At 37.7% G+C, this 60948-nt stretch overlaps 1 protein-coding gene across 1 annotated transcript; it reads right to left on the minus strand.

Annotated features, from left to right (window-relative positions):
- Window positions 1-10714: 10714 nt before the first annotated feature.
- Window positions 10715-59139, minus strand: LOC126979338 (protein real-time). The gene is made up of 6 exons (XM_050828581.1): window positions 58814-59139; window positions 30071-30220; window positions 28126-28257; window positions 17981-18110; window positions 17325-17501; window positions 10715-11181 (listed from the first exon to the last, which is right to left on the minus strand). The coding sequence occupies exons 1-6, from the start codon at window positions 58874-58876 to the stop codon at window positions 10715-10717; spliced, it is 1119 nt and encodes a 372-aa protein (XP_050684538.1). The 5' UTR covers window positions 58877-59139.
- Between the last annotated feature and the right edge of the window lie 1809 nt (window positions 59140-60948).

Genomic DNA, 60948 nt, shown 5'->3' on the forward strand with positions numbered 1-60948 from the left:
ACGTACCTCCTTATAACTGTATCATGTGTGATGTAACTGGGCTGTTTTGAATGTACTAGTGATGAAATAACTAGGTATCTACTTAGTTACCTAACTACCTAAAACATAATCAACATGACGTGATGTGGTGTTTTCTGTGTATTATTGTGAAACTCAAGGAGTGTTAAAAAGCTGCGCAGCAAGATTGGTATGTACTGTTATTATCTACTACCCAATGTTTAAGTCCGTAGGTAGGTTAGGTTACCTAATTTTGTTTACAAACAACGGCTCCGCCCATATTAAACGGCGGTCTCTTTAAAAGTTAGGGTTGTCTGAGAAAAGAAATTGAAAAATAATATTTTTATTTTGTAGGGGCTTTTCTTATTTATTTTATTTATTGAAAATTTAAACATCGCAATAGTATTGCATCTGACTTATATAACTTAATATTGAAGGGATGTTATACCCTTTTTGATTCACGTTGTATAAAACATTTATTTTGAGTGGATCATTGACGAACACATATTGAGTGAATTGTTTTCGTGATATTTTAAGACTTCAGATTATTTACATATTGGAATTAGAGATGCCACGAATATTAAAGTTTTTTTTTTCTTTCGGTTTCATTTTTTCATTTTACGTATTCGGTGTTCGGCCGATTATAAAAAAGATGACATGGTAGGTTTCATTCTTTGGCGTTGCGTAAAGTTGAGGAATCTCTCTTCTTCTTCTTCTATCATCTACCACATATATCACGGGGAGTGGTCAAAGGACCTGTTCAGGTTAAATACACACAGCTGATCCTGACGTCTGACAGCTGAAATTGATCTGATTATCTGGCAGATATCCATAGCCGTGTCACTATAGAAATTTTGTCTGGCATACAGCAACTAACGGGTGTTTTCAATAAAGTATCTCTAGTTACGGATACATTGCTGTCACCGTTTAATGACAAGATCTTTTCTATTCATAGTTATGTCCAGTATAGTCATAGTCCAATGCTTTATGTCGATAGGTTATTGAAATGTAAGTAAGCGTAAAAGGATAGATTTGTCTTACCTCTCACTTAACTCAGGATATATATAGGTTATTGAAAACGACCGTTAGTGTAATTAGGACTTAAGACAAATCTAGAGAGTACTTCTATCGCAAGGGACGGCAACGCATGTCATGAACCACTTGCCAGTGTGCCCCCTGTAATAAAAAAAATACACGACTACCGGGCAATAATAGATATATTTTTGCAAATTTTGTCAGTTTTCAAGAATACTATTCTACGTTTGCTGACCTTTCCTTGTAAGGCTCTGCTGTAAGAAATCCAGCGTTTCGGCCGGATACTCGATTTTCAGTATAATCACAGTTCATGGCATCTCTACTTCAAATACAATACAAGACAGCACGTAGGACGACACTTTGAAGCGTTAATTGTTAAACTGAGTTACTTCTCGTACGCGTACATATTGGTAATACTTATGCGGTACAAACGACGCATCAATTATGTCCGACTGAAGGAAGAAACAAATATCATTAAAAATAAATGATTAATAAATAACAATTAAACAGTTTTATATTTTATAACAAAGTGCAGATTAGGTTACAGAAATTGTATAATAGGGGACCGAAAACTTTACCTTGCAGGGTCCACCTAGAAAATCTGGTATGAAGTCTTTAGGAATATAATCGAGCAGGCCGCCGGATTGCAGATAGTCTTTACCACCGTAGAACAAAAATTTACTTCGAGTATTTTCATCTAAAATAACAACAAACAAACATGTTACTTCAGAATAGTAAGCAATAACAATACAAAATATCATATTCAACATATTTTATTCACTGGTCCTCAACGGATCAAATTCTGTCTGTCATTATTTAAATTGGAAAACAGATGTTTATTGTTCCATTATAAAATAGTTTTAAAATGCATTATAATAATAATAGTCTTTTTGATTGTATCAATAAACTAAAATTTTATTTAGTTATTCAACCTATAAAACCGCTATCCTGACAGAGTAAGCTATTGCGATACAAGCTTGACTTAACATAAAATCTTAGAATTCCTATGAAGCCTATCTACTCTACTAATTGGTTTAAATTTCGCAATGCAACTCTAAAAACCTTGTCTCGCACAAAATTGGTTATCGCGGTATTACGAGCAGATGCTGTCGCCTTAGCCTTATAGCGCGTCCATGCGGTACCCACAGCTATATTTACAAAATTTTCCATAAATATGGTCCCTCCTAGTTTCCAGTTTTTTTATACCAACTATGCCAAGAACAAACAGAGTAGGGTAATAGAAGTGATAATAATACTTTGTAAAGTTTAAGAAATCTACTCGTAAATACATAAACCTAGCAAATTTATTTTAAATTCGTTCCAACAAGGGCATGTATTTGGCTTCACGTGGAGCCCATGTATAATAATAGCATTTTATTCCAAATGACTTCTTACGAAAGCCTCATTATAGAGCTCGTATAGCGTTGATATTTGTAATATTTCCCACTTGTCTCATGACAAATCCAATTTGTCTGTAAGATTTCTTACAAACATCAACAATGTGTTCACAGAAGTTACAAATCCGCATTCAAACGGACAGCAAGATCTTTGACCAATTTTAATGTAAAATATAATTTATTATCCCGATTCTTGTATTTATCTTGTATTTTAGGTATATGATCAAATTCTTCATTTATTTGTGTAATCCGGCATTTCACTTTTGCTATTTTCTGGAGGTCTGTTTCCCGTCGCCATAGGCCTCCTTCCATTCTTGTCTTTTATTAAGGCACTCTAATCCTTTCCTTTATATTATATCTATCCTTGTCCTTTATATTATATCCTTCAAATTATATCCTTTATAAGGCCTTTCTAATGTCATTGTCCCACCTTTTTTGTTCTCAGCTCTTTTCTTCTTACCTTGTATGATGGGATGCCATCGTGTTTCAATGTTACTAAATTGGTCTTGACCTCTTGATATGCCATTTGAGTTTTCTGGTGAGCGGTGCTCCTTACCACTTTTGTTGTTGATGTTTGCGTCTGATTACACTGTTTTTAAATGTGAAATTTTTCATATTCAGCATATTTTGTTGCATACTGGCAGATTACAAGTTTGCTTGTTATGTTCTGTGTTGAAGTTCAAGTTTTGCCATACATAAGAACAGATACTATACAAGGGCAAAATAGTTTAAAGGTAAGGTATAATTCGTGTAAATATCACATAGTTTTTAGATTATATATTACAAGAAATATCAAAAATATTTATTGCTTTGTGGTTTATCACGGGCGACTAACTGATGAACTAAGCCATTCATTTACACCGGTATCAATCCTTTTAAAAAGTTTAAGTAGTGTCTCGCAATAATCAACCATATGTGGAATAAATATTTCATGATCTAGCGGAAAAAATAAAGCATGTTAAAACATAAAATAAGAAGTGGTTTTATCTGTCAACACAATAGTATTTGTCATTTTTACATGCACATCTCTAATTGATATAAGTGTAAATCTGACCTATAAAAGTGCTGACGATAGTCCAGAGGATCGGGAACACCCTCGGTGCTCTCACTATGAGCACTCGGCCCATGGTCTCCGGGTAGTTGGCCTCCACGATCTGGATGATTCTCAGCAGCGCACGGACGCCCGGCCGCCACAGGTGCCGCATGTTGAGGCCGTCGAGGTCGACCAGCAGGCACCATGACTGCACGGCGTGCTCCGAGCTTCGGGTCGCTTCTTCGAGCAGCTTGAGGCCTTCTTCGCATACGTGGAGCGTCTGTTAATATTGCATCATGGGAAATATCAAATCAAATTTCCAACTTAGCCACTTTAGGCTTACCTAACCAAGTAACAATTAAATCTAACCGTCCGTATATACATACATATTAATACAGGTACAGTATTATTGAGGTGTATTAAATAGGTGACATGAGCAATAATTTACATATTGATACTTGAATTCCGGATAATTACCTAGGTAACACTGAAAATGTTTAGAAAATGAAAAACAGGTTAATGTAGAAAGTTGCCAATACCTTTATTGTTTTAAGAAGTAATCTCCGTTCCTCACTACACATTCTCACCTATTTTCGTACGCTATCACCGCATCTTCAAGGCTCGTAAAGCGAATACCTCGAATTTTATTTTTAGTTCTTGGGAATAAATAAAAATCGCAGGGCGCCAGGTCAGGTCTGTATGGCGGATGACTCATTATCTCGACACCTGCCATAGTCAAATAATCAAGAGTCCGTTTTGCGGAGTGCGCTGAGCATTGTCGTGGTGAAGGAGGATCATGCTTCGAAGGCGCTGCTGTCGAATTTTTCCCAAGACAACAGGCAAACAGCGATTGACATGCCAGTCGGCAGTAACTGTCCTTCCACCATCTAGCACAACTGTGGTGAAAGACCTTTCCGACCAAAGAATGAGGCAATCATCTTTTTTCCTTGACTTCTACCTTTCTTTACCTTAGTTGGCCGATCCTCGCAGAATGCTAATTGCAGCCTATCCTAGCTTTGTTGTTGAGTAAGCCCACAACGAAAGTCATTATAAATCATTGACCGAAAATTTTCTCGCGTTAGGTTCATTTTCACGTGTAACAAGAGTTTTACATTTGCCGCCAATTTATAAAAACAAATGACAAATGAATGCAATATACTACATTCGGTTACCAAAGAGTTCTAAAATTGAAATTCAAAAAAAGTGTTTCTAACTGGGCAGTTCTAAAAATTTTCAGTGTTACCCACGTATAGTTTCTGTTGAAATTAGACCGAGTGACCGTACGCTAAAAAAATTAAAGTGTATTTGACATAAAACTACATGAACAATTTGCCAATGACCGTTCCTATGTAGACACTTAAAACTCTTTGCAGTTACGCATTTGACATGTGACAGAGTTTGTCAGTTCAACCCGGAAATTCTAGCTTAGTAGGCAGGATCACTAAGCACTGAGCTATATGGGTCGTCTTACATATTTCTTATGAAACAAATGCAAAAATAATGTTTGCCAGCTTGTAAAGAAGTTTTCACTTCTAAATTGAGTGCTTCTGACTACGGCAAGTAGTTTTTCATTTGCCGTAGTCAGAAGCGATCGTTTGTAATCATTTCGAGTTATATGATTTCGAGTTATATGATCCGGTGCTGAGTCTTGCTTAGGTTAGGTTAGGATTACCCACGTTGAGAGTGAGAGTACTGCGGAATCGATTCTAAGCAGAAATTTTGTTGTTGTGGAAAAATAATAATTTTAAAACCATTTTTAAATTATCGGTTAAATAATGACCAGATGAATTTGTATTCGGATACTATTTTTTCGAATATTTTCCGTCAAACTTTGATCGCCTTTTCAGTACGAATACTCCGTAGACGGCCTTATCTTTTTCTGTCATAAACAGAAAAGGTTTCATACCGATTAATCAATCGATTTCACACAAACATTTGGCTTATATCAAAAACGTAATATTATGGTTCTCATAATTAACTTACTATTCAACAAAAAATGTATAGGCAGTAGTAGTAATCGACTTATAAAAAGCCTTCTACACAGTAATTCCTGTTGTTTTGAATATAATAGAACAGCTAAGAGTAGACGTTTACAAAATAAATAAAATTAATTTTATAATTATTAAATTATAACTTTTTAACTAAACTACCTCGGGCATGTATAATAGGAAACCATAAAAATAAAGAAGCCCTTATTACCCACGGATTCTCCCAAGGAATCATCTTTGGGCCCACTCTGATTTTAATATAAAATTGTATTAATTTTTTTTTAACTACACATAAAAAGTAGTAACCGGGACACAAAAATTGTAATTCTAGCTTGACACTAAGTCTATGAATATTAAATTTACAGTACAGTCTACTCTGAGTTACATGTTACAAATTACTATTGCTTGAACTACGGTTGACTTCACTCTATTTACATAACTCACCAACTTTAGAAGTCCATCTTCACCAATGGATTTAAGTAAACCTTTAACGTCCATCTGGCCAAGTCTGAGAACGTAAAGCGGCCGTCCGTCTGTAACGTTCCATTCATGACATTAACTTGAGTAAAGTTGCCATTAATTTATAACATATTTAAAAGCTATGGAAATGTTCTATATTTCTAATCGCATTCTGTTGATTATAAATTAAAATGAGGTCACTCAAATAAGACTGAGTTCTCCATAAAGTGGAATAAAAAATAAACTGAACAGGCTGAGATAATGTAGTTACTTTTCACAGTATAATGTGCTATAGTGTAATGCAGGCGACAATAATACGATTTTTGTGCTACAGAAATGGGTTAATTGGACTATTTATAATTACGGTTCTAGAGAAGTATTAAAGAAGTTAATATAACCTTGATTATATAACGAGCGCTTTTACCATCTGAGCCAACCGTTTCTATGAAAAGATTTGATAAAAAACGTTTGTATGGAAAAGAGAATAAGTTACTTCAATGATACTACACCTTGGGAATGTAGCGATCGCCACCAGGCTATTTAATCAAATAGATTTCTTTGCACTATTATTTAAATATTAAAAAAAGGCTTGTTTTAGTCTCTTATGCCCATTTTTCTCAGGCTTGAGGCGTTTCTCTACTGAGTTTCAAATCCAATTTTGAATGAATATATTTGAATCCATTCTTGATTTTAAGACATGGACGAACACCATACTACTTACTCAACTGTAGAAATCATATAAAGTTTAAACGGTGAATGGGCCATTATAATCGGATTTGCAATAACGTATTATGTACTACATATACATATAATATATAAATATTTAAAATAAGTTCAAAACAATACTGGGAGAATTTCTTGCATCATTTCTTATCTCGAGTGTCATTTGTTTCGATTCCATATATACTGATTTAATTAGGATCCAAAAGAATTCTACACGAATTTATTTAAAAAGATAAATGATTGTTATGATTTCATAACAATCAACCGATGTAATTACACAGATTGCCATGTGCTCACTTAAAAATTTACACATGCTGCGATCCTAGTCAATTCATTCACTTCTTCTACATGATGGTCCATATTCATAAATATATTTGCAGAATAATTAATAATTTTGGATAAGCGATATAAGCTGGATACCTTTGTCATTTTTATGCCAACCCCCGGGGAAGTATTGTTTGACAACATCTGGTGACTCGTACTCTGAGAGGATCTTGTCCACCTGATGCTTCTTGCGCCAAAGCAGCGCCTGCGACAGCATTTCTCTTGCTTTCTCCACGTTGAAGTCTCGCGCGCGGAGAAAACGGAGCAATGTTGTGTCGCTGGGTACCTTTAAGATAGGAAAAACATTTAGTTTAGGTCTCTAGTAATGTAGAAAATTAAAAGTATGTTGAATACCTCTTTGTGACTCTGAATCGATAACACTATTTCTACTTTATAGTATCTGCAACAATTCTAGTTTTTTTTTCAATTAATTTTCAACATAAAATAAGCTCCAAGTCGCTTAGTAGTATAATTTTTTAAACTAATATGAAAACTGTTAGCAAAACTGATGGGGTATGTATCACAACTACGGAATTGTTACGTCGACATAAGCATCGTAACAATCAACCAATTTTGTAAACGTTTATGCCACTCAAAGTGACTTCGACAGCCTGTATTGGTCATAAAAACCGATGACTTGATCTTAATTTTGGAAAACAAAAAAATTACAAGATGTCGATCAGGGCTGTAGAAGGTTTATTTATTTTATGAAAACCAACACTTACAATTACATGAATAGTTATTACATATATAAAACACTTATACCTAAACAGTCTCCGATAAATAAAATTAATACTTATTACAAAATTATATTTACAACTAAATAATTCGGCACACGCATGAAAACAAGAATGATGGGTAGGTAACAACTTATTTAACAAAAAACTAACCAAAACCGACTAGACTAACTAGGCAGTTTTTGACATGATATTCATAATTGCTAATTTATATTTATGGAGAGAGAGATGAAAAATGTTTTGTTCCGAAAATAACTGATTAATTTGGTTGCAATTTCTACTTCAAACTGTGTTAGGAGCATCTTATCTCTTCCTATGTGCAATAAAGAACAGTTTACGATGCCTAGAGTGAATCCGTGGGCACCTTTAAGATATTTTAGAAAATATGGAGAGTAATCGCCGTTGTTCAGAAGCTTAAATAAAAGGATTTCATCCAAGGATTTGATCCCTTGAACACTTGTAAGCAGCTGAAAGTGACATATGGGGATTGTTATTACTATTGGTACTAACTAGTGTTTGATATATGTTATGATAGTTGTTTTATGAACCGATTGTGGACTCTTTCAATTTTATTTATATGTAAGGTAGTTTAAACTTTTTGGAAATCCTTAACACGAATCCCAACATCCTATAAGCCTTACTAGTTATGTGGTTGATGTGTTCATCGAAAATCAGCTTTTTAGGTCTTATTATACCAAAATCCTTTACTTTTAGTGTATAATCATAGTTTATAGGCTTGCTTTTTCTTGTGTATATAATAAGATTGCATTTTTTTTGTTCAAGAGTGAATTTTGGGAGCAATACTGACAAATGTCAATCCAATCATTTACTTTTCTTATAATTGTATAAATCTTAATGTCATCAGCATACAGTAAGAAGTTTGAGTGTTTGAAAACGGATAAAATATCATTTATGTAAATTATATTAAAAAATAATGGACCAAGACGGGAGCCCTGAAGCACACCCGAGGGGACAGGGATGAACGATGAACAGTATCTTTTGACTGTAACAGCTGGACTACGATTAAATAAGCATGATTCAATGCATCGAAGCAGGTTCCCATGTACACCGATAAGTTTAAGTTGAGAAATAATGATATTAATGGAAATTTTGTCGAAGGCTTATTATTCTAAGAATAATCGGTGTAAACGACGTCGAGCTGAAGTATCGAAATCAATGAACTCACATAAATTTGTTTCTGTTAATAAATCCGTGTCTGATTTATGATCAAGAGAACGTGGAATTGGGAATATTATATCATAAAATATAATGTTCTCAAATAATTTAGGAATACAACTTATTTTAGAAATAGGATCCATTCTTCAAAAAATTATTTGACCGTCTAGCCGTGTGACAACCGGCTTTGTGCCAGTCCCTGAATGTGCATATGGCGTTTACTATTATTTTTAAGGATTTTGTTAATAACTTTGGATCAATAAATAGTCCAATAACTACTTATGGTACTACGACACTCAAAAGCAATAATAGCAACGTTTTTCAATAGTTATAATACGTATCAAACGAAGCACATTTGTAATCGCACCTTTCCCTTCTGTAGATCCGCTATCCACTTGCGGAGCTGTAGCAGACGCGACTCCTGCATCGGAGTCAGCTCGCCCAGGTACCGCTGGATGTACTCGCTGTCCAGGGTGTACTGATCTGAAAACAGAACATCAGTTAATACAATAATATTTTTATTTATGGGCTAAAAGACAGGTAAGGAAATAATCTATACTGAACTAAAGTACTTAAATGTGATGAATTTTTGTTAGCTAATCCAGCAATAACAAACAATTAATATATGTACACTAATGGATATTACTTAGTATGTAGATTGTTACTTTCAGATACTTTCGTAAACTACGAAACAATACTCAAAGGATCTGCGCAATAATTATATACGATACCCAATACATTTATTTTTGTACCACAAATCATGGGTGCACTAATGTTCTCGTCTACTACATGATAAATACTGAACAATTAAAGTGCGCGGCTTACGAATACTTTTTATGGACAATCGTATCTTCAAATTTTAGCATCAGTTTCACCCAAATTAATACTGAAACGAAATCGTACAGCAACTGTAACTCTTAAACTAACTGGTAATAATATTTTTTAAAGCATAGGCATTCCATTCGTGTAATAATATCGACTCGAATGGCAAATGGATAAATAAGTATGGACGCCGTGCTGTCTCAAAGTCAACGTCCATATTTAAAGAGGGCGCACCATCAACACACGCAAACAATCGAAACGACCAAGAATTGTAATGCAAATCACCTTAGTCTTAAATATTTCCGGGAAACGAATACGCATCGCTGTTTACATGACTTGATCCAAGATCTTAAACATTAAAATCTTTCATAAAAGGCTTTCAACTACGACTTTTGCAAAAAGTATCTTTGGAAAAAGTGTAAGTAATTGTTGAGAAACGTGCTGGAATAAATTTTATTGATGAGGCTATTGGACGCTTAAACTGGTGAATAAAGTATCAAATAACGTTTCAAATACATAATATTTAATTGAAAGCCGCTAAAAAATAAATCGCGTAGTGTTCATATTATATTCTATATCGCTCTAGAGAATAGTAAGTGTTAGAAGGGATATTTTGACGGAACAGCCAATAGTTCAGTTATCTACTTAAAAAAATATCTTCCGCACTCAAAATTTAAATCCGTCACGTAGCTAGTTTAGTTCGGATTTCATTTACATAAATACATAATCCTTCATAAACACAAAGTTTGACATTAACCTATCCATGTTATATATTTACTCGAATGCATTATTTGTCATAATTCGAAATTAGTATTTATTAACTGGATACGTATTTGCCAGGTTCACTCGATATGGACTTATTTCAGTAGTAATCAACTAGTTACTGTAACAAAAAACCTAATATATGAGTTTAAAGCTCGGAATACGACACAAAATCCAAAAAAAATAACGATAAAAACTAGAGATTAACATAAATAAAAAAAAAACACAAAAAATAAATAAGCAATAGGTATATTATTATTCTTAATTCCTATCTCTACGCGTACCGAACAGCAGGGAAAGAGGAGTCGACAATAGATAAATTAAAATCACGGCACATGTCAATACTACAACCAAATTGTCGTATCTTGTGACTATATAAGGCACATTGGCGTCAGTATTTGGCATCAATGAACAAGGACAAGCCTTACTACTTAATTCCGACACAGTTTCATCTACTTTCGGCTTTTCCAAATAATCCTTCAAAGAGTCTTCATCGACAAAAGATGACGAATCCTTCATGTGCTCGATTTCCTTTGCTCTCACATGAGTGTCATCAAGCTTCGTTTTGCTTCTGTGAATGCGGAGGATTTTGCTGGGTTTCTTATCGGCTAGGTGTAAGCATGAGTGTCGGGATGGGTTAATGTCTCTGCCTAGTGTAGATTTGCTTTGGGTTCTGGATAATCTACTGGACGTTATAGTGCTAAGGGCACTCTGTCTGCTGGATGGACCTGGAAAAGCATGGGATAATCAAGATCAGGATTAGGTAAGGGAGGTTAGGAATACGACGTTTCTAGCAGTATGTTCATTACTAATCCGATATTTGTTATGTTTTTAAAGTGATAACTCTCAGGATGTGGCTTCATCTACTTTAGAGTTGCTAACCTGCACAGCCCCAATATTTGCATAATAGGAAATGATAACCCTCACTTCTGGGATAAATACATAAATAAAATTTGAAAAAAAAAATTTTGTTGAGAGTAGCAAATCATACAAGATTTTATGACGATACGTCACTCCAACGGATAGCTCAGTTGGAAGAGTTCTCGCACGGAACGCGAGAGGTCGTGGGTTCGAGTCCCGCGTCATTCATAAAATGTTTGTTTTCAAATTTTATTCGTATAATCCAATATCGTTGAATATATACTTCTCAAATGAAAATGAACAAAAATAACGATTAAAATCTAGACCTGTACAAATTTACATTACAAAGACTAAAGAAATAAACTTAAAAATAAAAAAAAACTGACATAAAAATATAGGTGTATTTAAAATAAGGCCAAGATTGGTTAAGCTGATCATGAACGGTCAAGATATCCAGAAAGCGAAGAAATCTCGCATATATCTATATATATATAGTAAAAAGAAATACCAAATTTACTAATAATAGTAATAAGATAAGGCATGTTGTATTATAAAAAAGTAAATTTATATATAATTCGAATATGTTTGCAGTAATGGACCATACTAACTTTGATAATGTAATGAAAGTTTGCAACCGATGAACTTACAATAATGAATAGTGAACATACAATGAGTTCATTTGAACTATTATTATTCTATTTAGAACGCCGCAAGTTTAGTTGCATTCAGTGAAGTGTCGCATCGATCTCCGGTACTTTTGCACAAGCGAACTAGATACATCACTTGTTGAGCTAGGGTTACCTAGGCCAAAAATCGTAACCCATTAAAATTACTAGTGGGAGGCTCTTTTGCATAGCATATCGGCTAGATTATGGGTACAACAACGGCGCTTATTTCTGCCATGAAGCAGTAATGTGTTAGCATTTTTATGTTTCTGTCTGAAGGGCGCCGTAGCTAGTGAAATTACTGGACAAATGAGACTTAACATCTTATGACTCATGGTGACGAGCGCAATTGTAGTGCTGCTCAGAATTTTTGGGTATTTCAAGAATCCTGAGCGGCACTACATTGGAATGGGCAGGGCGTATATTAATTACCATCAGCTGAACGACATGATCGTCTCGTCCCTTATTATCATAAAAAAATAGTACTGTTAAAATTTTACCATTTATATTGTGGTTAGCCGCAAACACTCCAACAAACTTTTAGCATGTATGACACAAATAATCAAATTTATTAATATTAGGCCAAAATAAAAAAATATATTTTTAGAGACTGCTGACATAATTAAGTAATTGATGTTAGTTCGACGGATTAAACAGGATACCTCCACACGTGTCTATCGAAATAGCCGCGTGTGACAGGCAGATACAGAAAGACGGACAACTAAGTGATGCTAAAAGGGGCTTTTGTTCTTTTAGAAGTCCTCAACTAGTACTAGCTGTAAACTCGCCGTTTTACCCGTGCACACTTAATTGACAAAATAAAATATTTATTGTGGCTTTTTATTAAGAAATAGGCACATGTTATCGAGGATTTATTTACACATAGGCTAAGGATATTGAAGGATTGGCGAATAGGCTTAGTTCTGCAGCATATGCGGTTAAGAAAATTAGACGGTTAACTGACATAGATACGGCGAGATTAGTATACTTTAGTTATTTTCATAGTATTATGTCCTATGGTATATTGTTATGGGGCAGTGCGGCCGATATTAATACTATCTTTGTGCTGCAGAAGGGGGCTATTCGCACGATTTATAACCTAGGTCCTAAAGAATCATTAAGAGAAAAATTTAAAGAAATAAACATTTTGACTGTTGCTTCTCAATACATTTTTGATAATGTTCTATATGTTTATAAGCACATTGAGGAATTTTCTAGAAACTGTGACATTCATAATGTTAACACGAGGAACAAACATAAACTTGTTATGCCTACTACTCGGTTGGGTCGAGTTAGTAAGTCTTTTGTTGGGCGATGTATATGCTTCTACAATATGATCCCAGAAAATGTACAAAACAAATGTGTTACGAAATTTAAAAGAATTGTTAAAAAACGTTTGTGTGGGAAAGTTTATTATAGCATAAACGATTTTCTTAATGTCACCACGGACTGGAAATAAAGCGAACACCCTCAGGCTCTTTAATTATAAATGTTTATTGTACGATATTACATTGTAATCCATATTTTATATTTAAAAAAAAGCCCGCTGAGTTTCTTGCGCCCATTCTTCTCAGGTCTGAGGCAGTCTCTTTCGAATGGGTGGTAGTTTTTGACGTTCAATAAGTGATTTAAAATCCTATTTTGAATAAAAATATTTGAATTTGATCAATATTCAATATTTTTTGTAGAATATTGTATGGATGAAAATATACAACTATGCTCACCAAGCTCCCATAGTTCACTCGAACTGACTTTAAGAGAACGAGCGTCGAGGCTCAGTTTGTTTTAATACAAACAAAATAAAGTATTTAGGGCGCCTACTGAAATGTTTTTTTTTTATGGAAAAGGAGGGCAAACGAGCGTACGGGTCTGGTGTGTGGTGTTTTTAATATAAACAATGTTTACGGCAAGAGTTAAAGCCTAAGTCTAGATATCTTTACTATTACTGATAAATATGCAAATCCAACGGGTAGATCCAAACATTAGCGAAAAAACACTTTGTAATATTATTATTGTTAACTCGCGAGTCTTGAATAATTGGCAACCCTAGCCGGCTCGTCATAACGACGCTGTACGAAGTCCATTATATGGTGTTCATAGCTTGGTACGTGGAACCGCTTTTAAAATAACTTTATATACTCCATATGACTTACTGGGTTTTATTGTGAAAACTACTTTAGGAGCTCTGCACTATTACAAAAGTTCTTATCAGATTGTTAGAAATGTAGAAACCCCGATGATAAAGCTAGAAATATTACTAATTAACAATAAAGTTAATTGATGAATTAACTATTCGCCACCATCAGGTCAAAGACTAAACCGAGTACATTTAATATGACATCTTTTACTGATCTCTGCAGGTAAAACCGTGTGGTCTATAGTCTATTTCCCATAATAATTTACATACTGCAACGTAAATAGTCCGCAAACATAATTGATCAATGCTGAAGGACGTCGCGCCAGCTATAAGACAGCTAAGGACGGCTGTAAATATTTAAGCGGAGTGGCTCGGTCATGGGCACGAGGCCATAATGAATGTTCAATAATGGGAACCCTGGCTTCACTACTGACTCAAGGGGGTTTCAACGCAAGCAAAACGTTTTTAAAGTATGATTGTATGTGAATGGTCATTGACTGAGAAAAGAATTAGGTCCAAGATAGTCCAAAACTTTAAAACCTTTATTCTCATAACAGATGTACTAAATTGGAAGCAATAGCAAGATTATCACACTCCTAAAGGTCTACACTGGCCACTGTCTAATCTAATGAAAATTCATGCCAGTGCCGCTTTGCCGGATATATTGTTCTAGGTAACCTGTGAAAACATTGTGTTGATGACCTAATCCTCAGTCATGAGGGAAGGACTAGAGAGAGATAATATGTAATTATATAAACTTCAAAACTTTAAAAGGCCACAGTAGTTGTGAGAAATAACGCGAATTAAAAAAAATATCATGCCGATGAGATGTCTGAGATTGAATTATTAGTCATTCCATAATTATTTATGACAATAAGGGACGAGACGAACAGGACGTTCAGCTAATGGTAATTGATACGCCTTGACCATTACAAAGCAGGGCCGCTTAATATTCTTGAAAAACCTCTAAATTTTGAGCAACACTCTTCTTGCGCTCGTCACCATGAGACATAAGATCTTAAGTCTCATTTGCCCAGTAATTTCACTAGCTACGGCGCCTTTCAGACCGAAACACAATAATGCTTACACATTACTGCTTCACGGCAGAAACGGGCGCCGTTGTGGTACCCATAATCTAGCCGGCATCCTGTGCAAAAAAGCCTCCCACTTATGAATTTTCTTAGCTAAATCCAAAAGACAATATTTGTAAGCCGTTGCGCTGTACCGACGGACGGCTTTTAGACAAACAGTAAAATACAATTTATAATGTTTATAATAATACTAGAAAAAATAATTTAGACGACAAAACCTTGCCTTTTATAAGGAAAAAAAACATCGTAGCACATCATGGTGATTTCAAGTTACCATGGGTACATAATAAGTATAGGGACAATAAGTCCAACAAATTTATATTGTGTACGTTAGCAACACAAAATAGTTAGAATTATCCTTAACTCAGTGACAATCACGAAGTACCTGGTAAATGATATTTCAACACATTCGTAAATAATTTCAAAACATGTTTATATCAACCATCAAATCATCCACTAATACAAAACAATAGAGCCATTCCGTACAAAATAGTCTAGCACTAGTCGTATTTATGTTAATCAGCTTGTTAAAATTCGTCACCTCCAAATGGCAGTTATTGTTGAATAATTCATGACAGCTTGTCCATTTCCTTTTGCAGTTTGATTCTATTTTGTTATTATAAACAAACAAACCACTAGTTTCTATATATTTAGGCGCCTTTTTCTACCGTGAAGCCGTAATGTGTTAGCATTATTGTGTTTCGGTCTGAAAGGCGCCGTCGCTAGTAAAATACTGGGCAAATTAGACTTGACATCTTATGTCTCGACGTGAAGAGCGCAATTTTAGTGCCGCTCACAATTTTTGGATTCTTCAAGAATCATGAAAGACTCACAATCAAGAATCACCACTATATTGTACCTATTGGGCAGGGTGCAGCAATTACCATCAGCTGAACGTCCTGCTCATCTCGTATTGTCATAAATAAAATTTACTTCATCATCAATTATAACTAGCCGTAAGTTGTCTTATGCGGACGTGGTCGCTAACTGTGGGCCTTCTGAGAAAGCTCATGGTCGCTTAAGGGCAATGGAGAGGGCTATGATCGGAGTTTCCCTGCGAGATCTAATGAGAAATGAGGAGATCCGTAGGCGAACCAAGGTCACCGACAAAGCCAAATGATTACGAAGCTGAAGTGGCAGTGGGCAGGGCACAAAGTTCGACGTTTAGAAGGCCGTTGGGACAGTAAAGTCATCGAATGGCGACCAAGTACCGGAAGACACAGTGTTGGTAGGCCCCCCACAAGATGGACCGACGATCTGGCCAAGATCGCCGGAATACGTTGGATGAGGGCAGCGCAGGACCGATCGTCGTGGAAATCTTTGGGGGAGGCCTTTGTCCAGCAGTGAAAGTCTTCCTGCTGATGATAATGATGATAAGTTTTATATGCCGATCTTCGAAAGCGCTGCTAAACTTTTTGCAACAAATTCATATTCATTAAAAAATTATTCACAGGGCGTTTCTTAAGAAGCCTTTATTAATAAGCTTTTACTAAATAACTTATGAATTGCCTGATGTTGCGATAGAGCAGGGGCAGCGATCCTGATTCTAAGTGAAGGGCCTGTTGTGTGGATTGTATGTATGTATGTCTGCCTATTAATATGTTCCTTATTGTGAAAAAAAAGAGGATAAACGAGTGTTCGAGTCAAGCGATCACCGCCACCCATATTCTCATGCAACACAAGAGGAATTGGGAAATTTTGATAACCGAAGCAAAGGCGTGATACTAGTTACTAACTAGCGCTCACCTGCCATTAAGTGATCCCTATCCTAATTCGTTCATGGCGGATTAAACAGAAAAGCGGATATAATGCACGCAAGAAGTTATACTTCTTTGGCCTAACAAAGCAAAACTCCTCAAAATGATTTATTCCTCGTGCTATTCCACGTTTGTAGAAAGAACAATATTGTAAAAAACTTGCAACGATGGCTTTCGCAAACGTCATAAAATTTATGAACCAACTTCACCCTGTTACTTTTGTGTTACAGTGATGCGCGCTCATGTTAAAATTTCACTCTCATCATTTTTTCATAACGCGCCTAAAGAAGTATTACTTTAAAAAAACAAGTGCGTAAAATATCTCGTAAGCAGGCCCGGTTAACAGCTACGCATACTCACCGGGCACGGAGTGCTTCTTAGCGTCGGCGGCGGGGCGAGGCGAGAGTGGCTCAGTCCCGCGCGACACCACGCGGCGTAGCTCGCGGTTCCCGCGCGGGTCGGACGTCCGCCACACCGGCAACTCGCGCACGCCGTCCGCGTGAACCTCGGCCATGAACGACTCGATCAGCTCTTTGCCTGCTCAAATATATCAACATTAAACTGCTGTGGTCCAATTAGATCCGGCTAAAAAAAATTAATGCAATAATAAAATCCGATGCATCATTTCTCAAATGTGGTGTGGTGTATTTTGTGGGGGCGATGTATATTTTTTTTTAGATCCCAGAATTTGTTCAAAACAAGGGTATTACGATATTCAAATGAATTGTTAAGAAGCGTTTATGTGGTAAAGGTTACTATAACATAAAGGACTTTCTTAATGATACCACATATTGGGCCTGTAGCGACCGCAATCGGGATATTAAATAATAAGTTTAATCGCACAATATTACTTTGTGAACATATTTATTGGTGAAAAAAAGCCCAGAGTTTGTTACGCCGATTCTTCTCATTCATTTTGGAATGGGTGGTAGTTTTTGACTTTCAATAAGTGATGACACATACTATTTTCAATAAAAATATTTGAATTTGAATACGTCTTTTCGGTAAAGATGTACCTTTAGAGATGTTGGCGGCATACTGCTTCATCGCAATCTTCTCCACCGTACTCTCCAACCCGAAGAAGTTCTTTACATCGAGCAGCGCGCTCTGCTCAAAGCAGGTCCAGTCAGCATTCTCGGGGTGCACCTGCGTCACAAGTACATATTATAATATTGTTTATTATACCTATTTAACAATTTTACTAACTACTCGGGCAAGCACTACGGGCTTTTTGAAAGTGGGAGAGTCACGCTGCTGTCTTATGACGTCAGCACAATCGGGCCAGACTCGTCCGGGTTACTTACCACACTCGCACAGAATACCGGCGTGAAGTAGCGGCCTAGTGCCGCTATATTTCGCATAGGTTAGTGTCGAGGACCGGAGGCCATTGCATCCTACCCTTGGGGCAGGGTTTGTTTCCCTTCGGATGATCCTAGTGCCTGCGCCGTAGCAATAGCCGATGTGATACTGCAGGGCATGGATATTTTCATACCAAGCTCTGTAGTACCGATCGGTGGCAGATCATAGCCCTGGTTCGATGCGTCAGTTAAAGCAGCATCTGACTGCAAAAAACAGGCGTATCGAACTTGGGTTGCGGCGCTGGGCTCAAAGGATCCGAACTGCAAAGTTCTGAAGAGGAAATATAACCGTGCCTCCAGATTTTTTAAGCGGCAAATCACCCGTGCGAAATCGAAGCACGTCGTCAAAATTGGCGAGCAGCTTTCCAGTTACCCGACCGGAACACGCAAGTTCTGGTCGTTGTCGAAAGCTGCTCTTGGTAACTTCAACCAGCCGTCCATGCCGCCGTTGCACATGAGGAATGACACCCTGGCCCATACGGCAAAAGAGAAAGCCAATCTCCTGTGCACTCTTTTTGCCTCCAACTCGACTCTTGACGACAACGGAAAAACACTGCCGACCATCCCGCGGTGTCAGAGCTCCATGCCTGAAGTACAGTTCCGACAGAAAACTGTTAGGCGAGCTCTGTTTTCGTTGGACGTCAGGAAGTCGAGCGGGCCGGATGGCATTTCTCCAATCGTGCTTAGAACGTGTGCCCCTGAGTTGACGCCGGTGCTAACGCGTTTATTCCGGCACTCTTATTCTAAAGGCGTAGTCCCTGATTCATTGAAGTCAGCCCTTGTCCATCCGATCCCAAAAAAAGGAGGCAGTTCGGATCCGGCAAACTACACCCCTATTGCTATTACCTCCCTACTCTCCAAAATCATGGAGAGCATAATTAACCGCCAGCTCTTGGTATACAGGGTGGCGCAATAGAACGTGCATATTTAAAATATTGATTAAAAAATAAATACAAAAGGTATAGTTAAAATAAAACTGAGGTATTATTAAGAAATAAATGAAGTTTATTTTTTAAAAATAACATCGTCTAAATGATGACCCTCTCTACGACGAAACTCCTCTAATCGCAAACGGAAGTTATTGAAAACTTTCTTCAGTAATGCTGGTGTAATTGCTGCCATTTCACCACGGATATTCTCCTTGAGCTGATCGATGTCTTTCGGATTATTGCTGTAGACTTTGTTCTTGAGGTATCCCCACAAAAAAAAGTCAGGAGGCGTCACGTCTGCACTACGTGGGGGCCATGGGATATCACCTCTTTTCGAAATCAGTCTGCCAGGGAACATCTGTTTCACAACCGCCATGGAGTCATTTGATGTGTGACAGGTAGCTCCGTCTTGTTGAAACCAAGTCCTAGAATTCACTATTCTTGAACTTTCAAGCTCTGGAGCCAAAAAACCTTCCAACATAGCGTTCGGTATTAACAGTGACGTTTTGCCCCCGCGCTTTTTCAAAGAAAAACGGTCCAATTATTCCTCTACCAGAGATTGCTGCCCATACTGTCACTTTAGGACTATGCAGTGGTTTCTGGTGCTTGAGTTTGGGATTCTCACTGTTCCAGTAACGACAATTTTGACAGTTTACGAACCCATTGATATGGAAGTGGGCCTCATCTGAGAAAAGGATATTGTCAAAATTGGAATATCGATTAAGCATTTCATTAGCAAATGCGAGCCTTGCTCCGAAGTCAGACTCTTTCAATTCTTGTGTTAACTGCAGCTTGTAAGGATGCAGTTTAAGATCCAAGTTTGAAATTCGTTGCAAACTTCGTCTCAATAAGTGTAAGACAGACGATCTCTTGCGAGTAGACATTTGTGGATCTCCTCGTACAGACTGCATAACTCTCTCAATATTGTTGTCGGTCCTAGATGTTCTTGGACGACCTTTTGCTTGTGATTTAAACGTTGAACCAGTCTCTTCAAAACGCTGTACCCATATTTTAATTAAATTAGCACTCGGAGCTTCACTAATTTGCCGTAGTCCATATTCAGAACAATATAAACGCCTAGTAACGATGTATGAACGAGAGTTCTCGTAAAATGCGCGCACGCAAAATGCACGACGCTTCCCGTCGAAGTGACTCATAGTGACTAAAACTCCATGAGCCCGCCTACCCAACGATGCAGACTCCCTCCGCCCGCGCACTTTCTACCCCGCGAAAAAAGATGATGCAATATGCACGTTCTATTGCGCCACCCTGTACCTTGAGGGTCACCAGTTGATCAACGACCGACAATACGGGTTTCGCCATGGTCGGTTGGCAGGTGATCTTCTGGTATACCTAACACATAGATGGGCTGCGGCTATTGAAAGCAAGGGGGAAGGCCTGGCAGTTAGCCTGGATATAGCGAAGGCCTTTGATCGTGAATGGCATAAGGCGCTCCTCTCTAAACTTCCATCATTTGGGCTTCCCGAGAGCTTGTGCAAGTGGATCTCCAGCTTCCTCACTGGGCGCAGCATACAGGTCGTTGTCGACGGACATTGCTCGAACCCGAAGCCCGAGAATGCTGGAGTGCCCCAAGGCTGTGTGCTATCTCCTATGCTGTTTCTTCTGCATATCAATGATATGTTGGACACCTCCAACATTCATTGCTATGCAGATGACAGCACTGGTGATGCCGTATACACGGGCCATGCACGTCTCTCTCGGGAAATCGTCGACCAGTGCCGGGAGAAACTTGTGTCTTCTATCGAGTCCTCTCTTGAGAAGGTCGCGCAATGGGGTAAATTGAACCTTGTCCAATTTAACCCCCAGAAGACTCAAGTTTGCGCGTTTACCACTAAAAAAACCCCATTTGTCGCATCACCGCTCTTCGACAACACTTCCCTAAAAGCCTCGCCTAGTATCGGAATACTGGGTCTCGAAATCTCGAGCGATTGCCAATTCCGTGGCCATCTGGAGGGCAAAGCCAAATTGGCTTCAAAGAAACTGGGCGTCATTAATAGAGCACGGCAATACTTCAAGCCGGCCCACATTCTAGCGCTGTACAAAGCGCAGGTCCGGCCACACATGGAGTATTGCTGTCATCTCTGGTCTGGCGCACCCCAGTATCAGCTCGATCCATTTGACCGCGTGCAACGCAGAGCAGCGCGAATTGTCGGGGACCCAGTACTCTGTGAACGGCTGGATAACTTGGCGTTGCGTAGAGACGTCGCTTCTTTGTTTGTCTTCTACCGCATTTATCACGGGGAGTGTTCCGAAGAGCTGTTTTACCTAATTCCTGCCGCCGAATTCCACCTTCGCACGACACGCCACAAGTTAGGATATCATCCTCACCATCTGGATGTGTGGCAGTCCTCCACAGTGCGGTTTACAAGGAGCTTTCTTACACGTACTACAAAGCTGTGGAATGAACTTCCTTGTGCGGTGTTTCCGGGACGATACGACATGGGTACCTTCAAAAAAAGCGCGTACACCTTCCTTAAAGGCCGGCAACGCTCCTGTGATTCCTCTGGTGTTGCAAGAGAGTATGGGCGGCGGTGATCACTTAACAACAGGTGACCCGTACGCTCGTTTGTCCTCCTATTCCATAAAAAAAAAGTATTTTTAAAAAATAAATTGTTTTTATTTTTTTTCAAAGCAACTACTGCTAATATAACGACGTCAGCAGTCTTAAAAGCTAGAAGGAGACTCCAAAACGGAAACTCATGGAATTGAAAGACGTCACTATTTATTGCTCAATTAGTGCAGTATAATCAATTTTTATCATAGTTTAATTACATTTCGCAGAAATATTTTCAATTCGACTGTCATAATAAATTTGTTAGCGTTAAGTGACGAAGAACATTATGGAGGCCACACAAATATTAGTGTAAAAGGATTAGTTATTACGTTTAAATATGTAATTATTGACATATATAGTCTTCTTCTCGCTCTTTAGACTGTTGGCGTCGTTATACAAGCAGTAGTTAATTTGAAAAAACACCAAAAATAAATTTAATTTTCAAAACTCCTTTACTACAATAACAGCACTAATTCAGCGCTAAATAGTGACGTCTTTCAATTCCATTAATTTCCGTTTTAAAGTCTCCTTCTAGCTTTTAAGGCTGCTAGCATCGTTATATTAGGAGTAGTTGTATTGAAAAAAAAAAAATCTTTTGCTGTACTGACACCACTAATTGAGCACTAAAGGGTGGCGTCATTTAATTCCATTAGTTTCCGTTTTCGAGTCTTCTTCTAGCTCTCAAAACTGCTGGCGTCGTTACACTAGCAGTAATTGCTTTGAAAAAAAATAAAAAAAAAAATATTGTTCTAAACTCCTTTACTACAACGACAGCAGTAATTCAGCATTAAATAGTGACGTCTTTCAATTCGATTAGTTTCCGTTTTAAAGTCTCTCTCTAGCTCTCAAGGCTGCTAGCGTCGTGATACTAGCAGTAGTTGATATGAAAAAAAAATATATATTTTTCAGAAATCCTTTGCTATACTGGTAGCACTAATTGAGCACTAAATGAGGACGTCTTTTAATTCCATTAGTTTCCGTTCTATACTTTTCTTCTCACTCTTAAGACTGCTGGCGTCGTTATATTAGCAGTAGTTGCTTTGAAAAAAAATAAAAAAAATTTAACACACACACACACACACACATCGGCTACATCGCGAGGGGAGTCAGGGTAGTTTTCTGTGACCTTATAACGTTGAGATCTGATAAAAAATCGATATTTGCAATACAGAATAATACCCATAACTTTTCGATTATTGAAAATCTTCGATTTTTTTAGCGGGCAGTTGAAAAAGATTTTTCTAAAAAAAATTCTGGGTTTACCGGTAGCATTAATTGAGCACTAATTAGTAACTCTTTTCAATTTCACCAATACCGATTTTAAAGTCATCTTTCAGCTCTATGATTGCTCGTATCGGTATGTCAGTTATCTATACTTAAAAACTGAAAAAATTTTTTTTTGAAAAATCTGTTTGCTTGTACAGGCAGCACTAATTGAGCACTAAATTATAAGCTGATGTGCCTCTCGCTCCAACTGTATCATAACGCGGTCACGAATGGTACACTGCTAGCTTAATGAAAAGTTAGCAGTGTTCATATTTTTTGTCCCCCTATCACAGCACCAAATATCTGTTATCAGCACTAAATTAGCACTAAATGAGCACTAAATTTTGAGATATAAAACGAGTGATTCTGCCGACTTTATTTCTAGCTTTACAGACGTAAACTTGTCTAAGAACACCATGTTTGCGTGTTTTCTGCTTACTCTTCGACTTAAGGTACTTATCGAGATAGGCATTGCCTATTTGCCTAGATGCTATGCACGCCTCGGTCTTACAGCCTTCTAGAAAATCCTCGAGACTCCTCACGTTCTCGACGTACCTTTTATATACTGCGATATTTTATGATAGTCTGCGATATTGAAAAATATAAAATAAATATATACCACTTAAGTTGTGACCTTATTATCCACAGGAGAACGCGTTCTGATTAGGAACACAGATCTTATATTATACTATGACAAGACAAATAGTAAATTATGAAATAAATGTATATATTACTATGACATTAACTATAATATCTGATACGGATAAATTTGATCCCTTTTTAAAAATGTTGACGAGCATGGGGTAGTGTAAGTTTCGACATTGTGAAAATAGATTATTTTTAAATGATAATAAGGGACGAGACGAGCAGGAAATTCAGCTGTTGGTAATTAATATGCCCTGTGCATTACAATGCAGTGCCGCTCAGGATTATTGAAAAACCTAAATAATCTGAGCGGCACTATAACTGCGCTCGTCATCTTGAGACATAATAATATGTCGGATCTCATTTGCCCAGTAATTTCACTAGCTACGGCGCCCTTTAGACCGAAACACAATAATGCGTAACATTACTGCTTCACGGCAGAAATAGCCATCGTTGTGGTACCCATAATCTAGCCGGCATCCGGTGCAAAGGAGCCTCCCACTGGTATATAGTATATAGATAAAAGAGAGAAAGAAAAGCAGAAATCTAAAATGAATAAAATCGTATGTAACTTAAATAGCTCAATCATAAATACAGTTCGTTTTAACAATGTCAAACAAGGTCAGAATGTCAGATAAATGTCAGATCACATATTTCTGTATATCAAATGGCGATTTTTATGCGCCATTTAAAGATAAGTATTAAAACCTCATTGTAACTTAATTTTTTTTCTGAATAGTCAAGTTACGATCCCTAATAGAATATAGAATTTTTAACCTTTCTACTTTCCTTTATAGTAAATTGTGAAGAGAATGAATAATATCGTATACTTAAACCAGTGGGAGGCTTTATTGCACAGGATACCGGCTGGATTATGGGTACAATAACGGCGCCTTTCTGCCGTGAAGCAGTAATGCGAAAGCATTATTGTGTTCCGACGATTCTGATGGGCGCCGTAGTTAGTGAAATTACTGAGCAAAATGAAACTTAACATCTTATGTCTCAAGGTGACGAGCGCAACTGTAGTGCCGCTCACAATTGTTGGGGTTTCAAGAGTCCTGAGCGGCACTGCATTGTAACGGGCAGGGCATATCAATTACCATCAGCTGAGCGTTATCCTCCTCATCCCTTATTTTCATAAAAAAAAACATGTAACTCTATTTTGCAGTTCCCTTGTTATTACCATTAATAAACGTCCTAACATAATACACCAGGCTTATTATACGGACATTGTTATGGGGAACAATAGCGGTTTAATAATTTTCATTCGCAGAAAAGTGAATTTCACATAACACATCCTTTCAGCATTAACGACCAACCTTTACACAAACACGCCCGAGGCTTGCCGGGGACTGAATCCTTTGTCAAATGGTTTAACATGGCTTCGGGCATGATTATTCACGTTATGTATACAAAGTCTCATTACAATTTAATATTCCATACAAGAGCTGTGAGATACGAAATTCTATTACGTATTTTTTTACTTCTTGTTATCCAAATGTTTTGAAGTTTCTTTAGTGTTAATTCCGCCAATAAGTTTTTTAAACAACAGCACGAGTGCCAGATTTTGGCGAGTCAACATGTCCTGATGATGCCTTGTGTAGAGGCGAAACACGTGTTGAATTGCTTAAAAGACAAATATTGGCAACTTAACACTAAAGAAAACTCATAACGTTTGGATAATTATGGATTTCCTCAAAGTAACGCCTACTTCAATAATTTTTTTCTTCTTGTTAGTTTTATTGTTTTCAAAGATTTTAGTTTGCGGCACAGACAATAAATAGTGATTTTCATTTTTATAACACTATAAATAAGGGATTGCTTGTAACTAATTCTAGTAGGCTTCATAAGATACATAATAGTTTTAAGGGTAAATGTATACACTTTTATAATAAAGTCACAGCCACTGTTCAGGCATTATCTATAAGTAAATCTAAATGTTTTATTAAAAAATCGCTCTGTCGTAAATCCAACTACTCCACAGCTGAATATCTAAGTAATCGGACAGCCTGGAACTAGATTATGATTATTTTATAGCAATAGCAATGACAGTACAATATTGTATATTTTATTAACAAGAGCGCAAATTAAAGAATGCTGGGAGAGTTTCTTGCGCCTTGTTCTTATCATCTATTAAATAGTATCCAATTCCACAACGACAAGTTAATTTCGGCGTTTTTTCGTCTTTTTTTATGTCACAAGGTAGAATTTCGTTTTACGGTTTCCTCTAGTAATTTGCATTTTTAATTACTTTCATTTTTTATAGATATATATCGAGACATGTAATTCTTTAAAAAAAAGAGCACATTACGAACGTATTCTTTAATTCGCAATTTTTAAGCGATACGTGCCAAAGAACAAGTGTAGCGTTTTACGGTCGTTCCCAATATATTATCTACAGATAGAGATAAATTACTACCTTCTACTGTCAGTAATTAGCTGTTTAGCTGTCAATAATGTGAAACTGTCCCGATAAGTCATTCTTATCGTCTTATATTGGGATGCGTGAATTGCAATTTCCATACAAACTTCTATCGCTTGTAAGCTATACATTGTCCCATTGACAGACAGCGTGTACGAATAAGGTGAGTTACCGTCGATAAGTTTATTGGGACAGTTACGATTTTTATCTCAAGTAAGAGATAGACTGAATATTGGGAACGGCCGTTAACTACTCGTCCATAGTCATGGACTATTGATTATTCGGTATGGTATAGGTTATCACTATCCGCTACTCGACGACTACAGCGCGCCTATTTTGCGTGGTGAGGTGGGCGGCTAATCCTGCCAGCCCAGCTCCTCAAGGTAGTGTATCAAACCTCTGATGTCATCCATGACCTCGGGGAGAGTCCTCGGTGACCCCAGGTGTTTGGCCCGGTATGTGGCCACACTCCTACACTCTAGAATGATGTGTGCGGCTGGTATGGTAGTTATCACTAGCTCGTACGGTTCACCGTATGCGAGTGACAAAAAAATTTTTTCGTTTCGCTGGCTTTCATACGCTTTTGTTCTTGGCCGGGTCCAAATCACTATATAGTATAAAACAAAGTTGCTTTCTCTGTCCCTATATCCCTATGTATGCTTAAATCTTTAAAACTACGCAACGGATTTTGATGCAGGAAAGAGTGATTGAAGAGGAAGGTTTATATCTATAATAACATCCATTAAATAGTGGAGCAACACTGTTGTTTTTGAGGTTTCTAATGTGATGTCGTAAATAATTACATTTTTTTTCTTAAATTGCTAGACTGATTTTGGCGGGACTTTTATTGCCAGATAGCTGATGTAATAAGGAGTAACTAAAGCTACGTTTACTTTAGAAAAAATCTTTAATTTTAGAAAAGTAAGGTACCTAATGTTACAATGTCCAAGAAACGGTCTAACTCTAAAAATAATTTATATGGCAAAACAACGTTTGCTGTCAGCTAGTAAATAAAATAAACGAAAGAAGAAAGGAAGGAGGCCTATCGTTACCCGTTGTTTTTTATGTGTACCCAGCCTAGGGATCCTCTCTAAGAAAAAAGCGATTCACTCGATTGTATGAAACGTGCAGTCATTGATATATTGGCAGATGACGGCTATAATTTTGTTAAAAAACGGAGATAGCCGAAATCCACTACGTTTTAAGTAACTGTTCGCTTTCAAACTTAGCCGGATTATACTTCGTCGGCAATCGCCATAGGTACTGTAATTACGACTATTTCAAACTTATGTCAAATCGCGTTTCATTTTTACTTAGGCAGTGCCGCCTCTTATTACGTAGTATTTACATCCTCTTTGTGTGTACCTAAGAACAATTTACGATTTTCAAGAATTATTATCGTATCGTCGTGGGAACACCGTGCAAGTAATTTCTTCCAATGTGTATGTGGTTGAGATATCCTAGCCACTGCATTATGGAGGAACGGCACACATCCAGATTGAGAGGATGATATGTAAGGTTGTGGGTTGTGTTGCAAAGGTGGAATAAGCGGCAGGAACAATATAGATAAGTCATCATACATTTTATATATATATTTTATGAAAACACGGGACGAAACTAGCAGGACGTTCAGCTGAAGGTAATTGATACGCCCTGACCATTACAATGCAGTGCCGCTCAGAATTCTTGAAAAACCCAAAAATTCTGAGCGGCACTACAATTGCGCTCGTCACCTTGAGACATAAGATGTTATGTCTCATTTACCCATTAATTTCACTAGCTACGGCGCCATTCAGACCGAAGCACAGTAACGTTTACACATAACTGCTTCATGGCAGAAATAGGCGCCGTTGTGGTACCCATAATCTAGCCGGCATCCTGTGCAAAGGAGCCTCCCACTGGTATATGGACCAAAAACTAACGGTTCAGTGGTCCACCATCCAAGCCAGGTGCGTAAATGACTTACATAATAGCGACACTTCTCGACGACGGAGACCCTGCTCGCGAAGGTCTCGTTAGTGGCTTCGATCTCCAGCTGCCTGTCCTTGAGGTCCAGGTGGTTCTTCTGGATGAAGTACACGTAGTCGACGCCAATCATCTGATACCACATCATCATCATCAATTGATAATAAAATCAACTTTTAAATAATTATTTAAAAAAATCTTGGTTCTTTTACTTTTTGAAAATACTATCGTCTAAATGTCCCCCAGATTGGCGAGAACACTATTTCCGCCGAATAACTGTTACTGTTATTATTACTGTTAAGAAGAAGACAAACGAGCAAACGGAACCGTCACCTGATGGAAAGTTATCACCGCCACTCTCTCTCCCAACTCCAAAAGAATCACAGGAGCTATGGCGGCCTTATGGTATCGTTCTGTGTACACCGTGGGTAAAGGAAGTTCGGTTAAATTTTCCAATATGGACCATTGATATATGATGTTTTAGGGGTGAGAGGGGGCGTAGGAGAGGGGGGGGCTCCCCCTTGTGCCTTCCCCACCCTGCGGAACCTCATGGTTATGGAGATATTCATGGTTAAAGTTTTAAGGTTAGAATAGCGCTATGTAGTTAATAGAATGAAATTAATTTGATATTTTCTTTACTTACCATTATCTCGTTTTACTTTATTATATTATTAATTATTATTCTCGTTTACGTATGTCTCATGAAGCCTTTAATCTTTAATCTTATCTAGATTCTGTTATCTGAAATATTACAATAAATACTGGTTGTTGCCCGGGCTCACATGTATTAACATTCTTTTTTTTATACGTGTGGAAACCCCCACGGGCCATCACCCCATCGACAAAACCACACGGTGTACCATACCAAACCTTGGTAGGAGGAGTTCGGGGACGACGTTATTAACACATCCGGTACTCCTCCTGGCGCGTGCCCGCAAGAGTGCGGGCACCATCTTCTATATAAAATCTCAGTTAGGCGGCGTCCAGGTACACGCGGACGTCGCCCCTTCGCGGCTGATCACTAAGGCGGGTGCATGGGTAAACCCGTCCCGTCCACCCGCGGCCACACTCAGAGGCGCCCCTCCGCCGCCCGGTTCGCCGGCGACGGATACGGTCCGAGTGGACATCGTCGTCCCGAGCCCGCTCCGCCACCTCCTTCTGCGAGATGACGTCCTCGCAGAAGGTCGCGACCGCGGTAAAATGCCTTTCGCAGCCGTTCAAGGAGCGTATGACGACCCGCAGCGAGAAATCCTCTCCAATGACTGCAGTGAGGGCCCGGCGCTGAATTACCCAGGCCGGGCATACTGCCATATGCTGAGCCGAGTCCTCACTGCAGTCGCAGTGGTGACAGGCGGGACTAGGTTCCCTCCTAGCGACCGAGTGCAGGTACTTCCCGAAGCAGCCGTGCCCAGAAAGCACCTGTGTCATTCGGAAGGAAAGAGCCCCGTGCTGACGCCCTGATGCATTAACGTTCTAACTTAACCTAACCAACCTTTAGTTTCTGGCAAAAGATTTTATATGTTCAACTTGTATTATACAGGGATTGAGCTTAAATTATTATTATTTTTAACTAAAGCTACTCTGTATTGACAGAAACATAAAATATTTCTCATTGCAATCACTAACTGTTAAAGTCAGGAGTACGTAACTCGTCTGAAAAGTAAAAAAAAAATGTATATCATGAACCATAAGTTTCCGCAACCTACAACTTTGCAAAACGCTTTCTTTTAGTGAGTACTATCTACAAATATGGGCATTTAAATCGATGGTCCATATTGGAAAGTTTATCCCGAAGTTCATCCTGTGGTAGTAAGTATCCTTGACACCGTACAGTGGAGTGCGTTCATTTAAAGTCACTTTTGTAAGTGCACGCTGTTTTTTTAATTATTTAAATGTTAATCTTAGTAGTGAAGGAAATTGTTTAAAACTCCCTGGTTGACACCTACCTTCTTAAGCAGATAAGGCGCCTCCACGTTGAGCTGGCACCGGCGTGTTGTGTGCCGCTGGGAGTCGTCAGCACTCCAGCTGTCGTCGGTGATGACACACTCGAGCACCACCGGGATCTGTGGGCAGCTCGGGAACCGTCTCTCGTACGCCTGGTGACATCACCAACAACCTTTATCCTTGTTCATCTCTACTAACCTACTTTTCTTTGAACACGGGATGTACAGCAGTGTCATAAAAAACGTAAAATCAAAAAATAACTTATAGGTAGGTCTGTATATTTCATTTATTAAGGGCTAAAATAATTTTCAATGAAGAACCGTTTTAAATGGATTTTTATACATTTTTTCTGATTTTTATATTCCGCGCGCATATTTTTTTTTATTTTGAGAAAATATGTACCTAGAAAATGAACTCTGAAAGTGAGTGTGTGGGTGCAACAAACCAGTTGAGACCCCACGTCATATTCTGATACATACACATTGAATTTGTGGTGTTAGGCAGGGCGGACTGACTTCTCAGATCCCATTCAATCTCTACGTCGACGCACTGATCGAGGAACTTAGTTCAGCCCATGTCGGATGTCATATTGGTGGGTTAAATGTCAATAACTCGGATGACATGGTACTCCTTTTTCCCTCGATTAAGGGTCTTAGAAGACTGGTCAAAACTTTGCTGGCGTACACGGGTTACTGTACAGCGAAAAGAAAAGTAATGTCTTGGCATGTCGCTCGGAATAAGGTCCGGATAACATCCATCATTTATTTAAACGGAACGAAACTAGCAGTTGTAGAGAAGTCGTTTTTCTATTAGAGACCGCATTAGTAAAAGTTCCAATATTGTTTTAAATGTAGTGAATACTTTTGATAATTTAATGAATAGACATTGGCTTTTAAAATTAAAGTATTCAAATAAAACAAATCTTATAACTATATTTACAATACTAAATGTATTTAATGTGTTACTAACACTAGAATGAGATGTTACTAACATTATATTGGCTATATGTGGCCTGAAATAAATGATATTGTTATCTAATATATAAAATTCTCATGTCGCGGTGTTTGTAGTTAAACTCCTTCGAAACTGCTTGACCGATCCTCATGAAATTTTGGGTGCATATTGGGTAGGTCTGAGAATCGGACAACATCTAATTTTCATCCCCCTAAATTTAAAGGGTCGTCCACGCCAATTTGTTTTTTTAATTTTCTTGACATTTTGTGTTTTTTTTTATTGTGAGTCAGCATTACAAAACACACAACTTCACCCATCTACGATCAACAGTTACTTTTGTATCGCGATTTTAATATCGGCAATACAACGTTTGCTGGGTCAGCTAGTTATTATTATAAAACGAACACCAAAAGTCCGATAAAAACTGTAAAAAAAAAGATTCAGTTGTTTTTTCAGTGGGTCAATTTGTTTTTTAATTACAAGTGTTTTGGAAATCGAGAGGATTACTTGTTGGGGACTAATCACCAACCATAATATTGTCAGTATAAAGGCAAAAAAGGCATTTATTTTCTCAAAATTGATTCCTTTAGAATTATTTTTGATGTTCATTTTAAATATACTAGATACTACTACCACTTCGGAAGCAAATGGCGCTCTGAGAAAGAAGAAGCGGCGCAAAACTCAAAGCAATAAAGCTATAATGTATCTTATGCAGGCTACTAGAATTAGTTACAAGCAATCCCCTATTTCTAGTGTTATAATAATGAAAATCACTATTAAGAGTAAAAAGGTGACGATTTTTGTGAACGTATATTAAATTTTCACAAATGTACTGACCATGAAGAGTCATAATAAAATTTATTTCTTTAAATTTTGGAAGCAGTAATGTGTAAGCATTACTGTGTTTCGGTATGAAGGGCGCTAAAGCTAATTAAATTACTGGGCAAATGAGACTTAACATCTTGTCTCAAGGTGACGAGCTTATTTGTAGTGCCGCTCAGAATTTTTGGGTTTTTCAAGAATCATGAGTGGCACAGCATTTTTCTTCTTAACAATTTTAATGTGTTCGTAAGACTTGCAACTAGGACCATGACGTGAATAATTCGTAATATCGACTGATTGTTGTTGGTAAGTGTTTGTCGGTGCGGAACTTTCGACATCACGAGTCAAGGTAGTTTCAAGCCGGAGGCAGTAAAGGGCGAATAGATTATCGGCAGTTCCCAATATACTATCTACAGATAGAGATAAATTACTACCTTCTACTGTCAGTAATTAGCTAGCAGATTATTGACAGGTATATACCCGATAAGTCATTCTTATCGCCTTATTTTGGGACGCGTGAATTGCAATTTCCAGATAAACTTCTATCGCTGGTAAGCTATACGCAGTCCTATTGACAGACAGCGTGTACGGATAAGGTGAGTTACCGTCGATAAGTTTATTGGGACAGAAAAGGCAACGATAGATACGATTTTTATCTCAAGTAAGAGATAGACTGGATATTGGGAACGGCCGTATAATATATGCCTGGGAGTTGTTACACAAGCGACACGCGACTAGCTTGAGAAAAAGGCAACACAGGAATAGTGAAGGATACAGGTTAACATGGAATGTAGTTCCGGTGACATCAAAGAGGATACACAACCTGCTCAGACTACACAGAAGAAATAGTACTTAAAAAAAAACAAAAAACACGCTTTTTATAGAAAACCGAAGTAAAAAAGCGAGTGTTTCTAGTTTATTTAAACTATTATTTGAATTGTTGAATTAAAAAATCTCTTTGGTATTCGAAAATTTCCTAATAATTACTTATTAGATAACAAATCGTTAAAGATAATGGCTGAAATTTTAAATTAACATCAATTCCTGCCTTAAAGACAGTAGTTGAAAATTATTATTATTTTATCAAATTTATGTATTGTCATCGGTCCTCAATAAATCTACGAAGTTTGAACGATAAAGTGGGTCGAAATGAGTCGGTTACAAACAAACATACATACAGGTGAAGCTTATATAAAGCGTCTAAAAATACGCCAAAGTTTCGATGTTATAACCGGCCACTGTCACTTAAACAATCAACTATTTACCAAGGCTGTGACATCAAGCACTTTAATACAGTGGATACACGGAGGGAGTAGAAACACCACACCACTTGCTTACGATGTGCAGTAGCATGCCCGAACAACAGGCACAAAAGATTAATCTCCAATACATAATTAAAATTAATTTGGAAATTGTGGGCACAAAAGAATTTTATATCAAAAAAGAACTACAAGTAAATGCGGCCATTTTTTATAGGCAGCTTTCGCTAATATGTTGCCTACTCCCTCAACGTTTATTTAGAATTAGTTTTATCTAAAACACAGAAGCCTGCAAATCGAGCAGTGGCATCTGGCATCTCAGGCTATAAAGATTTTTTTGTTTATTTATTATTTAATAAACTCATTTTTAAATTTGAGTAGTTTTCATCCAATATGTATATTGTTATGCCCAACACTTTCGTGTCCTGGTAATCATCCGAATCGTAATGTAAATATTAGTGTTAATAGATATAAGCTAAGTTTACATCACGTTTTTACTCACATTGACAGGTACGTCGTATTTAGTAAGCAAACATTAAAATATGAAGGATCATATCGTATATTATTCATATCATTGAAATATCAACAATTCATTGTGATTAGAACCTAATTAGCATAATGTAAAGTCGACATATCGTTGACAGTGTAGTGTTATGTACGGTACTATAAGTAACAGTATAAACAATTTGTGAACAATGTTTTTAAAGTGATAACCTCACTTCTAGGATTAATATACAAATCTGAGAGTTGAACAAAGCATTCAAGATTTTATGCACGATACGTCACTCGAAGGGTTAGCTCAGTTGGAAGAGTACTCGCAAGGAAATGTAATGAAATTTTATTTGCAAGAAACATTATACTTAAGATGTTAACATAATATTATTGATAATCCAATATGTTTCGTCAATTGAAATGCAAAATCTTTATATATATAATTCTTGTGTGCGTGTGTATGTCACTGAACTCCTCCTAGACGGCTGGACCGATTTTGATAAATTTTTTTGTGTGAGTTCAAGGCGATTCGAGGATGGTTTAGATTCACAATTGAACTACCTCCTAAACGGCTGGACCGATTTTGATGATTTTTTTTGTTTCAGTGAATTTGAGATTGGTTTAGATCCTCAATTCCGTCCATATAATATAATTCTCCTGCTCATGTGTATGTTACTCAACTCCTCCTAACGGCTGGACAGATTTTGCAAAGTTAAGACGTGTGTACAAGACAACGTCTGTTGGGTCCACTAGTATGTTATAAGATTGTCTAAGTACCAACACGCTACTGTTATAATGAAACATATCGGATTTCACAAAGCTATCACTAAAATAATTGTTATACGGAACGCGAGAGGTTGTGGGTTCGAGTCCCGCATCGATCAAAAAAAAAATTATTTCAAATTTTATAACAATGTAACTAACTGCTCGAAGGTAATCGCTAGACATTTGAAGAGCTTTTGGTGGAATCGTTCTTATAGGCGTTTGCCAATCGAGCACCGGGCTGCGGGTTGAGTCTCCGCTGGGACAATATATTGTGTGTAGTGTGATGCTGGAGACTGGTAGAACAGTTTTCGGAACATTCTCTACAGCTAAATTATGGGTACCACAACGGTGCCTATTTCTGCCGTGAAGCAGTAATGTGTAAGCATTATTGTGTTTCGGTCTGAAGGACGCTGTAGCTAGTGACATTACTGGAAAATGAGACTTAACATCTTATGTCTCGAGGTGACGAGCGCTATTGTGTTGCCGCTCAGATTTTTTATTTTTCAAGAATCCTGAACGGCACTGCTTTGTAATGGGCAGGGCGTATCAAATACCATCAACTGAACGTCCTGCTCGTCTCGTCCCTATTCTCTATTTCCCTTCGAAGGCATATTTATTGTGTCAAGCCGAGGGTAGTAACTAAGGACGTGTTACTGATGCACGCGTGAATGGTGTGTTTCCGCAAACATCTCGAATGATAAGGTAATCAGTGGCGTGTTGCTTCCTCGATAGATTGGACTGGGACAATAATTAATTCTATTGACTGACATAAATTATTCTAGTACATAATAATATTTCGCAGTACAGACTAATCTCGCCTAGCTTCTAGAGATAATAGTTGCTAGTTTCATAGTCGATTTTTTTACTGAATGACACAGAGTGTATATGTATAAATGGCTGTATCATAATATATCATAGCACATGCTACATATAACATTACAATAGGAATAGATACATAATAACTAGGTATACTATTAAGTAATAGGCCATTCTGTTTGATTTTATATACTTAATTCACTCCCCGGATGCATATATCGGAGATTAACAACACACATTAACATATAAGTAGCTACTGATTATACTGTTCTAATGATTTGCCATTAGTCTAGAGAGGCCAGTGAATTTCTTGTATTAAATTTTCATGGGCCCTACTCTTTCCGAACAAATGGATGATTCAGTAAATGTCGTGGCGGTTCAACAATGCCGAGAAAACTTGGACATAGGTAACTTGAGCTCGATAGGCAGATTCATACCGCTGGTCAATGGGCTCATACCAACGACTTATAGAACTTATACGATGATAAAAAAGAAAATGCAAAATGTTTACAATATCATTGACAACACTGTCAATACTATGATAATTCTGAAGTTTTCCGAATGACAAGCAGCCTTGCAAATAAACGCGGGAAACGTTATCCATACGAACAAACCATTCGTAAGCAAAATGTCTATTTGTAAACATTCTACATATTCTTGGTATATGCTTAGTTATAATTATATAGTTGTAATAAAATTGGCATAAAGCCGATTTTATTTGTAAGTCCGATAGACTTTACATGGAACAATTCGAGTGTCAGAGTACTATCGTGTTGGCAGTCGTCAAACTGAGACCAGTAGCATATTTGCGTCACGTCTTACGTCATGAGACGACTTTTACACCTCATCATGACGGGCAAATAATAGGGAAAACCATGCACCGGACGTAGAAAGACGTCACGGCTACGAAACATCCGAGAATGGACTAGTTTCGACAGAGTGGAGGACATGTTTTACTTGGCGCAAAGGACGAAGTTCACTGAGCCGGCAGCCAACCTAGTGGAGAGGAACCTCTGTACCTACTATTTTTTTATGAAAATAAGGGACGAGACGAGCAAGACGTTCAGCTGATGGTAATTGATACGCCCTACCCATTACATTGCAGTGCCGCTCAGGATTCTTGAAAAACCCAAAAATTCTGAGCGCCACTACAATTGCGCTCGTCACCTTGAGACATACGATGTTAAGTCTCATTTGCCCAGAAATTTCACTAGCTACGGCGCCCTTCAGACCGAAACACAGTGATGTTTACACATTACTGCCTCACGGCAGAAATAGGCGCCGTTGTGGTACCCATAATCTAGCCGGCTTCCTGAGCCAAGGAGCCTCCCACTGGTACTACAAAGATAACAAGCTAAAAAAGTCTTCAAGGCGTGTGGATACACAGCCAGTTAACAGTACCAGATTAAGCAACATTAAGAGCGGATATGAAATCGGCTAGGTTGCAACATTAGCAGCGGACGCCGAGCGCCGCCGAGTGCACATTACCACGTGACTGAACTACGTAATCGTGTCGCTAATTATGTTTTAATGACGAACATAACTTACACACGAGCAGGACTTTCTTAATTCCTTTGGCGGTTTTATTTTTAATGAAAATGGAGGATAAGCGAGCGGTCAGGTGTCAAGTAAGAAATAAGATTATTTATTAAATTATGAATTGTTCATATTCAAATAAAAATAAAATCATATAATTCTTATAAATAAATGTTAAAATAAATCAAATCAAAAGCATATATGTTTCTGACTTTTTTTCATAAATGATATCTATACTTAGATTCAAATTGGCAACTATCACCAACAGTATTGAGAGCAAGAGTTTATAGATGAACTAGCTGACCCAGCAAACGTTGTATTGCCGATATTAAAATCGCAATACAAAAGTAACTGTTGATCGTAGATGGGTGAAAATTTGAAGTTGTATGTATTTTTTAATGCTGTCTCATAATAAAACAAATTTAAATAAAATTAAAAAAAAAAATCGTGTGGACCACCCTTAACATTTAGAGGGATGAAAAATAAATGTTGTCCGATTCTCAGACCTACCCAATATGCACTTTATTTGCATAATGTGTGTTTATAAGTTAACAAAAAATTCTATACGAATCAACACATTAGCCAAAAAGGGCATGCAAATTACATTAGATCCACGTCATTATATAATAATACAATTGTAACATTATATCACATAATATTTCATTGTTACATCATATTAACACCTACACAAAAAATACATTTCTTATACATATTTAGTCAAAGTTAAACACAAGATTATAAAAAGAAAATTACAAATTGGAAAAGTCGGATACAGCATTGATTTCTTGTGTGTGCTTTATAACAACGTACAACGTGCAACTTTATAACAGCGTACTAAACGGTGCAACGTGAGCAGACACGAAGTTAATTCTCTGATCACCGTCGCCCACACTCGCTTTTTGTTGCATCTTGTGATTGCAAGATCAAGAACATTGCCGGCCTTTAGGGAAGCGTACGAAAGCAGTTTTTTAAAGGATTTTTTCTGATTCCATATAGAGGAAAAAATTGCTTTTGGATGATTCTCTCAAGATCAGACTACAATATTGTACAATATTTGTAAATTAATTATTAATATATATGAATTATTTTGTAACAAATTTTGTAACAATATTTATTAATTATTTTGTAACAAAAATTTATTTAAACCAAACCCAATTTGCTATCGATCAGTGCTTCAGTGGCGAGGCATCAGTTTAAATAACGTGTTAAATAGATTTTTGTAAATCCTTCGTAAATGAACATTTTTCATTTCATTTCATGTGGACTAATAGTGCTACTACACTTGTACTATTTAACAACTCCTCCTCCTTAGTCGATCACTCTTGACAGAGTGGTCGTGGTTGCATGATGAGATCCAGCCCTCGCAATGCACCTCCACTTGCCACAATCTTCAGCGTTACGGGAATATTGGACTATGGTGGTTTGTGTCGCAGCCTTTATCAGGTCTGTCCAACGCGTAGGTGACCGACCTCGTGACCGCTTGCCTTCCACTCATCCTTGGACGATGAGTCGTTCCAAGGAAGTTTGGTTTCGTGTAACGTGCCCAAAGTACTTGAGGATTCGTATTTGTACAGTCGACGATAAGCTCTCCTTTACCTTTAGTTCTTCCAATATCGAAACATTGGTCCGAAACGCAGTCCAAAGAATTCGCAGCAGTCGCCGCCAGCACCACATTTCTAGTGTGTCTATTTTGCGTCAGTGTTTCAAGCGCACCGTCCACGTTTCTCTACCATATAAGAGAATTGGGAAGACTAAGCTTCTCATCAGGCAAGACTTTCGTGGCTTTAGTGATGTTGCGGTTGCACCAGACCTTATTCAGCTTGTCAACGGCAGATCGTGTGATAGCACATCTCCTACGGATCTCGTTATTTATTTTTATTTATTCTCGGATTCACACCCGTGGGTGTGAAGACGACTTAACAACTACTTGAAACATAAATGGCTAACGGTAAAAAGAAAAGATATTCATATTACTCAGCATAAGTTTATTTTGCAAATGATTGCATAAATTTAAACATACCGTGCTAGTTGTTATATTCAAGCCTCATTTAAAACAAGATTATTTACGAGGATACAATATGTTTTATACTAAGGCACGAATGTAAAACATTTGCAGACGCCCGAGAAACCTTGGCATTGCTTCACTCGACGTCAGCCGAGCCAAAATTAACTGGAGTAGAAAAACAAACAGTCGCGAACAGATCGCAGCGTGTTTTACAAATTTCCAATCATTCTGTAAACATGTTCAACGCATGGTATACAACAAACTGCACAGATGCAGCCGCCATTAACTTTTTGTTATGGAAATCGTCCCAATTTTAAGCTATCATCATCATCAGCCGGAAGACGTCCACTGCTGGACAAAGGCCTCCCCCAAAGATTTCCAAGACTATCGGTCCTGCGCTGCCCCTGACCGGCGTTCTTGACCAGATCGACGGTCCATCTTGTGGGGGACCTAGCAAACACTGAGTGTTCCGGTACGTGGTCGCCATTCGAGGACTTTACTGCCCCAACGGCCATCTGTCCGTCGAACTATGTGCCCTGCCCACTACTTCAGTTTCGCAATCATTTGGACTATGTCGGTAGCTTTGGTTCTTCTATGGATCTCCTCATTTCTGATTTGATCTCGCATGGGAATTCGCGAGCCCATTGCCCTCTGAGCAACCATTAGCTTTCTCATAAGGCCCTTAGCGACCACGTCTGCGTACCGTCAGCTATAAATAATAATAACTAAAACTATTTATTAAATTTGCAGTGAAGAATATTCCCATAGACAAATTGAGTGTTTCAATAATTAATAACAGGCCTCAAGTACGTTTAAAAGGTATTTATTATAAGGCCAGCTAACAAACACTGCAGCAATAAATGCTGTTTGATAAAGAAAAGAAAACGGTAATACGTAGTGGTTCAGCTAAATACCAGAAGCCTAATTTGACAACACACAATGCCCCGTTGGAATTACACGCACATCTACTAATCCAGAGCCATGAGTTTTGCTAGAATTTTGGCCTCGCGGCCACTTTCTGGAATCATCTGCTGTATTCCCAACCGAACCGACTTCAACAAAGACCTTCAACTCTAGTGCATACTCCCACCGCAAACGCCAGTAACGCATCCCTCGACCTTTGGTATTCCGCACAACCATGTGCGGATAGTTATTACGTTCCATTTGGTAACCTACAGACCCATTTGCCCTCTCTAACATTAAAAAGAATCTTATGACGTTTGTAGAAGGGGTTGGTAATTTAAAATTTAAATAACTGTATTTTACAGTTTTCACAAATCGTTTATTCAATACAATTTGGGCAGCGTTACCCCTTACAATTCACACTTATGTTCACTCGAACTGAGCGCTGTGGCTTATATAGGGCACAACCGTCACAGTAATGATTCTACCAACAGTTAGTTGGCACTACTCTAGTGTCAACTAACTTACACGAATCAAGTTAACCAAAGATCTGTGTGTAATATGTTATTAAAGTTATTTCTAAAATTATAGTAATCTATCTATCTATATATATAAAAATGAATTGCTGTTCGTTAGTCTCGCTAAAACTCGAGAACGGCTGGACCGATTTGGCTAATTTTGGTCTTGAATTATTTGTGGAAGTACAGAGAAGGTTTAAAAGGTGAATAAATAGGAAAATGCTGCTAAATTAAATAAAAACAACAAATTTGTTTTTCCTTTGATGTGTCCATACATAATTTCTATGAGAGAATTTATTGACGCACGGTTTGACAGTTCTGCTGTGAAACAATGTCATTACGACAGCAGGGTGCATATTTTACGAAGTAATTTTTGATGTTATGATATATTATTGACAAATTCATATAAAAACATTATTTTATTCATTATATACAGAACGTCTGTCGGGTCAGCTAGTAATTATATAAAACAGTACTAACACAGTAAGTAGTTAAAAAAAGGTTATAATTAATTGGAGTGTCTAATATAATCTAATCAAACATATATCGAAAACTTAAAATGTCAAATAATAAATGTCTTATGGCAGTTCCTGACGTTGGTAGCACTTATTAACACATCAAGTATTCAAATTCAAATTCAAATATTTTTATTCAAAATAGGATGTGACATCACTTATTGAAAGTCAAAAACTACCACCCATTCCAAAATGAATGCCTCAGATCTGAGAAGAACGGGCGCAACAAACTCAGCGGGCTTTTTTTTTCATCGATTAAATATGTTTACAAAGTAATATTGTACAATTAAACTTATTATTTAATAGCCTGAGGGCGGTCACTCCATTCCCAATCTGTGGTATCATTAAGAAAGTCATTTATGTTATAGTAACCTTTACCACACAAACGTTTCTTAACAATTCTTTTGAATAACGTTATACTTTTGTTTTGAACATTTTCTGGGACCTTGTTGTAAAAGCATATACATCGCCCCACAAAAGACTTACTAACTCGACTTAGCCGAGTAGTAGGCATCATAAGTTTATGTCTGTTCGTGGTGTTAACATAATGGTTATGACAGTTTCTGGCAAATTCACTTATGTGCCTATGAACATACATTACATTATCAAGAATATATTGAAAAGCAACAGACAAGATGTTAATTTCTTTTATATTTTGCTCTCAATGATTCTTTAGGACCTAGGTTATAAATAGCGCAAATAGCCCTCTTCTGCAGCACAAATATTGTATTAATATCGGCAGCGTTGCCCCATAGCAATATACCATAGGACATAATACTATGGAAATAACTAAAGTATACTAGTCGCGCCGTATCTATGTCAGTTAATTGTCTAATCTTTTTAATCGCGTATGCTGCAGAACTAAGTCTGTTCGCCAATTCTTCAATATGGGGGCCCCATTGTAATTTGGAATTTAGAGTTATGCTAAGAAATATAGCAGATTCCATCGGTTCTATCACCTCTCCGTTTAACAAAACATTTGCATTTACATTTTTGACATTTGGTACGGCAAATTTAATATATTATTTTTCTTGCTATTTAACAATAGGTTACTAGCGCTAAACCAGTACACGATGTCAGATAAAATATCGTTCACTTCGTCATACATAGCTCGGTTTCTTTTCACTTTGAAAATCAGTGAAGTGTCGTCCGCAAACAATACTACCTTATGTTTTTTTGCTATAAGATTAGGAAGATCATTTATATAGATAAGGAAGAGGAACGGTCCAAGAATAGACCCTTGTGGTACCCCCATACTGAGAAGAGTCCCAGGAGATCTCTTGCCATTCACGTCGAACCTCTGAATCTGAAAAGATCGAGCGCAGTTCCTTTTATGCCATAGTGGTATAGCTTTCTGACCAGCGTTGAATGTTGAACACAATCAAAAGCCTTAGATAAATCACAGAAGATGCCAAGTGCATTCTGCGATTCCTCCCATGTATCAAAAATATTCTTGATTAGCTCAACACCTGCATCCGTTGTTGAACGTCCTCTAGTAAAGCCAAATTGTTTCAAATGAAGTAACTTATGAGAGTTAAAGTAAGTAAGCATTTGGCTTAAAATTATTTTTTCATATATTTTACTAAGGGTCGGCAAAACCGACACAGGACGATAGTTATTCGGGTCAGAAGAGCAACCCGACTTAAATATTGGTGTTATTTTACTATGTTTCAGAAGGTCAGGAAACACGTCACGACTAATACAATTATTAAAGACTATTGCAAGATATGGCGCTATCACATCAAATATTGAACTTATTATTTTAACAGAAATGCCCCATATATCAGCAGTTTTTTTCATGTCGAGAGACTTAAAAGTTTTAATTATTTCTCCAGGGCTAACAAAACTAAAATTGAAAGTTTGTTGGCATTCTTTAACATTTTCCAGAAGAAGTGACTCTGCAACACTGGTGGAGGAGACAAGAGTGCTTGTGATAGAAACTGGAATGTCAGAATAAAATTTCTCAAAAGCAACTTCCTGCTGAAAATGAATTATAGTATAGTAATGAATGTTATAATATTGCTAACACGTCGCGAGTCTATGAAAATCTTTCTAAATTGTCGTCATTGAAAGCCATCCTCATAAGTAACAAATTGGGTTAGGTACAAATCGGATTAGCCACGGCTTCGGAACGACTCCTCACGTGTGTTATCGACACCAACTTAAGTCGCATTACTTAACACGCGCTGTCACGCTAGGAAATTTATAAGGGATCACTTTATATTATCTGTATTTGCAAGCATGGATGTGCGGAATACCAAAGGATGCGGTGCTGGCTTTTTGGGACTATGCACTAAGGTTGAACGTCTCTGTTGAAGTCGGTTCTGGTATTTAGCTGAACCACTATGTATTATCGTTTTATTTTCTATATCAAACAGCATTTATTGCTGTAGTTTTCGTTAGCTACATTATTATTATAATAACTAACCATTAAACGTTGTTTCACTTCATATTATCTGTATTTGCAAGCATGGCTGTAGGCAAACGCAAAATAAAATTGTATGTTAATATGTATCTCGAACATTATCAACAAAGATAAGTTTTACGAGTTTTCCGGAAATTAATATTCAAATGAGTATAATATGTACCTCACAGAAGAACTATAAATGTCTCGTACGTTATTTTTTGTATCTTTCAAGGTTCAGTCCACGTAAACCGTGTTAATTTTACTTTTCAGCATTGATTGTACTAATGCAAAGTAATATATTTTATTTATAAAAACTTTATGTACTTCTATTACATTTAATCCTTTCATGGAAAATTATCTAACTCATGGTGAAAACTCAACATACGTTATAGAAGAACATGTTATGATATTTACGAATTTAATAATTTCTAGTAAGGTATTGTTTACTTTTGCACTTATATGTTATATTTAACTATATTCGATTGGGAAGTTCACTTGTTCCAAAGTTCACAGGCACGAAACCAAGCACGATCAAATTTTGTACCCATTCAAAACAACGACAGATGACTTACATATATAAACTTCTAACCTGCAATTATACACATATAAACCTATAAAAATCCTCACAATATTGATAAAAACACACTACTTATACTGTAACAATTAAAAATAAACAAAATATTACATTTGAATTTGGAATCTGTCGTTTTTATTTGATTGTTGAGTTTTTTCATTTTGGCGCCAATACATTGTAGAATATTTTATTTTAAGAATAGTGTGGTAAAATCGAATCAACTACGATTGAAAGGGTACGCAAAGGAAGGTCACAGAAAATTTTTGTTTACGGATGAGAAATGTTTTACAACTGAGCAACATTTTAACAAACCGAACAAACCAAATTTATGCTCAAAGCTCTAAGGCAGCTTCCCAACGAGTCGATTGAGTGCAACGTGTGCACTATCCGACTTCAGTGATGGTTTGGTTGGGTATAAGCTATGAAGAAGTGACTGAGCCATACGTTTGTGAAAAAGATATCAAAACATCGGCACAAGTGTATCAAGATACCATTCTTGAGAAGGTAGTAAAGCCCGTTATCAACACCATGTTCAATAATCAAGATTGGTTCTTCGAGCAAGACTCGAAGTCTTGGTTGGAAGCGAACATTTCTGACTTCATCAGAGCTGAAGACTGGCCGTCGTCTAGTCCGGATCTTAATCCGCTGGATTGTGATTTATGGTCAGTTTTAGAGAGTACAGCTTGCTCTAAACGCAGCAATATGGAGTCCCTAAAACAATCCGTACGATTGGAAGTGAAGAATTTTCCCATGGAAAGAGTACGTGCTTCTATTGATAACTGGCCTTAACTTTTAAAGGACTGTATTGCAGCCAATGGAGACAACTTCGAATAAGCTTTTTATATTTTAAATTGTTTTATATTTATATACTAGCTGACCCAGTAAACGTTGTATTGCCGATATTAAAATCGCGATACAAAAGTAACTGTTGATCGTAGATATAACTCAAGCTTTTGACTGTGTCGACTTCGAAATTCTCATAAACAAATGATATTTATATGGGCTTAGAGGTATCACTTTTAAATGGCTTTTTAATATAACTTTAAAAAGTTATATTAAAAATAGGCAACAGTGTGTCCAGATTGAAAAGATTGACAGAAGATCAAATATAGTACGATATGAATCAAATTGGAATCAAACTAAAGCCGGGGTACCTCAGGGCAGTGTACTTGGACCATTATTATTTCTACTATATATCAACCAAATATTACAGAAAAAAGTGTGAGTTATATGCTGACGACATTACAATAATTATCCCTGACATAAACTCAAAAATACGACTCGTTCATAAATGATGAAATCATGAAAATCGGCAAATGGTTGGAAAATAACAAAACTTATGCAATTTAAAAATTATAATACCATTTATCCACCCCTTAGAAACATAATATACAATGAAATTAAAATTGATGAGGTTGAAAATACCAAATTCTTAGGCATAATAATGGATAATAATTGTAATTGGAAAGCTCACGTTGAATCATTATGCAAACGTCTTAATAAGTTTGTTTTTGCAATAAGGAGAATAAAAAAAACTATATCGGAAAAAGCGGCTTTAACGGCTTACCACGCTTACGTAGAATCTATAATTAGGTACGGTATCATAATATGGGGTAACTCAGCAGTAATAAATAGAGTCTTAATAGCGCAAAAAAATGTTTGAGGGCTGCAGCGGGAAAAGGACCCCTTGAAAGCTGCAGACCCGTATTTAAAAAATATAACTTATTAACAATTGTTGAATTTTGTTTACATATATTATTTGAGTGCTGTATGTTTGTTCGAAAAAATTTTAGCGAATTCAGTAAACAGGAAAACACTTCTCTTTTCCCATCCAGGGACCCCACCAAACTACAAGTACCTTGCTGTAGAACTACATTATTTCAGAGAAACTGTTTTTGTATGTATGCACATACAAAAAATCTATAATCACATCCCAAAGATAAAAAGAGAATTTCTCATCTTAATTGAAAATATACCTTAGTAAAAACTGCTTATATTCATTAGACGAATATTTTCAACTAAAAACTTGACTATATACTAATACTGCTACTAATCTTTTGTTAAATTGATATTATTGTTACTAATGATTTAGAAATGTATTTTATAAAATTTGCACGTCATAAATGTGGCAAACATGTACTTTATAATATTTATGTAACATCAATCTAACATGTTTATGCAAATAAAAACTTTGACTTTGACTTTGATGGGTGAAAATTTGAAGTTGTATGTATTTTTATGCTGACTCATAATCAAACAAATTTAAAAAAAAAAAGTCAAAATAATTAAAAAAAAATCGTGTGGACCACCCTTAACATTTAGGGGGGTGAAAAATAGATGTTGTCCGATTCTCAGACCTACCCAATATGCACTCAAAATTTCATGAGAATCGGTACAGCCGTTTCGGAGGAGTTCAAAGTTTAACACCATGACACGAGAATTTTATATATTAGATTAAACTAACACACTGTAAAAGTAATGAGTGTTATTTGAAATAGAAAATTTTTATTTCTTTGTATCAGTATTTCTGGCAAGACTAGATAATATCGCACCTTAACTGACTAGAGAAGACATACCTGCCCTTGCCTCAGACGGACAGACCGTTCCGCGGTACAAATAATAGATATACATAATATGGTACGTGATCATGTAGTTAGAACAATTTACAAGAATTAGTGCCACATTTAGCAACAGGTTACTCCAGTACATAATCACGTCGTGCACGCGAACACTCGTCTGCAAGGTCGAGCTCCACAAGAATGTCAGATCAGGAAAACTTACTCGAATAACTCAACTCTTGTTTTGTTATACCATTCATTACTAACAGACAACAGCGATCATCATTCATTACTAACTCCTGCAATACCACTTAGGCAATTAGAAAAATATTGAATTGAAAACTTTAAATTACCTTCAAAGATATTTAATATATATGTGATTTATAATTGTTAGTACCCGAGAAAAAATTATATTATTTGTAGTTTGTGCAGAATATTTTTAACAACGATAAAGCTAAGCATAAGCTAAGAAGCAGTGTGCAGGACAGAGTAAAATAAAGAAAATATGTTTGAAGTAGGCGTTATATTGCGGAATCAAAATTTTGTGAGTTTTCTTAACAAAAGCGCTATGATTTGAACTGATTTTGAAATGATTTAAACCAACTTCATAATGATGGTGAGGTTCTCAATTCGACTGTATTTTTGAAGTAAAACCTTGTTCAGCGGCGTTGGCTTATCATGGGATGGGTATAAAATGTTAAACTCGGGTCAGGACACGTGGCCTGATCGAAAATTCGTAAGACTGACGTTGAAATTATGGATGAAAGATATTTTATACTTCTAACTAATAATAGTTCGGCTATTTCAACTTAATGATCATTGGACCAGTGGTTGAATCATTGTGATTGCGAAGCTGATACACCGCGAGGTCGAGGATCGAATCTCAGACATGAAATATTTTTACAGTTTAATTATTTGAATTTTAAGCTTTGTCAAGACTCTTTTGCGAAGACTCTTCCGAAGGCAATAGTTATACTTGTATTTCTTTGTTACTTACTTATTATATTACGAAGTAGTAGTTAGTATACTTATATATGCAAATCAAAGTCAAAGTCAAATATACTTCATTCAAATATATCAAAATATCAATCGGAAAACTATAGCTCGTGAGAAGAACGTACAAGAAACTCAAAGCCCCACTCTTTTTAATAAAACGAGAGCATTTTGCAATGGCTGTTATATATTCTTTTTAAATAATTATGTATGGAATTAAATTAATCAATCAATTGCCGTATTAGGCAAATGAGGAGTAAAATATATTTTTTTTAATGTTTGGTGTTGCTGTTATCACACAAAATACGATGGCATTGAATCCTTGGTAAATTTAAAATAGTCGGAGAGGCCAAATGCCAAAAGATATTATTATTCTAACGGCTATTTATCCGCTACTCGACGTAAGCCTGTGCGTCAGTGCAAGCATGTCATATCATACACTTTATATATAAATTCAATATTCAAATTATCTCTGGTGCAGGCTGTGTGTTGGTTTCCCGACAAGGTTTTCATTCATCCTAAGGGCGTCGAATAAACGAACATACCTAATATGAACTCGGAAAATCGGAAAAACGTAGGTACGTGAGTACAAAGTACGTAGCGGGTGGGGTTCGAACCACGAACCGTATTCCATGACTAACATAGATTAAGGATTGGTCTCCGATGCGCTCCATCTAGATACCGCACTACCTAAGAACAATAGCTTTTTATTACGGCAACTATTAGATGCTTGTGTGCGTGGCATCTTGACACTCAACTCAATCTTTCAACATACGCTTCGTGTTAAAATACAAAATAATTACTGATGATATGTGATCCCAGTGTCTTTCTTATTTCTTGTATTATTTTATCAAAGTTTTACCGCGCAACCCGGCATTTTAGTTTCAATTATTAGCAAAGTTTAACAGAACATGTGGCACGTCAACGTCACACATTGTTCGAGACTCGCTCGAGTACGCCCACTACGCCTGCGGTATCTAGTTGGAGCGCAACGGAGACCAATGCTTAATCCAAGGACTAAAGCTTATTTTAACTATTATGTAAGTCGGTTATAAGCAACTCTAGATTCTTTCCGTTTTTCGTGCGTTTTGGTTTAACACTAATTGGTAAATTGGAGTATTTTCTGCATGTTGAAATAAATTCTTAGTTCAAAACTGGAACGAAACATCTGTTTTCATTGATTATGGGCCGTTCCCAATATTCAATCTATCTCCGGTTGTGGCCTACTTGAGATAATAATCGTAACTATCGTTGAATTATCTGTCCCAATAAACTTAATGACGGCAACTCACCTTATCCGTACACGCTGTCTGCCAATGGGAGGACGTATAGCTTACCAGCGATAGAAGTTTCTATAGAAATTGCAATTCACGCGTCCCAATATAAGGCGATAAGAACTACTTATCGGGTATATTGGGACAGCTTCAGATTATTGACAGATAATTACTGACAGTAGAGTAATAGTAGTAATTTATCACTATCTTTAGATTTTATATTGGGAGCGGCCGTATAATAATTGTTCGATCGGCCGGTCGATCGGTCGGTCGCTACTTCGTCATAGTAAGAGGCAATGACCCGAGAGTATACAAAGTGGAGTAAATGACATCTACAACAAATTTATTTACTCTTTTAGCGCACCGAGACACTCGTAAGCAGCGACGAAAATATAATTATATTTTTAGCTGAATTCCTGTAGCGGTTTCTGGAACAAGCTTCTACGTTTTTTGGACGTCATTTCAACTTATCTTTTTTGTCGATCGCCCAGCCAACGACAAAAGCGATTAACACACATTGAGTGCCCCTTCCATCTAAGCTTGCAAATAAGACTTAACATCTTATGTCTCAAGTTGACGAGCGCGATTGTAGTGCCGCTCAGAATTTTTGGGTTTTTCAAGAATCCTGAGCGGCACTGCATTGTAATGGGTAGGGCGTATTAATTATAATTAGCTGAACGTCCTGCTCGTCTCGTCCCTTATTTTTATAAAAAAAGCTGCAGCTAATCAAAGAGTTTACCTTATGCGATGTATTTTTATAGTATTTTGAGTACTTGGTTTGTACTTACATTATATGTTAAATATCATAAAAACACGCGGACGAGAATAAAGATGTTTGTAAAGACATCATCATAGTTTAAGGACGCGTTTACGAATCCGACAAAAATAAGATATTTTTCGGTAGAGTTTGTGATGAAATGAAACTAAATCTAACAAAACTAAATATTGCCACAAATAGATTACTTCTTTATCTCCAATTAGCGGGAAAATTTTGCTTTGAAATTTTGATATCTTATGTCGTAAAAACGATTATCCGTTACCTCTTCACACAAAATTGACGAAATGGGGCTTCATTCAGGATCAGTTTTCTGCTACTACTTACATAATTTTGTCTCTTAAAAATTACGTAAGGAATGCAGATATAATATTTTCAGAAACACGGGAAATAAATTTATGAATATGTTATAAATAATCTCAGAAAAAAATATAAATGAATCGTCTAAAATTCATATATTTTTCTGATGAGCATGAGCTTTAAAGTGTGGTATTAAGGGTCATTTAATTTTGTCACTCCGTACGCATTGCACAGAAAGATCTATCGACACAAGTCACAACGTCAGTCCGCGCTCGGTCGCCGTCGTGGGTAGACACTGCGTCGGTTGTAAGCAGCAGCTCGTACTCGGAAAGGTCGCTACGGTACGAACATGAATATTCTTTATAAGCTCTACAATACTGCCTTTGATACTTTACATATTTTGTAAGCAGTCAGATTTTCAAAAAATTATGTTTCTGTATTTTTTTGAAGAATAAGTGATTTTTAAGTTCATCTCTAAATATAAGGTCTATATTAAATCGACGTCGGGTCAAAATCGAAATCCAAGATGGCGCCTATGAAATTTACCAACCTCTCTTCATGGGTGTCATTTTCATCGTTTTCGGGGTCAACAATAACGAATATCGGCCCAAAATCGAAATCCAAGATGGCGCCTATGAAATTTAGCAACTTCTCTTCATGGGTGTCATTTTCATGGTTTTCGGGGTAAACAATAACGAATATCGGGTCAAAATCCAAGATGGCGCCTATGAAATTTAGCAACTTCTCTTCATGGGTGTCATTTTCATGGTTTTCGGGGTCAACAATAACGAATGTCGGGTCAAAATCGAAATCTAAGATGGCGCCTATGAAAATTACCAACTTCTCTTCATGGGTGTAATTTTCATGGTTTTCGGGGTCAATTCGGGGTCATTCCGTTACCAATCTAATTAAAAAATCTCAAAATTTTGAAAGACCTATCTAATGATACCCTACATGCAAAAAAAAATTCATCCTCTTTTTAACCACAAGAAGCTCTACCCTTCTTATCAATTATTACCACCATATTATGTCAAGAAGAGTAATTTCAATAGATATTGTAATCATAAGGTATAAGCTATTACATAAATGTAACGTATATCTTCCTTAATCCCGCATTATTTTCAAAAGGCCAAAGGAAATGTCATGTATCAAATCTGAATCTAACTTTCAAAGACCTATCCAACGATAGCCCACAAGGTAAGTCTCCAGTATTTTTTTCAACTCCACTTGTAGGAGAGGTGTCCTTAGGGGGGAAGCTACGTCCAAAGCACCAGACAACACAAAAATGGCGTGCGTACAAAGTACACATGTCAGAAGTGAAACTTATTTGTGAAATCCAATTTTTAAATCTCGTTTATATTAATAATTATCCTAATCTGTTCTCTAAACCAATTGATTTTTGTCAATATTAGAAATTATTAGATGTTTTACTAATTATTATTACTCATTAAACCTGCTCAATACAAAGCTAGCAGGGAAGATGCTCTACTTACTCGCGGCTGCGTGCTAAGCCTGCATGATACAACGCTAGTAGTTAATTTGTTTTACTTCATAGCGTTACCGCCTGCTTCATGCTACATTCGCATTTTCTCACTCTGTCTCAATCAGACTCAATCTCCCTCCCCTCTTCTTGGATAAAAACGTTCATCATTTTCGTGACACTTTTACCCTCTAAAAATTTTACCCTCATGCGGGCAAAGAAGTTTTACTTCAAAAATGATCCTAAATTCGTTCTCTGCACCCTCGAGAACCTCGGATACGATATCCATATTGTTGAAATCATAATTATGCGCGGCGGCCACTGTACACTGCGTTTACTGTACACGACGTTATGCGACAGAATTGCCATCTAAAGTTCTAACATTTAACTACTAAACGAATACATCAACCAATTATCAAAATTACATAGGTATTTAAAAAAAAAACAAAATTCAAACTTGCTAAAGTATCAAATTCATTTGATTCCCGCAATTAGCTTTAAGTACGTGTATGTGTTTGAGCGGTGTCAGTGTAGTGGTGCGATTCAATACCTCTCTGTTTTGAGAACGCGTCCTTAAGTGATCAAACCTATAATTTCTAGTACTTATAGCAATTATTTCAAGTAAAGCATTAATTATTTAGTAGGTACTTATAAAAATACAAACAATGATTCCGACAGTTATTTCGTAACCTATTTTGATTGACAAGTCGTAAACAATCAGCCACGCTTGGAATTAGCTCTTTAGTATTTTAATATTAAACTACTAGCTAAAGCACACAAAGACAAACCCTTACTTCTGGGATTAATTAAACAAATTAAATTTGAAAACAAAATTTATGAATGATACGGGACTCGGACCCGCGTTCCGTGCGGGCGCTCTTCCACTGAGCCAACCGTTCGAGTGACATAAGGTACATAAATCTTGATATGTTTTGTTCAACTCTCAGGTTGTAGCTTCATCTACAGGATCTACTTTACAGTTGATAATGCAATTCATGTTGCTCTTACAATTTGTAATTTTATAAAGTGATAACCCTCACTTCTGGGATAAATTAAGTACACAAATTAAATTTCAAAACAAAATTTATGAACGATGCGGAACTCGCAACGAACTCGGAACTCGGAACTCGCGACCTAACGGTTGGCTCAGTGGAAGAGCGCTCGCACGGAACGGAACGAGAGCTCGCGGGTTCGAGGCCCGCATTTCTTAAATGTTTGGTATTTTTAAAGACAAATCAAAATTGGTCACGCATTGCTAGTAAATTCAAGATTATGGTTAGAACGAACGTTCGAGCGCGCGAACGTAGATAATGATTTGTAAGACGCCACAGCAAACTGAATCGAAACATTTAGCAACAAGGAACTGATAGCGAGGTCAATAGTCAAATTATGTTGATAGCGGTTTCACTTTCAATGATATTTGAATATGTAGATAATATGGCTATTATTATTACATTGAACCCCACGTGACCATACATCCGGGAAACACTCCGCGTTAAAAAAGTAAACAATGCGATCCGGTGCGTTCCGAAACTCATGTTAGCCTAGCGTATTATCTCATTGTCACAAAAATATATATGTTACTTATCGAAATTTAGATTTATAAATTTTACTATTGCCTTTTTAAGGACTTTGTATTTAAAATAAATACTAGTAATGATATTAATTATAATAAACATTGTTAAATATTATCTTAATTGTTTTTCTTACTATAACCTATAACACTTTTGTCACTAGTCGAGGTGAAAAGTTGTATGTTTTACACGAGAGCAAATTTTTTTTGTCTCGTGCCTTTAAGTTACTCACCAACTGAATTGAATCACTCGCGTGATTTAAAGTCAGCACTCGCAGCAAAAAATAACTTTGCTCACTTGTTGAACAAATAACTATTTTCTTTTATATCTGCAATCAATCCACAAACTATGAGCAGATGTGTTGGACGTCTAGGATTTTGTCAGTTGTTCGAATCGACCTTTCTTCCATTTAATTTAAGTCCAATCCGACTAAGCTATTTCACTTGAGTCTCTTTGGATGGTGTAAAGTTAGAAACTCCACTGCCAATGAGTTTGGGTGAATTGCTAGGCGATCTTTGTAATTTGAAGAATATTGTTTAATTTATTCCTTTATTGTTTTAAATTACTATTATATCAAAGAAATTAATGATATAGGCATGTCGATTTTGCATAAGACAGTCATTAAAATATCAATTATTGAATTTTGTTGCATTGCCCAGTCTATTAGTGTTCTCGTGTTGGAAATTACACAAGTGGAGGAGCTCTGAATTCAGTGAAAAAGTAGGTGCACATTTATATGAAGACTTTAATAATCTTATGGAATTTTTTAAGTCGTAATGTATAAGCCTTGTTTATGGGCATTGAAAAAATCCTGTCCAAAATTTTTGTGTGCATGTAAGAAATTTCTGGTGATCAACAAAGTCACACAAAACAGTCGAAAACACACAATAAAATGTGTTTGAGAGGATGTACTTTACTGTACTGTGAACTTAATAACTTATTGATTTTTTTTCCTCTTTTTTTTTTATTTTTTATTTTATGGAATAGGAGGACAAACGAGCGTACGGGTCACCTGGTGTTAAGTGATCACCGTCGCCCACACTCTCCTGCAACACCAGAGGAATCACAAGAGCGTTGCCGGCCTTTAAGGAAGGTGTACGCGCTTTTCTTGAAGGTACCCATGTCGTGTCGTCCCGGAAACACCGCACAAGGAAGCTCATTCCACAGCTTCGTGGTACGAGGAAGAAAGCTCCTTGAAAACCGCACTGTGGAGGACCGCCACACATCCAGATGGTGGGGATGATATCGTAACTTGTGGCGTGTCGTGCGAAGGTGGAATTCGGCGGCAGGAATTAGGTAAAACAGCTCTTCAGAACACTCCCCTTGATAAATGCGGTAGAAGACACACAATGAAGCGACGTCTCTACGCAACGCCAAGTGATCCAGCCGTTCACAGAGTACTGGGTCCCCGACAAATCGCGCTGCTCTGCGTTGCACGCGGTCAAATGGATCGAGCTGATACTGGGGTGCGCCAGACCAGAGATGACAGCAATACTCCATGTGACGCCGGACCTGCGCTTTGTAGAGCGCTAGAATGTGGGCCGGCTTGAAGTATTGCCGTGCTCTATTTATGACGCCCAGTTTCTTTGAAGCCAGTTTGGCTTTGCCCTCCAGATGGCCACGGAATTGGCAATTGCTTGAGATTTCGAGACCCAGTACTCCGAGACTAGGCGAGGCTTTAAGGGAAGTGTTCTCGAAGAGCGGTGATGCGGCAAATGGGGTTTTTTTTGTGGTAAACGCGCAAACTTGAGTCTTCTGGGGGTTAAATTGGACAAGGTTCAACTTACCCCATTCCGCGACCTTCTCGAGAGAGGACTCGATAGAAGACACAAGTTTCTCCCGGCACTGGTCGACGTTTTCCCGATAGAGACCTGCATGGCCCGTATATACGGCATCACCAGTGCTGTCGTCTGCATACCAATGCATGTTGGCGGTGTCCAACATATCATTGATATGCAGAAGAAACAGCGTGGGAGATAGCACACAGCCTTGGGGCACTCCAGCGTTCACGGGCTTGGGATTCGAGCAATAACCGTCGATAACGACCTTTATGCTGCGCCCAGTGAGGAAGCTGGAGGTCCACTTGCATAAGCTCTCAGGAAGCCCAAATGATGGAAGTTTTGCGAGGAGCGCCTTGTGCCATACACGATCAAAGGCCTTCGCTATATCCAGACCAACTGCCAGGCCTTCCCTCTTGCTTTCAATAGCCGCCGCCCATCTATGTGTTAGGTATACCAGAAGATCGCCAGTCGACCGACCATGGCGAAAGCCGTACTGCCGGTCGTTGATCAACTGGTGACCCTCAAGGTATACCAAGAGCTGGCGGTTAATTATGCTCTCCATGATTTTGGAGAGTAGGGAGGTAATAGCAATAGGCCTGTAGTTTGCCGGATCCGAACTGTCTCCTTTTTTTGGGATCGGATGGACAAGGCCTGACTTCCATGAATCAGGGACTACGTCTTTTGAATAAGAGTGCCGGAATAAACGCGTTAGCACCGGCGTCAACTCAGGGGCACACGTTCTAAGCACGATTGGAGAAATGCCATCCTGCCCGCTCGACTTCCTGACGTCCAACGAAAACAGAGCTCGCTTAACAGTTTTCTGTCGGAACTGTACTTCAGTCATGCAACTCTGACACCGCGGGATGGTCGGCGGTGTTTTTCCGTTGTCGTCAAGAGTCGAGTTGGAGGCAAAAAGAGTGCACAGGAGATCGGCTTTCTCTTTTGCTGTATGGGCCAGGGTGTCATTCCTCATGTGCAACGGCGGCATGGACGGCTGGTTAAAGTTACCAAGAGCAGCTTTCGACAACGACCAGAACTTGCGTGTTCCGGTCGGGTAACTGGAAAGCTGCTCGCCAATTTTGACGACGTGCTTCGATTTCGCACGGGCGATTTGCCGCTTAAATAATCTGAGGCACGGTTATATTTCCTATTCAGAACTTTGCAGTTCGGATCCTTTGAGCCCAGCGCCGCAACCCAAGTTCGATACGCCTGTTTTTTGCAGTCAGATGCTGCTTTAACTGACGCATCGAACCAGGGCTGTGATCTGCCACCGATCGGTACTACAGAGCTTGGTATAAAAATATCCATGCCCTGCAGTATCACATCGGCTACTGCAACGGCGCAGACACTAGGATCATCCGAAGGGAAACAAACCCTGCCCCAAGGGTAGGATGCAAAAAAGGAACGCATCCTATCCCAATCTGCTGACTTGTAGTGCCAAACGCGGCGGGTCGCTGGTGGTCTGCGACGTTGGCGTCGGATAGGCACTACACTCCTGACCAGGCAATGGTCGGCTGTTCCGAGAGAGACGTCGACAGAGACCTGGTAACCATCGGGATGTGTAGTCAGCAGAAGATCTAATAAGGACGGCATGTGGCTATCCACATCCGGGAGCCGCGTCGGCGACTCAACCAATTGGGACAGACCATACGCCAATGCAAAATTATGCACAGATCGCCCTGCGTAGTCTGTGGTACGTGATCCAAGCCAGTCGGCATTGTGCCCGTTGAAATCACCCAAGACCACGATTTCAGCGGAGGGGATCTGAGCAAGCACGTCATCAAATGCCGCTTGAACGCAGCCCATGAGGTGATCCGTTTCTGCGTTACCACTATGGGACCTGTAGACACACGCATAGATGCAGACGCGGTCCTCTAAATCTACGCGGAGCCAGAGAGTAGACAGGCCCCTACCCTCAAAATTGCCGAGACGGCGACAGCAGATATCCTCCCTAACGTACACACATACCCCGGCATGAGGCATGAAATTATGCTCAATTTTGTACCCGGGGTACGTTAAATATGACGTATCGCTAGGTCGAGATATCTGCGTCTCCGTAAGGAAACACAAGGCCGGCTGCGCCGTCTCAAGGTGGTGGTGGACGGCGTGTAAGTTGGAGTGAATTCCCCGTATGTTACAAAAGTCCACAGTTAGCGTGGAGCGGGGTGCCGTGGTGTTGCTGCCCTGTTTGTCCTGTGACATACGCGGTGATGTGCCCTCCCCAGAATACGAGGGGCAGCCCGAGCGCGAATGCTCGGGGAGGGATTCTCCGGCTCTACAAGAGCCGGTACCCTCCTGGGGTAATTTCTCTTTAAATACCGCTCTCATATTTTGTTGGGGGGGGGGGAGAGGACGGGGGGGAATGGCCTCCGGTACTCGACACTAACCTATGCGAAACATACCCACTAGGCCGCTACTTCACGCCGGTATTCTGTGCGAGTGTGGTAAGTAAACTCCTACTCATAAATAATATATAATAACCTCTACTCATATTTACTGATTTAGTATGTTGAAAACAACTACTGGATGGCTTATACAATTAAATAAATGCAATTCCTAGAAGAGGCAGCAACTGCCACTTGACCAATCATCAACAGCAGGGCTTTCCAAGACAGATAAGATGGCTATCCTCTTCATCAAAAGAAGTCTTGGCAGACCATTTAGAGATAGAGAAACCAATATCCCCAATAAAGCTAACAGCTCAGGAGCTATCTGCCATGATTTCGCCACTACGGCTTTTGAGTAACAGTTCGCCAAAAGTAGAGTAGCCAACTCAGGGGTACACATTCTAAGTATTATGGGAGAAATACCATCTGGCCTACAAAGGAAAGATGAAATACAGAGAAAGTCTGAATTGAACTTTAGGCAAAGCTTTGACACCACATGATGGTCGTTGTTATCTTTTCACTGCTGTTAAGAGTCAAGTTACATGCAAAAGAGTGCCCAGAAGATTCTATCTTTACATATGGGCCAGGTCATATGCAGTTTTATTTCCTTGTTAGAGCTTTTCAGTTTGTATCCTGTGTTCAGGGCCACAGCCCAGATTATGATATGCTTGCTGTTTAACTGATGCATTGAATCATTGCTGTGACCTGCCAGCTATCAGGACCATAGAGCTTGTTATAAAAAAAAATCCATATACTATAGTATCACAATGGCCACTACAACAGCAAAGGCAGCTGTGATCTTTAAAAGTGAGATAAACTATACTCCAAGTGTAGGATGCTAAAAAAACCTACATCTTATACCAATATGCTCTGCTGACAACCTTAAACACACTCAAAGCTGGTAATCTATGCACACAGACATCTGATAGCCACTACAAGAGAGACATCCACAGAGTACTGGTTATCATTGTATGGATGTGTGGTCAACTGAAGATAGAATATGGATGGCATGTGACTATAAACATCTGCAACACAACAATTTTGACAACTGATATGCCTATGTGAAATTATTCACAAATGTATGTATGGTGTCCAACAAAAGCTATTCTGACTTTAGACCATTGATGTCACCCACAGCTACAATTTCAATTTGTGGGATTAAAATGCAAGGACAATATTGGATTTCTATGATGTTGGTTGTCCAACAGATATTCTGATTAAACATCTATTTTGACTGGAGATGATGGATATAACTAACAACCAATAAATTTAACTAATAGTGAAAATTAACCATAATATTCAATAAAAGAATAAACATTATTGATTAAAAATATCCTCATCCTCAGGAGATGTTCTGGCCTCACGAGTTCTGGCACTAGACTCTGCCAGAAATTCTGCTTGAAGAAAAAACTTAGCGGAATTTACTCTCAAGAAGGCTTACAACAATTGGAAAAATAATATTTACTAATATTTTCAACCAATAAAAATAAATCTATTTTAGACCATAAAATGACATATTTTATCAATAAAATTGAATGTAAAGCTAACCACCAATCTATAGCCATCTAAAAACATTAATTTGACAGTCTTTTCACCTGTGTCTCATACACATAATGTAAACTTAAACAGATTGTTTGAAAATGCAAAAAATACTATAATTATTATGGTAAACATAGATATTATACAATATTGCAAAGATGTGGTGTTAACAGTTGGCTGACTTCAAATTTATTTTGTCTGAAGTGCATCAATACATTCATACTGACCAATAGATAATGAAAATGAGTAAAACTTGTTTTAAGAAGATGCAGTGGTTAAAAAATGTCTCAAATGATCAATTTTATGTTTCCACCATATAAGTACTTTCAAATGTGATAATATCATTTAAGTAAATATAAGTTTTCCTAGAATTACTACTAATAGGTAGTAATTCTAGGGTAGTAGTAATAATTACAAATTAAATTGCTCATATTTACTAAACAAGTCTTTCATAACATGAAGTGAAAATGTCTTTCTGTTCTCATTACTCTGATAATATTGATTGAATACTTGCTTACCGCCATAACCATTTCAAAAGGGTATTTGTGAACCCTCACAGAAGAAACGTATTCCTGCACCATGATGATTTTAAATCACTAAGTCATGAAATATCGATATAAAAGCAAAAGATCGTTAGTTCATTATTGTGTTATCAGGAAGGAATTAACTTGTCTATTTACATTTATTATTATCACTGCAATTTAAAATATATCCAACTACACTCAAATCTTCTAGTTCCTGCAAATGCAAAATAAATTCACAAATCACAATAATTCACAAGACATTCACATTCACAACCACTAATAAAATCAACCAGGTGCAATCAAAGAGAATTTAACGTTCTCTGTGTACGTTCAGGTGCAATGTAAAATGTGAATTGTCAGAACCTTAGAAATAGCGTTTTTATTCTAAGGTCAGAACTCAGATGACAAAGAGGATGTAAAGACTACCTAGGGCTGGACTGCCTAAGTAAAAATTTAGTTTTGTAGGAAACGTGCAATTGATTTTGATTGATTGATTGATTAATTAATTGACATATAATTTTTTGATTATTGTTTGAAATAGTAATTACAATAAAGGCGACGAAGTATTATATTATATAATTATATTATTATTATTATAAGTTTGAAAGCGAACAGTTACTTAAAACGTCGTGGATTTCAGCCACCTCCGCTTTTTACAAAATTATAGCCGTCATCTGTCAATCTATCAACGACTGCACGATTCATACAATCGAGTGAATCGTTTTTTTTCTTAGAGAGGCTAGGCTGGCGAACTCCATGGACGTAATAATACCTAATTACTATTAGGTACTAGGTTGGTTATTACTAGGTATTATTACGTCCAAGGTAAACTCAGAATCACTAATCGTTTTATCGGGCTATCATTCTCTCACCGCAATGTAATTATAATAAGAATTTGGCTCAGGATTGAAAACTTTCATACATTTATACAATCTTTGCAAAAACATTTTTAAACCACTGAAGCCAAATATCCAGTAGCTATGCTCCATAACAACAGATGCCAAAACTGTAAACTTTAGTTGAACATAATTGAACTAAGTGTAAAAAAAGATCTAACCCGTTAGTGCATAGAGGGAAACTGATTAAAAGTTCATCAGGTGCGTTCGATAGTGCATACGTATCAGTCGTGTTTACAGTTGTTTTTGAGAAATTTTTAACTACCTTCAATCTATAGTAATCTCTAAGATGGCTCCAAAAAAGTGTTCTACATGTAATAAAACATCACCTTGAAATCTCCGGGCCTCATATGTAGTAGATGTAATAAAACGGTACATATGACAACCAGCTGCTCTAAACTTACCAACAAGCAGATGGCGGCTCTGCGGAACTCGGCTGGTCTGGAATGGAGTTGTCAAGAATGCCTAAGCAACGCTTCTAGGCGTACCTCTTTCTTTGCGGCACCAGAAGACAGCTCTGACGAAGAAGAAGGACAAGAAGTTCACGCTTGCACAGCGCTAAACGAAACAAAGTTGATCGCGAGTATCTCTCGCGAAACACAGAGGATCATCAAGGCAGAAGTAGGCAACCTAACAATTGCTGTCGAACATATGAATGGCCAAGTGGCGGATCTCGAAGATATAGTACGAAAAGAAGAAAGTACTATAAAATCCCTTTTAAATAAAAACATGGAGTTACTAAATAAAAACAAGAATCTCGAGTTGAGAGTTGCTGTGCTCGAACAACATATCAATGAAGTAGAACAAAAGTTGCTAGCTGGAACTCTAGAGATAGCAGGTATACCGGAAACTCCGAACCAAGACGTTAAAGATGTAGTGAACAAAGTTGCTGATAAACTGGGGGTAAGTGCGGTTGACATTGTAGCTACCAGACGCCTGCAGAAACCACAACAGGGATCGTCCACAACCAGGTCATATCCTAGTTGAACTCAAATCCAGCGTAATGCGTACCCAATCGATACACTCTTCTAAAAACATGGAGCTGCGCTGGTAGTATTTTGACATCGTTACCACAGGGTCAGGCTACACGCCGAATCTATATACGCGAAGCGTTAACGCATGGTAATAAAGTACTCTTGTACAATGCCCAACAAAAACTAAGGAAAACCTATAAATATGTCTGGTGTAAATCTGGCATTATCTATGTAAAAAAAGGTGATGACAAGAGTCGTC

Source organism: Leptidea sinapis, chromosome 3 (assembly GCF_905404315.1).
Source record: "Leptidea sinapis chromosome 3, ilLepSina1.1, whole genome shotgun sequence".
In the NCBI taxonomy this organism is placed as follows: domain Eukaryota; kingdom Metazoa; phylum Arthropoda; class Insecta; order Lepidoptera; family Pieridae; genus Leptidea; species Leptidea sinapis.

Excerpts from the sequence above, each read along its gene's own strand:
- LOC126979338 (XM_050828581.1), bottom strand. The coding sequence starts at position 58,876 with ATGGTGCAGGAATACGTTTCTTCTGTGAGGGTTCACAAATACCCTTTT. Across the intron at positions 17,502-17,980 it reads TGCCGCCAACATCTCTAAAG|GCAAAGAGCTGATCGAGTCG; the intron begins GTACATCTTTAC and ends ATATTTGAGCAG. Across the intron at positions 11,182-17,324 it reads TAAGAAGCACTCCGTGCCCG|GTCCATCCAGCAGACAGAGT; the intron begins GTGAGTATGCGT and ends ATGCTTTTCCAG.